The sequence below is a fragment of the Clarias gariepinus genome, chromosome 2 (genome assembly GCF_024256425.1).
Source record: "Clarias gariepinus isolate MV-2021 ecotype Netherlands chromosome 2, CGAR_prim_01v2, whole genome shotgun sequence".
Taxonomy (NCBI): Eukaryota; Metazoa; Chordata; class Actinopteri; order Siluriformes; family Clariidae; genus Clarias; species Clarias gariepinus.
Window position 1 is genome coordinate 51,317,666 of NC_071101.1, and position 71,676 is coordinate 51,389,341.

Genomic DNA, 71,676 nt, shown 5'->3' on the forward strand with positions numbered 1-71,676 from the left:
TGTGACTTTTATTCCATAAACACAAATAACTTATAATATCATATAATATGTCTTAAATAACTCCCATTCAACAGTTGTGTGGTCTTCGACAGGCTTATCCTGTTCCTGTTCAGGCTCATCCAAACAACTTTGTTCTTTCAGGGGCAAAAACAGCACTGGGGTAGTTTATGATGACCGTGAAGTGCCATTTTGAAGTTTATCTGAGATGTTGGTGAAGTGAAGCTGTTGGATGCTAACAGACTTCACATGACGTTATGCTGATATTTATTCAACCTTATTAGATTGGATTAGAATCGACATTGAAAGCACATGTTTAAAGCCAGTGAAATGCAGTTAGCGCCTAAACAGAAGCTCCCACTGTAAGGTGATGTGGTTTATGTTGCTGATCATTCCTCAGTGTTCCTTCTGAAGGGCCACACAAAAGCACTTAAACACACAAACTACTGGGGAACGTGTTGGGTGTTGGGTTTTTATACTTTAACCCATTTTGGAAAAACAGATTGGAAAGAAATATGATTGATAAGGTGACTTAAAAGTGTAACAGTTTAACTCCGGTAATGTGTTTGATATGTTAATATTTCCAGGTTATTCTTGTATAAAAGTGCCTATAGTTTTCACTACAAGTTTCCTTTAAAATAAATACATAAAGTCATTTGCACATATTTATTGAGTATTTTGTATCATTCTGTTTTTTTAAATGAATGCATTTTATACCAAAAAACAACAACAACAACAACAACAACAACAACCAAGCTGATAAATGTACACAAAGAAGTTAAATAAAAAAATGTTAAATGAATCTTCTAGCTCTGCTGTTCTACACAAGACCATTCCATTTCAATTCTATTTCATTACTTGTACATAGTGTACATTTTACAGATAAGATTTTTTTAAAATATATTTTCTATAATTATATAATTTTTATGATTACATTCTTATTTAATATTTAATATTCTTTATTTGTTTAAATTAATATTGTACCAGCATTCCAATTCACATCATCCTTTGATTACCCAAGAGGACCAAAACAAAATGTTTCGTGTGCGTTTACAGCATGTGATCGTTGTTATTACTCACAGCAACTTACATTTTATCCAGGTGTATATCTAAGCACTTGCGGGTTAAGGGGCTAGTTTAAGGCATTTGCAACTTGGTGGTGGTGGTGGTGTTTGAACCTGGGACCTCCTGATCAGTAGTTCACCTTAAACCCTGAGCTACCCCTGCCAAAAAACAATTATGGTAAAAATTTCACGAACTAACGCACTCATGTCATTATTATGTACATAAGTATGTTTCATCTATTTCTATTAGGCCACTCCCCCTTTAAACAGGAATTCCGCCTCCTGTTTAATCACAATGGTCCTTGTAAGAATATGCAAATCTAGCCACGCCCACACCTATGCACCTATTTATACTGTATTGTTACAGTGTGTCAGTGTTGCAGCAGTAATGCGAGGGAGAGATTTCATTAGATAAATGCAAAAAATAATCATCAGCGCATCAATCAAAGTTGCTTTAAGATTTATTGAAATTAATAATTTTTTTACATCTATAAATCCTGAGCTCTGCTGTACAGAGAGTGAGTTAAGTTAAGTTAGGTTCAGCCTTTATGAGTGTATAAGTGTAACCTCATTAGTTTTGGACACAACTTACAGGACACTATAAAGGAGAACTTCAGTATGACAGAAGACAAACCCACAAGTGAGAACCATGAACCTGAAACTGGTGAGGAAACAAAAACCACAGTACCACCAGAGGACCCTGAGGTAAACCCCAAGGAGATGATCTTCAACAAGGCAGAGGAGCCTGAGATAAATCCTCAAAAGGTCTCAACCAAGGCAGAAGAATCTGAGGAGAAAATAAGCCATGAGGAGAGCCGCGTAACTGAGGTGAATGAGTCGATGGTGAAAAATAATTCAGCAGTGAAGCAGGCAGAAAAGGCTGAAGTAAAAGTAAACCAAGAAGAAAAAAGCTTTACTGAGGCAGGAGAGCCTGAGGTAAACCCTTGTGAGATGAACTCTACCACAGTGGAGGTGGTGACGACAGAGAACAGGGTAGATGAGGAAAGTCAGCAGGCTGCAGTGCAGAAAGAGCCCGAGTTTGAATACCTTGAGGGCGGCTGGGGCTGGGTGGTCATGCTTTCCTCCATGTGGTGCATTGGATCAGTGTTTGGAATCCAAAACACTTTTGGGATCTTATTCGTGTCCTTGCTGAAGGAGTTTGGCTCTGAAACCGATGAAGACCTGCGCTTCAGGACAGGTATTAGTTTACTCTACCTCACATTTACACTAACATCACCTCAAACAAATGTCTGAACAAATGTTTCTTAAAGTGACAGCCACATTCACTTCAGTAATCTGCCACTGTAACCTTATTATCACTGTTGGCATGATAGTTGTAAAGCTTGCACAGTAGTATCCTGCCAAGAATACCATTTTAGTGGTCTATAAGTGTGCTGTAAAACAATAGGCTGTAGAGGCAGAATTTTACACTGGTCTTCTGCTTCCCATAAGATCATCTAAAAGTGTTCAGTAAGCTGTCTCTGACTAAAGAGCCTGCAGAAGGCATTCCCTCCATTGTCTGTCTATTCTTCTGCAGAGATGCATTGAATATCTCCAGTTCTACAGCTCCTTGCTGTAGTGTGGTTAAGGATTGAGACAGACATAATATGTCTCCATCCGAAGTGAAGGCGTGGGGCAGTCAAACCTGTTGAAGAACTGGTTAAACTCATTGACCCCCACCACATCATCATTTATTATACTGATGTCCTTCTTCTTACGGTATGTAATGTTTTTTTATAGGATACCAGACCTCCCTCGTGTTGTTTTTCTGCAACTTCTTCTCCACTTTCATTTTGTAAGGAGCCTCCTTCTGAATGTGCTTGTGAATGCATTCTTAAAAGCCTTGACTCATTGTTAGAGAAGCAGAACAAGGTTTTAACAGGCACAATGATGTCCATGCAAAGGTTGAGGCAGTCCGTCATGCAGTGTTTTATCTTCTCAATGTAACTATTACTGGGCTCCAGCAGCACACTCCACTCAGTTCACTCAACACAGTCCTTTAGAATCTCCTCCGTATAAGGAGACGATTTTCATAATGTGTAAGTTGTTGTTGGCCAACTCATACCATAGGGCTTGTTGTGGAGCTTCAGGAAGACAAGATAATGGTGTGATTTCCAAATGGGGTCAGAGGTGGGAGACCCTGTGAGTTTCACTCACATTAGCATATGGCAGATCTATTGTAATGGGATGTAAGCACAAACAATTACGACATGCAAGAATTTTCTGGGTATTTCGTATGGACAAAGACTCACTACTAGCAGCTCGATGTCCCAAACTCAGGGTTTGTCAACCATGTCATACCTTTGTGTTAATTTAAGCCTTTATTTGTCACATACACATTACTGCACAATGAAATTCTTTTTTTCATATCCCAACATAACTGGGGTCAGACTGCAGTGTCAGCCATGTTACTATACATACATCACTCAAGGGCCCAACAATGGCCACCTGGTGGATCTGGGGCTTAAACTGGCAACATTCCAATCAGTAACTCAGTGCCTTAGGCCTCTGAGCCAACAGGGATTGTTTTGCAGTCATACCTTGTCTTAGGAGGCTTGAAGTTAATATGACAGAAGATGTGTTTAAGTTAATATGGAGTCCAGTTCATTATTAAAGGCCCAGGCACAAAACTGTAGGAAATTCCAGTCCTGAACTATTCAGCAAGTCATCATAATAATATGTAGTCATCAACAAAACAGTGGAAACTAATACATTTAGGCATTTGGCAGACGCTCTTATCCAGAGCGACTTACATTTTTATCTTATTATACATCTGAGCAGTTGAGGGTTAAGGGCCTTGCTCAAGGGCCCAACAGTGGCAACTTGGTGGTTGTGGGATTCGAACCTGGGATCTTCCGAGCCATAGTCCAATGCCTTAACCACTGAGCTACACCTGACCCTGCTTACACCTACACCTACCCCTAATACCATGCTTACAGTACATTTCCCCCTAGGAAGCATATGAAGAGAAAATAGCAAAGATCCTAAAACCAAACCCTGTGGAACACCAAACTTTACTGTAGAACATGCAGAATAGTCACCATTTAATGATCAGTCAAATAACATCTGAGCCAGGAGAGGGCTGTTTCTTTTGTTCCTACTACATTTTCTAATGTAGTGTGTAGGCAACTACTGTGAGCAATAGTATTAAAAGCTGCACTAAGGTAAATAACATACAATAACATAGTCATAGGACCCCCATGCCAGGGTCATAGGAGGTCATTTACTACTTTAACAAGTGCTGTCTCTGTGCTGAGGCGCAAATCCTGACTGATACATTTTGTGACAGCTATTCCTATGTAGATATGAACATAGCTCCAGTGATAGTACCTTTCCTAGGATGTTGGAGATAAAGGGGAGGTTTAGTTTTTTCCTGGTACTATTTGTTTGGGAAAATGTGTAGTTATAGATAATGATCTAATGCCTATGCGTAGTGATGGTGGAGATTGTAGTGTCATTCTGCATTGTCAGGAAAGTAGAAAGGCTCCGCCCACAGTTCTGAATTGTGCCCTATTATCCATGGAAAAGTCTGACCGGGTGCCAAATCCAGTGACCCATGAATTTAAAAAACTCTTGTGATACCTCAGCGGTTGTAGTACACGTGAGGGGAACTGCTTGTGGCTATCTTGTGGTCCTATCTACCTGTTTGAGCCAGTATGTCACCACACAAGTAATGAGGGCGGAGTGCCATTGGGGCCATTGGGACATGGTCAAACCGGTGCTCAAGCTATTGAAAGAGCACTTTAGCGCAACAGTGAGTATTTGCTGTCTGACAACTCAAACACACCAGTCTTGCACATCTTCCATCAGACTGCTCAACACAAACCTGGTGTGACTTTTTACTTTACCAAGAGCTTCTCATGGCCCAACATGGAGGTTAAGATTCACCCCCAGAGAATTCCTAAGCTCTATATAAGTCACTGCCAAACATTCCAAGTCCATGATCTCCCACAGGACCTGGTTGGTGATCAAGAACTTCAAGTTTCTTTCCAGTTCTAGCTGGTGTCACCTATTTTTCACCTATGAAAGGAATCAGCCAGGGTTTCTGGCTTTAAATCCAATGATAAAAAGAAGAGGGAGAGCTACAGTGGAGGAAACAGGGGTTAGGTGTTGGGATTTTAACACCATGACCCTAGTTCAATTTCTATTAAGGTTCATTACTTACATACAGAGTCTCTCTTTCTGGTTACAGCAGCATAAGTTGTGGGGAAAGTCATTGGGAGAATACCATGGAATCAGAACCAAGGCGATGTGAACGATCTTCAGTGACTGCACTGAATATGACACTGACAGTATAAGAGCAGACTCAGGAGAAACCACAAAGATCATGCAGGAACATACTGAAAAACTCTACTGAGGTGAGGGAAATAGTCTTTTTGCAGAAACAAAAAGATAAACAAAGAAATGCTAGAGAATCAGTAATTTTACACAGGGCATAAATTAATCAAAGCTGGTGCCCAAAGAGGATGGCATGCGTCCCCATTGACCAGCTGACATCATATATCTCACATTTGTTTGACAGAAATCTCATGTACCTGTGTGCGCTGTTGAAAGGGCTAAACCTTAAGTCTGCTAATGAACTTAATTATTTTGCCAATAGAAAACATCAGCACACATCAATAAATAATATAGAAACTGCCAGAGTTGCTGCCATGGTAATGTCTTACCCTGTATTTTTGTTTTTACTCTCTCTCTCTCTCTCTCTCTCAGCGTGGGTGGGCTCTCTGTCCATAGGGATGATATTTTTTTGCTGTCCGATCGTCAGTGTGTTTACGGATGTGTTTGGCTGCAGGATTACGGCGGTAAGCGGCGCTGCAGTTGGACTTGTGGGCCTCTTAGCAAGTTCATTTGTTAAGTAAGAAACACACAACTTGTAAACTTTGATACACACATTTGTAGAATGTTCCAACTGAACTTCCAGCCGATGATGTCATGGTGAGTGTAACAGTAGCTAACCAATCACCAATGTGCTCACACTTTAACTCGGAACTACACATCTTAACATACAAAAAAATAAAGATCTGTTGGATCTAGATCCTTGTGTTTCTTGTTGGTACTGTGTGTATGGATTAAACTGCGTCTCTTAGCTGTGACTGAGTGATTTACTCACGCAGTGTCTCACGTTTGTGTCTGCAGGTCTCTTGGCCTTATGTACTTCACATATGGTGTGGTTCTTGCATACGGCTGTTCATTTGCTTATCAGCCAAGCCTGATCATTCTGGGACATTACTTTAAGGTTGGTTTTGTTACTCCTTGTGAATATTCATGTATATTTTAATAACGTGTCCTGAATAATCTAATGATTAATCCTCCAATTTTAGAAGCGTTTGGGTTTGGTGAATGGCATTGTGACGGCGGGGTGTAGTGTCTTTACCGTGTCGCTGTCCCTCCTGCTCCCACCTCTGCTGACCCGCCTCGGCCTGCACAACACTCTCCGTGTCCTCTGCATCCTGCTGTTCGTGCTCGTGCTGGCTGGATTCACCTACAAGCCCCGCCTCCCTCAAAGGGTGGAGTCAAAAAAGGCCTTGTTAAAGAGGATCTGTAATGTCCAGATCTGGAGGAGTCTGAGTTACAGGATCTGGGCCTTTGGAATTCCGGTCACACTGTTTGGATACTACGTCCCCTATGTCCACCTGGTTAGTGTGCATGTGTGTGTGTGTGTGTGTGTGTGTGTGTGTATATCTTTTTATGTTACCTGCTTATTGTTTTCCCCTGTTTCTGATTTAATTGTGATTATTTCTTTAGTTAAGCTTCTGAGTTTTTCTGCTTTGTGTTAAGTATTGTTTTCTGTTATGCTTATGTTGTGTTTTCATATGTCACTACTCTTAAACTAGGTCTCTCGATTAGTTTAAGATTCTAATTTTATTCTTCACTTACACCGTCGTACACAGTATGCTAGGGGACAGGCTTATACGACTGCTGACGACCTAAAATTTCAAAAAGAAAATTTCAGAATTTTACAAATTAGAAATATAGAGAAATATGGAAATAAAACTTAGCTGTAAAAGACTTTAAAATGTATGTTATAAACAAATAATAATAAAATAATGAAAATAAAATAGGACAATAAAAATAGAAATATAAAAAAGATAATCAAAAATAGAAGAGTTGAAATGGAATACACAACCATGTCCAGTGCAGGAAGAAGCTCCTCCTCAGTCTCTCTGTGTTGGCCTTCAGGAAGCAAAAGCATTTTCCTGTCCTCAACAAAGAGAACAGTCCATCGTTGATGTCCTTTACGATCTTCATGGCCTTGGTCCAGCACCACTTGTTGTAGATCGAGTGTAGATCAGAAGCTTGGTTTAGATGATGCACTCAGCTGATCGCACCACCCTCTGTAGAGCTCGTCTGTCCTGCATGGTGCTGTTCCCTATGGTGCAGGAGAAGAAGTTCCTAAGCACCTTAGAAGCAGTCTAAAGTCTCTCAAGCATCTGAGGTGGTAGAGACTCTGCCGGGCCTGTTGCACCATGGTGTTGTTGTGACAGGACCATGACAGGTCCTGCGTAATGTGAACATAGAGGTATCGGAAGCTGTCCACTCTCTTTACTGGCTCTCGTTGATGACGGGGGTCTGGTATTTCCTCTCCTGTTTAGTACTAAAGCCACTATCAGCTCCTTTGTCTTGCTGACATTCAGGAGAAGGTTGTTTCTCTGGAACCAGTTCTCCAGATTCCTAATCTCCTCCAGGTAGACCATCTCGTAATTGGCTGACCCCAACGGTGTTATCAGCAAACCTAATAATGGTGGTGAAGTTGGTAGTAGCTACGCAGTCGTAGATGTACAATAAGTACAGCAGGGGGCTCAGAACACAACCCTAGGGGGCTCCAGTACTGAGGGTAAGGGAGGCTGAGACATGTCTGCCCCTCCTTACTCCCTGTGGTCTCCCAGTCAGGAAATTGGAGATCCACTGACACAGAGATGAGCTGAATCCCAGGTGCTCCAGCATGTTAGTAAGTGTGGAGGGAATTATGGTATTAAACACTGAGCTATAGTTGACAAAAAGCATTTTAACATAATTCCCCTTCCTAGCATCCAGGTGAGTGCGTGATGTATGGAGAAGGTGAGAGGTGGCATCATCTGTAAAGCAGTTTGAGCGGTATGCAAACGGCAGTGGATCCAGTGTGTCAAGAAGTGAAGAAATGATAAAGTCTCTGACCAGCCGCTCAAAGCACTTTATCACTACTGAAGTTAGGGCTACAGAGTGATAATCATTATGGGAAGCAGGATGGTGTTCCTTCACCAAGCAATGGTGACCTCCCCGATTTTAGCGTCCTGTTCATGCGGTGAACCAAGAAGAACTCGGCCGGCTGGATGGCGTGGTCTGGCACTGCTGGTTTCAGCCATGTGTCGGTGAAGCAGAGGAGATTGCAGTGCTAAATGTCTCTCTAAAACTTTACCCTAGCTGTGAGGTCATCAGGCTAGTTTTCCAGTGACAGAGCAATGGCGAGCAGGATGCTAGGCAGAGGTGTGTGGTGTGCACAGAGTCTTGGCATGTTCCTGACACCGACTCGTTTCGCCCGGGGTCGTCGCTTCGGGTCACGTCCTTTGTTCATCCTCAGGATCTTTCTCAGCCAACTTGGATGCGGGGTAAAAACCCTATAGAAATAAGAGTATCCCTATTGCACCTAATGCACTAGATGGTGAATGTTTTACCGGTTTTAAGTTACTGAAAGTTAGTTCAAAGAGATAAACAAAGAAAAAGAAGTCGGAGCAGTCATAATGGCAGCCAACCTCACCCACGCCATCTTGAAGTTTTCACTCCTCTCGCTCATCTAACACACCCAACAACTAATGTTAATTCAATTCAATTCAATTAAATTTTATTTGTATAGCATTTTAACAATTGTCAATGTCACAAAGCAGCTTCACAGAATCAAAAGAAATTATCTAACTGATAAGATTGTCCCTCATGAGCAAGCCAAGGGCAACAGCGAAAAACAAACTCCCTGAGATGGCAATAGGAAGAAACCTTGAGAGGAATCAAACTTAACAGGGAACCCACCTTCATTTGGGTGATAACGGATAGCAGGAATTGATCTGCATTCATACTGTGTGTTAGGCGGATGGCAGTTCAATATAACAGTCGATATCTTAAGTTTAAATGGTGTGCAGTTTGTTGTTGGAGGCCAGGTAGGAATTCCAGTCCTGAACTATTTAGCGACTGTGGTCACAAGTCCTTCAAGAACAGCTGTCAGCATCAGCCTAGGCCAGGACCATCTTCATGTTAAAGAACCGTCCCCATTGACCACACGCATGCCAGGCAGACCACACTGGGCATCCATGCCACGAGGTGTCCAACCAGAAGATGGGGCACCAGGATGGGTCAAACAGGTCCAGAGGGCAAAGGAGGTCTGGATCACTAGCAGCTCAGGAGCGACGTCTCTGACAAGTGTTACTTACATAAATACTGTATACTGTACATATAATAGCCTAACCTGCATGTCTTTTGACTGTTGGAGGAAACCAGAGTACCCAGAGGAAACCCACCAAGCACGGGGAGAACATGCAAACTCCATGCACACAGAGACGGTAATCAAGCCTGGTCGGGAATCGAACCCGGACCCTGGAGGTGCAAGGGGATAGTGCTGCTGAACTCATACACACTTCCATAAATTTTCTTTTCATTTTGTGAAGCTGCTTTGAGACAATGACTATTGTTAAAAGCGCTATATAAATAAAATTGATGTTTGCCCTAATGACCCGACAGCTGTAACGATCTCATAGTGGCGATTTACATTATTGCATTAATCAGCACCACGGTTACAGAACATTGAAGACAAGGAAGAATAAACATCCAATGATCTGTCTTTTCATCTTTGAAGATTCAGTTTTGTACATTTTTTTGGAGTAAGCTACAGTATGCTGTTTCGCATGTTGTTTAGTGAGGATTTAAACAAAAACTTTGTAAAGGCATTGTGTGTTTAATTGGCTTTGTTAAATAATGGGTATAGCCACACCCACTTTGAGGGCAAAAGTGCTGTAACACTGTTCAAAAAACTGATGGCTGCTGTGAAGTAATCTGGCAGATTCTTCCTCCTACTCTACAACTAGTTCTTTTTTTTTATGGTGCAAATTTAACTTCATGCAAATACCAAAGGACTGGCAAAGTTTCATTAAATTCTGTCTAGCCAGTTTTGCTTAATGTGTGTGTGTGTGTGTGTGTGTGTGTGTGTGTGTGTGTGTAGATGAAGTATGTAGAAGAGCATTTCCCCAGTGCGAATCAGGAGTTGTTACTGGTGTGTCTCGGTGCTGCGTCTGGTGTGGGACGTCTCGTCTTTGGCCGTGTGACTGATTACATCCCTGGAGGGTACAAAGTCTTAATGCAGGTATCCCTTACACACACACACACACACACACACACACAGTATTATACAAAGTGTTGCACAGACATCCTCAGTAGAAGGCTCCTCGTGTGCCATACAGAACACCCCAGTTCGATACTCAGTCACTGGTTGCAGGGGATCCTAAATAGGAGAGCTGCATCAGGAAAGGTATCTGGCATAAAACCTGTGCCACGTTGCTTTTATATCGAGTGGTCAATGGGGTGACCCCTTGATGGGAACAGCTAAAAGACACAGTTTGAGTGTCTATATATAATTTATACAGTATATATTTATTTATACATACACTTCAATTTCTGCTATAATAGAAGATTGGGTAGAAAATATCTGGGTTTTATTAAATCTAGACAAGGTGTAAGGAAGAGAGAAGGGACTCCTCACATTACCACCAACACTTTGTACTGAAGGGACTTGAACTGAATCAATTAAATAAAAGATCTTGAGATCTTCTAATTGCCAATCACTGTGTCTGTTATATCACTAGATGGCGGTAAAATACTATATGTGCCTTTTCATAGCAGAACTTAGCAGAACTAGAACATAGTGGTTGTCTGAAGCACATTCGCAGCCCAGCTGACAAATGCAAGGTTAATTGTATCTAAATATTAGCTAATTACTTTCTTTTAACAATGTGAATTAAAACACAATGATGATTAAAGCGACCACATGCCCCTGTGCTCCTGCAGGCGGTATCCGTCATGGTGCTTGGCGTGATGACGATGCTGATCCCGGTGTGTAACGTGTTCGGCGGTCTGATCGCTGTGTGTCTGCTGATGGGACTGTGTGACGGCTGTTTCTTCAGCACCATGGCTCCCATCGCCTTCGAGCTCGTCGGCTCTGAGAAAGCCTCTCAGGCCCTCGGCTTCGTTCTGGGCATGATATCTGTGCCCATGACCGTGGGTCCTCCTATTGCAGGTACAGTACACACACACACACACACACACACACACTGGTGTTCAGAGTCAGGTTACGCAGGTGCATTTTCTGAGCTCCATATCTAGATTATTAAAACGACTCACTTATAGTGCACACCACCGAGGTTTTCTTGAGTAGAAGACAGTGATTGCTAACAAGTGTCTAATCCCCAAAATGTAATCCTAAATCCTTTATATTATAAAGGGATATTTAAAAGGAAAACATTTAGATCTTTAAACCTAAATAAAAAAACAAGCAGTAGGTAAAGCAGTGAGGAAGAAAGTAGTGTGTGTTCTTTGCTGTCAACGTTCTCTACTGTCTTAATGACTGCACTTTTCCCCATCATCAAGTGCTTTGAGCGGCTGCTTTGGTCCTCACTAACCTCAAGACTTGTCCACCTGCCACTCTGGACCCCCAAGAGTTTGCTTACCATCAGAACAGGAGCACTCTGCAGGAACGCTGCACTAAGTCCTCTCTCGATTAGACACCTATGCCAGAATGCTTTTTCTTGATGTTAGTTCAGCGTTTAACTCTGACATCACCAAGTTAGTTACCAAATTCAGAGACCTGAACATTTACGCATCACTATGCAATTGGCTCCTGGACTTTCTGACCAACAAGCCCCAGCATGTTCAGATAGATCATCACTGCTCTTTCATCCTCATCCTCGGCACCGGAGTACCACAAGGCTGTGTGCTGTGTGTGTGTTTGGGATGGTGATCTTTAACCTCTCTAATGAGACTTGCTTTTGCTTTACACACGCGCTGTACATACTGTACAGGCATACAGACACAACATAAAACATGGTTTACACACACACACACACTGGTCAAAGTGTTATAGTAAACAGTACACGGGTGCACGAATGTTTATTATATGAGTAAGAGACGCGCACTAAGACCCAGCAGAGGAGACGATTACCCACAATTCCGCAGCGCAAGAGAGAGAAAAACCGCTGGGTCAGTTGTGATCACGTGACGCTCGGCATCAAAACATGAAGCGCCTGTGTAATACGTGATACTTGGTACTCGTAGACCAAGACTTGTTCGTTTTCCAAGTCAAAATTGACTAAAAATCTTTGCTCATCTTGCGGAACACTCGCAACTCGCAACTTACATGTTACTCGTAATCCGAGGTTTCACTGTATTGTACCTCATTTCACTCTCAATGACAAATTTGCACACATCTACAGTATATAACCTTCCATCATAACCATGGTATACAATATGTTCCTTTATGGCAACCATCTATAATTATTGTACATAACCCTTCTCTGTGTATATATTCATATGCATATTATTTTATCATGCTACTGTATATTTCTTCCTTCTTTGCACTCAGTGTATATAACACTTTCTGTATATAACACTTTCTGTATATAACCGTTTCTGTTTACAGTTTACATATGCAAATTATTTTATATGGAATACAATACCTTTCTTATTGCATATGTCTAAATAATTGCACTCATTGTAAATAACTCTTTCTCTGTATACTGTTTACATGAAAATTCTTTATCACGGTATACAATACCTCGCTTAGTGCACCACCTATAATCATTTACCCATTTGCACTCATTGTATTTAACTCCCACTTCTCTTTACATATGCAAATTATTCAGCATTTTGAAAATTCACTTCTGGTTAGATGCTTAACTGATTCGTTGCCTTGTGCCATGTGAAGTGACAATAACGTTAAATCTAATCGAATCTAATCGAATCGAATCTAATCGTATGTAACTTATAAAGCAGAAATCCAGGGGGCCTGTGGGGGCGATGTGCCGCACACTCCATTCGTAGGGAAAGTTAGCGTGCAGCCCTTAATTCAGAGTAACCTCAAATGTTAAACAAAACATATAATATTATGATATCTAAGAGAGAAGGTGGTGAGTGTTTAAAAAAAATCATATTATTCAGAAGCACAGCATTTAAAGCAAAAGTGTCATTTAAAGTTTTTACGTTACTTCGTGTACCTTTGTGTCTCTGTGTGTGACTCAGGTCTTCTCCATGATCGCCTGGGCAGTTATGAGTTGGCCTTCTACCTGGCGGGAATCCCTGCTCTGATTGGTGGATCTGTGTTGTGTGTGGTCCCAGGGTTGGAGTGGAGGAAGAGGAGGAATAAGAGGAAGAATGAAACTGACAACAGTACGGCACAGGGATAAAGAGCTGAAACACCTCCTCATATATAAAGTGCATCTCAAAACATTAGATATTGGTGAATTTCTTTTTTTTTAGATATTAATTGAAAAAGGGAAATTTATCTTAAATTAATTTCCTTTAAAGTAAAATAATCAGCCTTTTTTACATTTTTATTTTGATGATTATGGTTTACAGCTCCTGAAAAGTTTGGCTTGTGTAGTCCCATCCAATAAAAGAGCGAGTGTAGCTCAATTTGTTGACAAGTGAACGCTGACTCTGATATAAAGCAGCCAGAACACACAGTTTGCTGCGTATGGAGATTCATAGTTGTGCCCATAGGGTGCCCATACTGACCCGTGTCTTCCACCAAGCTCCTACAACTGGACCCCTCAAAGCTCAAAAGCGAACCACAAAACAATGGTAGGAGGTGGCCTGGTCTGATGAATCATGTTTCGCTAACATCATGTGGACGGCTAAGTGCATGTGGATGTTGCCTACCTGGGGAAGAGATGGCACAAGGATACACTATGGAAAGAAAGGCGAGCGGGCAGAGGCAGTCTGATGTTCTGCTGGGAAATCTTGAGTCCTGCCCTACCTAAACACTTTCAGACTTCATGGAGATGGTGTGCCTTGATGGTAGTGGCCTCTTTCCGCAATATAGTACACCCAGATACGCACAGATGAGTTTTAAGCCATGTAACTGTTTTGACTATCATTTGTGCTGGCAGTGTTTCGAGGTGGGTTTTCAAAACTTATTCCCCTCCAGATTTTTGAAACAAATGCATGTTCTTATGCTTTTCCATGTGATCTTTGAGTTGGAAATGGCTGTGGAGAAGCGAGGCTTTCATCGTTCAATGGTGAAGAGCCTCAGAAGGTGAAGACGCTTTAATTAATACTTTTTATATATTTTTTTGGTGTTGTATGTTATTAAATAAAGTGAATCCCTTGCTGGGAGATGTGATAATATATATATACATTTTTAGCTTTTGTTTCTTTGAATGTGACCTGAGGTCACTCCATGGACTAAAGGTTCAAACACATTTTCTTAAAAATGTACCTGTGGTGTATTTCTGCTACTAGACAAGAAACATTCTTATTGTATGTGCTCAAGGTTAATGTGTAACACTCCTTCTGACAATAACTTTGGACCATTACCTTTTTAAAAAAAATAATAAAAAAAACAGCTTTGTTGCGTAAGCTCCTGGAACAGGTTCTTCCTTAGTGGTTACTGTAAAAGTTCTGGCCACTCTGTTCTCTCTAAGATAGTAACATGTTCTCTTGAAGTACACGGAGCATATCTAATTAGATTTGTGGCGTACCCGAATAGAGATGTGATATATAATGGCACATGATTGAATACATGAGTATATGTTGTTTTACTGTTTGGAGTCTCTTTAAAAAAAAAACCAACAACTTTTCTCTCAACACACTCAACTGTTGTTCAGTTGTTGTTTTTAGTCCTTTATTTTATGCCAAGAACCCCATGAACAACATAACATCTCAATCATCTTGTTCTTGCGATTCATAGACAACCAAAACATCAACAGGGGAGTTGATGATGACCATGAGGTGCCATGATGATGCTGGAGCTGCTGTGAAAATCATGAGATAACCTGGTTGTTAGCTACAATGCTAACAGGCTTCTGAAGACATTATGCTGATGTTTAAAAAATCTGTTAAGATTAGATGAAATTAGATTAAACATACATGTTGAAAGCAAATGAAATGCAGTTAGTGTCTAAACAGAAGCTCCTAGAGTAAATAAAAGAAGTAGTTTATGTTGCAGATAACTGCTCACTGTCAGCGCAGGATGAGGTTCTGTACAACCTTGCTCATGCTCAAAGAGTCACACGAGGCCATCTGTAAACTGAAAGTGTTTACGGGGTGTTGGGTTTTTATATTTGGGGGGGGGGGGGCTGAGGTTAAACCTTGTGAGATGGATTGTAAGGAGGTGCGGAAGGTGAAAAGGGTGAATGGTGGAGACGGGGAAAGCCAGCAGGCCTCTGTGAAGGAACACTGTGAGTTTAAATACCATGAGGGCGGCTGGGGCGGGGTGGTCGTGCTCCCTTCCATATGGTGTTCTGGGTTGGTGTACGGAATCCAAAACATTTTTGGAATCTTATTTGTGTCCATGCTAAAGGAGTTTGGCTCAGAAACTGTTAATGACCTGATGCACCTTCACCTCAAAAACATGCTGTGTGCTGATAAATCCTTTATTTAGTAACTCTAGCTCCATGAGGTAAGCTGTTCTGTGGTTCTGCTCGAGCTGTGACAGAAGTGTCACTCATCCATTAAAAAATCCCCCCCCCCCCACACTTGTATTTCAAAATACAAGTGAAACATTAATGAATTCATAATCAAAGTACTAAAATTACAGTTCAAATTTAGAATTTGGCCGTTTTTTTCATTTGCATCGAATTAAAAAAAAGTAAATGTTACCACAGTGAGCCTTTATATTTTATTGTGTGTGTTGTTGTCAGATTAATGTGCAAAAACTATACGATGAAACTATACAATAGCCTTTATAAGCCTCATGTAAGACTTTTAATGCAGAAAAAAGTTAGGTCACTTTACCCAAAACAAAGGGTCTTTCTGAGTGATGTAATTAGTTGTAACATAACAGATATACATCTGAACAACCGGTGCGTATAGAATGCGCAACTACCCCATATCGCCTCCCTCCCTCGTGAAAATGGCGTATTCAGAGAAAAGTGCGCTCGTGAGAGATTGTGCTTGGGTCACTGAGATTCTGCGAATTCAAAAATTGACATTGTTACCATTTTTTAATCACTGGAATGGAAGAGATGGAAAGTTTCCTTATCAAAACATCTCTTGTATAGTTTTTAATCACACTCAAGGAAAAAGCAATCTGGGTGTTGTTTGATAAAAATAGGTGGTTTATTTTGAAACTAATTAAACATAATAAGTTTCGGGGATATCCACAGTTATTTTAAATCGTTCTGAATTAATTTCATGATATCTTAAAAGAGCACAATTAATTTCTGCCAAAACTACGAATAAGAAATGCGTTCAGTTGCAATTACTTCTATTGCGCATGCTCAGAAGACAGGAAACCCGCCCCCGCCACGAAGCTGTCAGTCACCAGCGCCCTTAATTTCAAATCTTTTATCATCCATGTATATATTGTGCTGATTTTAAGTTTAAAACTGCTTAAAACAGTCAACAAGTTAATATTAAAGTGTTTATTTAAATATTTGCAACAAATTATTGGTCACATGTTTTACTTAATGAAACAGCAATTTGATATAAATGCTTGCATGTACAGTACATAACTTGACATTAACGCTGTCTATGCTCTAACTAGTTATTACAAGTTGATTATTATAATGCACCATTAATTCGGGTGAGTGTTGCTGAGCATGATGTGTTAGCAAGGTGCTATCTCCATACAGGTAGAAAAGAGCACTGCGAATTCATATAAAAACAAATCAAACACTTTTGTCAATGGAAATTTTACAGTGATCTTTTTTTTCCAGAGCTGTTTGTGTGTGTGTATGTATGTATAGTCAAGGGGAATGTCTATTACCGCTGTGCTTACTGCCGCCGGCAAAACGACAACAGCCAAATTAAATCAGTCGCATTTCGTGTCATTTGTGAAATGACTGCCAGGTGGGGCAAAGTGATATTTTCATTCAACGCAGTTTTTAAAAATGATTAAAGATTAAGTCATAAAAAAGTCGAAGAAATACTAGTGATGTTAATTTCCACATCCGAGTACTTTATACAGCAAACAAGAATAATCAGAACCAGAGCTATTGACTTTTACTGTACAATAATGAGTTAAAAAAATCGGTAAATTGTTGTTTAGACAATCAGGTTCACTAGCTAACAATTTTATTTGTACCATGAATGAATATATATTTTTCATCTATCTGAAAAGTATGAGAATTGCCCCAGCGGTTTCGGAGATTTGAGCTTCAGGCAATTTTAAACTAATTCCGTTGTAGCCGCCCAACGCAGCCTCACCCCTGAAAGAATTTCCCAAAACCGCCGCTGGCTGTGATGTCTCTGTAATGGTTAAAACAGCGGAGGTATTTTATTTTGTGCATTTCTAACTGGTAGTCTTTGGTATAATGCGGTTATAGTGTAATATATCGCGGCTGTGTGACGCATCCTGTACTCTGCGTTCCAGACTCTTTGGTGGAGGCTTTTGATGTTTATTTTAAAGGTTTTTTTGTCTTTGATGTTAACTACACAAAGCAGTGTCTTCTCACCTGGGAGTTTTGATGGACACGAGCGGTTACATTTTTGAGGGGAACAATTTTTTCAGCAGACATTTAATCAATAACATAAAAAACGTTTGATTGTTCTTGTTTTTAGATTTATTTAGAAGTAAATAAAATAATAATAGTTAAAATAGTCAAATAAATAGTTTAATGGTTTAAATACTTAGCTAAAATATTAAGATGGGGAATGTTTGATGTCATGTGGGCATTATAAAATTTGTATAGAAAACTTCTAAATAAAAAAGTGGCAGCTGGCATGCTTCCTATTCTTTCATTTCCTACGCATAAAGTTTTCCAGAGCGCACCGACAGAAGTAGACTAATGGTTATGAATGCGTTGGGGAAAAACAGCAAGCAGACTGAATCGGAGCATTTTAATAATTCATTGATAAATTAATGATTTCTTTGGTTTCGACTGTGATGAAGGTGATCATGTCATCTCGTCATCTAAACAGCAGTGGATGAGCCAATAATTCACGTTTCATACGAATTACATCATCTGAAATGAGTTTTCCATTAGTTTATATAAAAGCAGACATTTTGCTTTCTGTAAGTACTGTATATATTTTTCACGTCTGTGAGGCGACTATACACAGAGTTTCAGTTCATTTTCTGATGCGCTCAAGTTCACCAAAGCCGTCGTCATTGTGCGTGCATTTAAATAAAATTAGAGTCTTATAAAGGCTATGTAGCTTATATAGGTTTATTATATAGTTTTTGTGCATTAATCTGACAACACACCCACTTTTTCTGGCTACGCGAGTGTTACACATAATAAAATCGAAAGGTTCACTGTTTTAACCTTTACTTTGCTTAAATTTGATGCAAATAAGAAACACCTATATTTAATTTAAATTCTACATTTGTTTTGTAACTTTAGTACTGTGTTGTAAATTCGTTTAATGTTTCACTTGTATCTTATATTTTATTATTTATTAAAGAACATTATGATGGTCATAACAGCCTACTGCATTTAATTCTTATAATAACGCAAAAACACATCGACATCTGCTGACGCAGTAGCACGGCCTGACAATGTTTTAATTTTATGGTCATTTATTTTGATTTATTTCAGTTAACAAATCTACTACAAATTTAAAGAACACAAATTATAAGACGACACAAAACCCTAGACGTAGCTTTTCTCTGAATTTGTTTAAGTTCATAATCACAGTACGAAATGACAGTAGAAGTTGACTAAAACCAGTTTACCGCTTGAGGACCATCTGTACTCATCAGCCTTCATTATGTCAACAGTGAAAAATATCAATAGGAGAATAAGAAATTTAAACAGTCATGAAAAACCATGGTCCACCCCAAGATGTCATCCATGGACTTAACGTTCAATCATATTCTTTTAAAGGATGAACCTGCTTGTGTATGTCTACTAGACCAGAATATTCTTAGACGTGCTGAGGGTAAATGTGCAACACTCCTTAACAGTGACCGATGACAATAACTCTCCAGTGCGTTGATTCTGAAATCAGTGTTGCGTGTGTACTGTAAGCTCCAAGCGTTGGTTCTTCCTCAGCCGTCACTGCTTTGAGATGAAATGTAAGTTCTGGCCACTTTGTTCTCTCTAGGATAGTGACATGTTCTCTTAAAGTAAATGCAGTGTACCTAGTTAGAGTCATGGTGTACCTAATTAGAGGTGTGAAGTACAACAGTTCATAACTGAACATATGATTACATGATATTATTTTACTGCATTAAAAAAAACCCTAAACTATGGAGATTTTTGACAGGCTCAACCTGAGTCCTTTATTTTCTGCTCAAAAACAGCAGGGGACAAATGTATCAAGAGGTAGAACCTGTAAGAACGTTCTGAAAGTGATCATCTCAGCTTCCCTCTGAACCATCTGCTGATTCAGCAACTTTAATTTGCACACTCTGACACACTCATGTTGCTTTCTTATTTACATCAGGTGGATTCGTCTATTTGGGTCCACACAGGCCACTCCCACTTTCAACAAGAATGCTGTGTCCTGTCCAATCACAATGTCAATGTCAGGGAGTGGTTTTATCAAATAATCAGTGGTTCACACATAAGTACATCTTCAGTATGACAGAAGACAAACCACAATCACGAAACTGGTAAGGAAACCAAATCTACTGTACCAACAGAGAAGCCTGAAGTAAGCTCCAAGGAGTGTTATTGTGAAGCTAGGGAGGCTGAGATAAATCCTAAGGATAAGGTCTCAAACGAGGCAGAGGAACCAGATGAGAATCCTGTAACTGAGGTGAATGAGATGGTGGTGAAAGTAAATACAGCAAAAAGTACCTTAACCAAGGCAGAGGAGCCTGAGGTAAAGGTAAACCAAGGAGATAAGAACTTTACTGATGCGAAGCAGCAGGAGGTAAAACCTTACGAGATGCACTTCACCGAGGTGGAGGAGGTGAAGAAGCAGAACAACAGAGATAATGAAAGCCAGCGGGCCTCGGTGGAGCAACAGCCCGAGTTTGAACACCCTGAGGGGGGCTGGGGCTGGGTGGTCATGCTCGCCTCCATGTGGTGCTCTGGGTCGGTGTTCGGAATCCAAAACATCTTCGGGATCTTATTTGTGTTTATGCTGAAGGAGTTCGGATCAGAGTTTGATGCTGACCTGCGCTTCAGGACAGGTATTAGCACACTTTACCTCACATTTACATCACATTAACCTCAAGAGCATGCCTGCGTGATGATATATCCTTTGGTTTAGTAACTTTCTCTACATGAGGTGAGCTGTTCTGCGGTGCTGGGTGCTTGAGCAGTGCCAGTGGTGTCACAGATTCAATTTTGCTGTGGAAACTTTCTTTAAGCTATAACGAACATGGCACTGATTTTTAGACTTAGCTTTTCCATCCTTTATGTACCTTACAACTACAGCCCACATTTAGCTCAAACATCCCATATTGTAACATTAATTTTATTCCCTTCAGCATGATAGTTTGTTAACTGTTTTCCCTTACATAAAAGAACTGCAGTTTCTGTGAAGTTTAATGCAGTACAACAAAACACAATGCAGTTGCATTGAAATATGATTCTGTAACTTTGTAGTTTCTGTAACTGCAGTTATTCGTCACTGATGTCCCCCAGTCCCGAAGTCCTGTTATCCTAACTAGATTCTCTTTTTCTTCTTCTTTTTATTATTATTAGTTATTATTATCGGTTATTATTATTTAGCTTTTTTTAGCCTCCGAGTGGCGCAGTGGTAAAGTGCTCGCCCTATCATCCGGAGATCGCTGGTTCGATCCCCGGGTGATGCTGTTAACCTCTCACAGCCGGAGGCACAGAGAGAGCTGATTGGCCGAGCTCTCTCAGAGGGGAGGGATGAGAGGTAATTAGTGCTCCCACATTAATCACGGCTCTACAGCCAATCAGGGGCGTCTGTGAGCTCGCGCACAATCTCCAGATGCCTCAGGATGGGTAGAAAAATACAGAACAGATGGAGAGAATTAGCGTAGTTGCCATTCAGGAGTATGAGGTTATGGGATGAGTTACGCGTATGCCAGATTAAAGAGATGCGTCTTGAGTCTACTTTTAAACTGGGAAACTGTGTCTGAGCCCTGAACACTGTCTGGAAGGCTATTCCAAAGTTTTGGAGCTAAATATGAAAATGCCCTACCCCCTTTTGTAGATTTTGAAATTCTGGGAATTACCAGAAGTCCAGAGTTTTGTGATCTTAAGGAGCGTGGTGGATTATAGCGTATCAGAAGACTGGTTAGGTATGTGGGAGCTAAACCATTTAAAGCCTTGTATGTAAGTAATACTATTGTGTAATTAATTCTAAACTGAACAGGTAGCCAGTGCAGGGATGATAATATAGGTGTTATATGATCATATTTTCTGGATCTAGTGAGAACCCTGGCGGCTGCATTTTGGACTAACTGAAGCTTGTTTATTGAGGATGCAGGACAACCACCTAGTAATGCATTACAATAGTCCAGTCTGGAGGTCATGAATGCATGAACTAGCTTTTCTGCATCATATACGGATAGGATACTCTTGGCAATATAATCAAATTTAATCTGAGAAATAAAGTTTGGCAATATTTCCAAGATGGAAAAAGGCTGTTTTTGTGATATTTGAAATATGATTTTTAAAAGACAAGTTACTGTCTAATATCACGCCCAGGTCTTTTACTGTTGAGCTAGTAGTAACAGTACATCCTTCTAAACGCAGGCTGAATTGTGAAAGCTGTTGTGTGCTGGTTTTTGGGCCGATGAGCAATATCTCTGTCTTGTCTGAGTTTAGTAAGAGAAAGTTATTGGTCATCCAATCTTTTATGTCCTGGACACACTCTGTTAATCTAGACAACTTGGGTATTTCATCTGGTTTTGTTGAGATATATAATTGGGTATCATCAGCATAACAATGGAAACTAATCCCATGTCTTCTAATGATGTTACCCAAGGGAAGCATGTATATTGAGAACAGCAGAGGTCCTAAAACTGACCCTTGTGGGTCCCCATACTTCACTGGCATTACATCAGACGGTTTTCCATTTAGATCTACAAAATGGTATCGATCAGACAGGTATGATCTAAACCATTTTAATGCCTGTCCCTGAATACCTATGTGGTTTTGTAAGCGATCTATGAGAATATTATGATCTATAGTGTCGAATGCAGCACTAAGATCAAGTAAGACTAGTATTGAGATGCAGCCTTGGTCTGAAGCTAAAAACAAGTCGTTTGCAATCTTAACTAGTGCAGTTTCTGTACTATGATGGGGCCTGAAACCTGACTGAAATTCTTCAAGGATGTTGTTTTCCTGCAAAAATGTGCATATTTGAGCTGATACTACTTTTTCTAATATTTTTTATATGAACGGAAGGTTTGAAATCGGTCTATAATTTGTTATTTCATTCGCGTCCAAATTAGATTTTTTAAGAAGAGGCTTAATAACTGCCAGCTTCAAAGGTTTAGGGACGTGACCTTGATATAATGAGGAATTAATAATGTTTAAAAGTGTCTCTCCAACCGTATGCATCACTTCTTTCAAAAATCTGGTTGGTATTGGGTCTAACAGGCACGTTGTTGATTTAGCTGAGGTGATAAGTTTATAAAGTTCTTCCTGTCCTACATCTGTAAAGCACTGAAAAACTAAATGTGAAGCTTTAGGCTGAACTAAATCATGAGATGCTATTAGACATAACATCTTATTCTTTATTTTTGTTTTGTTGAATTAAACTCTGTCCCTCCTCAGCGTGGGTGGGCTCTCTGTCCATAGGGATAGTAGATGTCTGTTCTCCCATCGTCAGTGTGTTTACAGACGTGTTTGGCTGCAGGATCACAGCGGTGAGCGGGGCTGTGGTTGGGCTTGTTGGCCTCCTTGCCAGTTCATTCGTTAAGTAAGACCTTATACACACACACACACACACACACACACACACACATAGATCTTCCAAACCCTGAAACATTTTTAAAGACTTCACAGCGGGTTGTACATCACTCACCAATCAGGAGTAATTCTTTCTCTCTTTTTTATGTTAAATAAAGATACTTTAGATTAGACTTTAGGTTATTGTGTTTATTGTTGTGGATTAAATGAATCTTTCACAGTAGCTTTGACTGATTTACTTATAAAGATCGTTAAAGACTGTGTGTGTTTGCAGGTCTCTGGGCCTTATGTACTTCACATATGGTGTGGTGTTTGGATGCGGCTGTTCATTTGCATATCAGCCAAGTTTCATCATCCTAGGACATTACTTTAAGGTTTGTTTAGTTATTAATAAGTAATGTTTATGTATATGTTAATAATGTGTAATGAATGATATATTGACTAATTTCTTAACCTTAGAAGCGTTTGGGTTTAGTGAACGGCGTGGTGACAGCGGGGAGCAGCGTCTTCACCGTGTCTCTGTCCCTGCTTCTTCCGTCTCTGCTGGACCGCGTTGGCCTCCACAACACCCTGCGCGTCCTCTGCATCCTCATGTTAGTGCTCGTGCTGGCCGGATTCACCTACAAGCCCCGCCTCCCTCAGAGGGTGGAGTCCAAGAAGGTCTCGTTAAAGAGGATCTGTAATGTCCAGATCTGGAGGAGTCTAAATTATAGGATCTGGACCTTCGGAATGCTGACCTCACTGTTTGGATACTTCGTTCCCTACGTCCACCTGGTCAGTGTGTGTTTGTGTGTCTAGTCCAGAAGTCTGGCTTGTGACTAAACTGTTAAACATAGTCTGCTTGTATGGCCGGAATGCTCTGGTACCTTTTTCCAGATGGCGAGAGAGGATCCATAAGTCGATGTTTCTGTGGACGTCCCATCAGAATAGATTCAAATGATGTTATCATCCACAATGCTGGCGTCTTTGAGAGTGTGTAAATGTAAATGTGATGAAGGGAATAGCGACTCTAATTATCTTTTCCAGCTGTCCTCAGTATCCGCAGTTGAGTTGAGACAGAACCCGATGGTAATAAAGCTACTCAAGGTGCTCTCTTTCACCCCTCTGTAGAAAGACGTGAGGATGGATGGTGAAGGATGGGCTTTTCTTAGCCTAGGCATTAGCTAGAGATACTGTGGAACTGTACATTCAGTTGTACACTTGGTATTACACTCTGAAGTTCACCTGACTGGCAACAAAATGGGCCCAGAAATCTGACTGGTTCTGATCATGTCACTGTCTGATATGAGCATTAAATATTGTAGTTATCATCATTTCTAATAAGATTCATGATGAACAACCTAAGCTTGGCATAGGAAAATACATACATATGTCATATATTAAGCAACAGGATTGCCGTTCATTCTATTTCTTACTGTTTTTAAAACTAGTTGAATCTGTGGTGGTTCTTGCTTCCTCCTCATTATTTCCCTTTCGTGAAAAATATATCTCTTTATTTAGATTGTAAAGCAATTATTGGAGGGGTACATGATCAGGGGTCCATTGGAGGGGTACATGATCAGTTACCAAGGTTAAGTTTCACCTTGTAAGGTAGTAACAGAGCTCCTTGATGGCCCATTTGCTTGCCAGGGCTCCTTTTTCCATGGCAGCATACTTTCATTCTGTGAAGGTAAATTTGGAGGCCCTAGTCCAACAAGCTCAATATGGCTTCTCTTTATTTGAAATGTTGAAAGGGGAAGGAACTGCTGTAAGACAGTGGTGAGATGTGCCAGAAGAGTTCAGGGTGGAGGTGGGTCAGCATCAAGGAATTGTATGTTAATGAGAAGGACCCAAGTGGAACTGTGAGGCTACATGGAGCATAGGTAAAGAAGGTGCCGGACTTTAAGTACTTAGGGTCAACAATTTAGAAGAATGGACTGTGTGAAAAGGTGGTGAAGAGGCGTGTATAGGCAGATTGAAACAGGTAGAGAAAAGTGTCAGGTGTGTTGTGTGATAAAAGAGTATCAGCGAGAATGAAAGGAAAGGTGTACAGGACAGTGGTGAGACCAGCGATGCTCTACGGCTTAGAGACGGTGGCACTGAAGAAAAGACAGGAGGCAGAGTTGGAGGTATCAGAGATGAAGATGTTGAGGTTCTCTTTGGGAGGGACAAGGATGGATAGGATCAATAATGAGTCCATCAGAGGGACAACCCACGTTAGATGGAGGTAAAGTCAGATAGTCTAGATTAAGTTGGTTTAGAGATGTTTAGAGTAGAGATATGTTTAGATTGTGAATATATCGGTAAAAGGTTGGTGAGGTTGGAACTGCCAGGCAGGAGGTCTATGGGTAGACCAAAGAGGAGATTTGGATGAGAGATGGATGTAATGAGAGAAGACATGAAGTTAGTTTGTGTGCAAGAAGAGGATGCAAAGGATAGAGTTATATAGTGGCAGATGATTTGCTGTGGTGCCCCCTGAAAGAGAAGAGTCGACAGAGTAAGAAGAAGAAACGGGCAGGAACAAAGCGACAGCGACTGGAGGTGGAATGAGGATGCACACTTGTTGAGTATCCTTCAGCGGATGTGGTATCCCAGTCACAATGCAGGTTGAGAATTTGTAAATAATTTCACAGGCCATTATGTCAGATATAAGATATCTGTGTGGCTGAAAATGAGGCTATACTTGTAGCCCTGTTAAGGGAGACCACCTCGGGGTGACAAGTGGCACGGTCCATGAGTACAATTACTGGATTGTTACATGTGCGCATACACCCAAGCATACTTAAAGGGCACCTAAGCTTGAAGGGCACCAAATAATGAGTGGATGGTGCAAATCTTAAGAACAAGGTGCAATGGCACTAGGGGCAGCATTGGCAGAAATTCATTATCTTGCCTGTCATTCATTGGAGTGTAGGTATTTCCTGATCTATGCATGGTAGGCTACCTTAGATGCTAATGGTATGATAGATGGTGCTTGCTTTCCACTTTTATGCTCAATAAGGCATTCACAACAGATTTTTAAAATTCTGATATTTGATCAGATAAACTGAACTGTGTGTGTGTGTGTGTGTGTGTGTGTGTGTGTGTGTGTGTGTGTGTAGATGAAGTATGTGGAAGAGCATTTCGGTCCCGATACAAATCAGCAGGTGTTACTGGTGTGTCTCAGTGTTACGTCTGGTGTGGGACGTCTCATCTTTGGCCGTGTGGCTGACTTTGTCCCTGGAGTTTACAAAGTCTTAATGCAGGTAACACACACACACACACACACACACACACACACACACACACACACATTATTGCACAGACAAGCTCAGTGAAAGGCTTTTTGCCTGATATGAGGAAAGTCCCAATACGCAGTTACCATCAGAGAGTTTCATCAGAGTGCCCAGTCATATGGTCAGAGTGTGGACAGTCCCCAGTCCCCAGTGGTAACCCATTGATGGGGGGAGCCGAAAGACCTACAACAGTGTAGGCATTATAATTTTGCTTTTTAAGCCATCTGTTTATGATTGTCTATCAAATTAATAAATGCACAATTAACTCTAGCTACATTTAGGCGCATTTCCAACATTTTCACAATTTCTTTCCTATACATAATCAATCATTCTTTCTATTAACACTCTATGACTCTATTACACTGTAGTCTGGAGGCAACACTTATCATTTTGGACAGTCACATGGGTCTCCCCTGCCTTTCTTCTTACTTAAATTGCCTTCTCTTGCTTTTGCCTTTAAAAAAAGGCACCCAGATTAGGTTTTTCTATGATGTTACAGTATGAGATTAGTGAGGCGGTGAGTTTTGAGGACTGTAACTGTGTGCTAGTTTACAGGATGAGGACAGGGTCATTACGGTGATGTTATAGAGCAGCAGTCAGATGCTTTCCCATTGGCCATAAAGGAGGTATAGTGATGATGATTAAAGCGACCACATGCCCCTGTGCTCCTGCAGGCGGTATCCATCATGCTGCTCGGCGTGATGACGATGCTGATCCCGGTGTGTAACGTGTTCGGCGGTCTGATCGCTGTGTGTTTACTGATGGGACTGTGTGACGGCTGTTACTTCTGCATTACGGCTCCCATCGCTTTTGATCTCGTCGGCTCCGAGAACGCCTCCCAGGCCCTCGGCTTTGTGCTGGGTATGATCTCTGTGCCTATGATCACGGGTCCTCCTATTGCAGGTACACACACACACACACACACACACACAATTAATTCAGTATATACAGTATACATACAGTAGCTGCCACTTTTTCGGTGAGATTCTGAAAGTAAGGGCAACAACTGCACATGCCCAGAAATTTTGTCGAACACTAGCCGCACACCTTACCCTGCATGGCTCAGTTTCTGTGTTAGGTTTTCTGCATTAATTTGTCATGAAATCAGATCTAATCTCCATCTGAGTCAGGGGTTATGAGGAATTGAATGTGCCGAAAAGAACACCTAAAGGAATTTCAGCCCATTCTTCCTTACAAAACTGCTTTAGCTCTGTCATATTCCTCGAATGTCTCATGCGTATGACTCTGTTCTTTCCATATCATAAGTCATTCCATATCATCTCTATTGGGTTGTGGTCTGGGCTCTGACTCTGACTTGTTGTTCAAGCCATTCATTTGTGGACTTGCTTTGGTGTTTGGTTTGTTGCACACCCAATGTCTACAGGTTTATCTGACATACACACATTCTCACGTTAACACTAGGGGTTACCAACGTCAAATTTAGTGCTGTGGGTTCTGTGCAAATAATTCAATCTTAGTGTTATCAGTGCACAAAACATTTTGCCAATAATAATAAATGTGCTTTTTTGTAAACTTCAGCCACACTCAAAAAAACAGCACTTTGGTTGAACATGATTGAATAGTGGCCTTTATTCACAACATTATTGTTACAAGCATTTTAATAACAATTGGCCCTGTTTGAAATGCAGCACAGAAATCGAGAAATTGAGAATATTATGGTCTAACAATACAAAAGACATACTGTACACAATACGCAACATATTCAATTTTTTTTGTTTTTCTTCTCCAACTTTACTGTCAACTTTAACACATTTAAAAGGGGGGGGGGGGGGGTGGTGGTGTCTGGGCCAAGGCTCATTTAAAATAGACCGTTTCAAAGTGGGAAAGTGTTCTATGGTCAGACGAGTACAAATTTTAAATTCTTGTTGGAAATCACTGACGCCACGTCCTCCAGACGAGTGGAAAGAGACCTTCAGCGTGCATATGATACAGTATAGGCTTTTGAAAGGAACTATGCTGAAAGGTATAGACATGTTTTAGACAATGTTTATTGCAGGCAAGGCTTTATGTATTTCAGTAGGCCAATAAAAAACCACAGACTAGGTCCAGCTATTACAACAGCATGGCTTTGTAGTGGAAAAGTCTGGGTGCTGAAGTTTCCTGCCTGCAGTCCAGATCTTTCCCCTATAGAGAACATTTGGGACAACATTAAACAAAAAATATGTCAAAGACGACCTTAAACTCTTCAGCATCCTGAAACCCGTAACAGGCAAAAATGAGACCAAATTCCAACACCAAAACTCCAGAAACTCATAACCTCAATGTCCAGGGTCTCAACTTTTTAAAGACCTGTAGCGGGCATTAGATTTGAAATTAGCTCATAAAATTAATAGTTATGTTCTCTATGTTCTATGGTGAGTAAAATATTGGCTCATGTAATTTAACAGTCTTTTAGTTTTCGTTTTATTAAAATCTTAAAAACATTCCAACTTTTTTGGAATTCGGGTTGGATTATCTTGTGTGTAATATTAAAATTCTGAATCATTTAAGTGTGACAAATATGCAAAAAAAAGTGTATTGTTGATCTGTTTAGCACTGTTCTTGTTCTTTCTTTTTGCTTAAAAAGAGAAAAGGGGTGGGGCCTCATGCCGTAATGCATCTGTGTAGCAATGTAGCAATATTTCCCTTCGACTTTTACTTTAAACATGAACAACAATGCAGGAGTGAGAACAAAGTAGTGTGTTACTGTTGCTGTCAAACATAACCCTGTACTTTAATGTTAAATAAAGCTTTATTATTACTCTTTGATATCCGAGTGAGAAGATTATATGTGTTGGGAAAAAAAGATCCAGCATTGGGTCATTTCTTCATTTTTACCATCGTGTGTGTGTGTGTGTGTGTGTGTGTGTGTCAGGGATCCTCCATGATCGACTGGGCAGTTATGACCTGGCGTTCTACCTGTCGGGAATCCCTGCTCTGATCGGTGGCGCTGTGCTGTGTGTGGTCCCGTTGTTGGAGTGGAGGAAGAGGAGGAACAGGGGCACAGGAGTAACGAGCTGAATGTGCATACTGAGTGCATAAAGTACATATCATTAAAAAAAAGGAAAGCACTTGACAATTTTGGCACCAGTATGCATAACTATTAAGGTTATTAAAGTTACATTTCTCTATTGTTCTTATTTTTAATAAATGCAATAAAAAAACATCTAAAATAATATGATGATGAACAGGTACACTGATGTATATAGCATAATTATAGACCATACTGTTAAAAGTTATTGTACTAAATAATATTCTAAATAAAGAAAAAATATTGCAAACCATTTTGAGTTTTTAATCACCATAATGCAGTAATCAGTAGCCCAACGTGCACAACCTAGGCACAACCCAAGGACAAGGGATCACCACATCATATTACAGGGATACATCATTATAATTAAGCCATGTTTAAGATTAAGAGGCAATTTGTTTAAAATATTGTTTTAATGTTTTTTGCATAGGGGTGGAGATTGTTGAAGGTTGGGGGACCAAAATTAGACAAAAGATCTCACATCTTAAAACTATACAACAATGCTTGAGACACTATGGCACTAATGTGGGCTAATACTGTAGTTTAACACTCTTAAGGTCATGATGGAAGGCTCATGTTTAATGGAGCCCTGGATAAACAAGAGTCAGCACTGGTCACCACAGGCCTACATGATCAACAATCAGTTGATAACCATGCGTAGCAGTGTGAACAGAGATCAACAGATCAGTGAAGTCCAGAGACAAAGTGCCGCTGACACAGGTTAAGAAGATCATACCCAAGCAAAATGGCAGAAGAAACCTTTGGAAAAACAGTTGAGCAACTGAAAAGGGCTTCACCAAGCAAGCTAACTGCAAAAAGTAGCTTCACCAAGCAAGCTAACTTTCTCAACAGAAAAGCAGGTAATTTGCCCGAATCAGAAATTAAAAAATGAATTCAAAAAGCTCTCCACTGGAACATGGAAAGTTTTTGAAACCAATTATGATCACAAGGCTGGGTTACTGGCAGAGATAAAGGCTCACCGAGAAGATGGTGCAGAGGTTTCACTTTCAGCACAGCAAGAAGATGATTTTAAAGAAACAGAGGAAGAACGTAATGCAACATTTAAGGAATTTGACGACTTAGTGCACACTAATCTGTGGAAAAGATATGAACAAGCCGAGATGTCAGCTACTTTCTCTGTGGCAGAGATAGCTTGTGAACGCGCTATCACCATGCCTGTCGATACCGTCGGCCATAGTATGCAACTGGAACGCTTGATGAAACTGGTGAAAGAGGCAACCGAGGCTCTGGTAAACTGGGAAAGATGGACCCCAACAACTGTAAGAGCTGAGTTCTAGGGTGGCCTATGCAAGCTGAAAGAGTTTAGCAATGAGTGTGAAGCGAAAAGAATTGAATTTGCATGTACTCAAGGGATTACAGAGAATGCACGTGCATCAGAATATGTGGAAAATAGGATGGATGTGATCGCATCTGCAGCTTAGATTATGCCAGTAGTAAAAATTAAACCTACAAGCTTACCTACGTTCAGTGGGAATAAAAGGGACTTCTACCGCTGGAAGAGAAACTGGGAAAACCTTCATGGATGAGGAGAACCCACAGAGTCAGCTGAAATTAAAAAGGTTCCACTGGTGGACATCATCGAGAACAAGATTGCCAAAGCGCTCAGACTTTCCTCTTACAACACAGCTGCTGACATCTTCAGAGTGTTGGAGAACCACAATGGAAACGAAACCACAATCGCCATGGAAATCGTCGAGGAGCTAGAAAAGATTCCTACTGTGAGAAATAATCAGCCAAGAGGTTATAGAGTTAATACAAATGGTAGAAAAAGCCCTGGCAGATCTTATAGACTCTTTCATCACACATGATCTTACTTTTACCCTGTGGTCTGGTATGGAGCTGCCCATCATCACCTAAAATAAGCACCTTAAAATCACCAGATCATGTGACAAATTCACCACCTGCTCTACAGTGTCTAGGTAGCAGATGGGGTGAAATGGCAAATAATAAAACAACAGGTTCCTCTGCACAGGTTACATGGGTGTAATGGTGTCATGCAGTGATGATTACATAACATGGTAGTTCCTGCATGAAACAGGTGGAAAACAAAACAGATATGTCTCAGCCTTGACAACTATGAAAAACAGCAATAGAAGAATGCTAATGGAAATTTGATCAGTTATGAAAAACCATGGTCCACCCCAAGATGACATGGACTTATACCATCAGAGATGTGCTGACTCATATTCTCTTGAAAAGTACCTGTGTACCTGTGGTGTATGTCTGGTGCTACTACACCAGAAACATTTTCAGATGTGCTTAGTGGAAATGTACGACACTCCTTACCAGTGATAATAACTTTGGAACGTTAACTTCTTCCTCAAATCAATGTTGCGCATGTCCACTCCAGGCATGGGTTCTCTCTTAGTGGTCAACACTTTGAGATGGAATGTAAGTTCTGGCCACTCTGTTCTCTCTAAAATAGTGACATGTTTTCTTAAAGTAAACAAAGTGTATCTAATTACAGTCCTGGTTTACCTAATTAGAGTTGTGGAGTACAACAGCTTGTGATTAAATACATTATTACATTATATTATTTCACTGCTTGGAGTCTCTTCGAAAAAAAAAGTCAACACACTCAACTGTGAGATTATTGACAGGTTCAACAAATAGACTAAGAGGCGGTACATGTGAGAACTTTCTGAAGGTGATCACCTCACCTTCACTCTGAACCATCTGCTGAATCACCTACTTTTATTTGTATTATATTCTGCCAAACATAATTACATTCACACACTCTGACACATTCATGTCCATTTCTTCTTTACATCAGATGGATTCATTTATTTATATCCATACCGGCCACTCTCATTTGAAGAAGAATTTTGTGTTCTTTTTTTTTTTTTTTTTTATGCAAACATAGTCACGCCCACTCTCATGCATCTATTTATACTGTACCGCAACGTTACAGTGTGGTAATGATGCAGCAGGATTGGTTTTATTAAATAACCACAAAAGAATGCATGTCTGCGATAAGCAGACCATAATTTAGAGTTGTTTACGTTTTTTGAAAAACTTTTTTTCACAGCTTTAAAGTTCTACTGGAGGGAGAGTGTGAGTGGAACCTCATTACTTTTGTACACAATTTACAGGAAAGCATAAAAAGAAAATCCTAATCATGACATAGAACAAACCCATGGGTGAGAACCATGACCCTGAAACCTGTCAGGATTTCAAGCCCACAGCGCCAGAAGAACCTGAACCCTAGGTAAAAATAACTCCAGAGTAGAAGCACCTAACTGAGGCAAATCAGTCGGTAGTTAAAGTAAATACAGCAGAAAAGGTAAACCATGAGATGAAGAGCTTTACACAAGGAGGGGAGCCTGAGGTAGAACCTTGTGAGATGAACTTTACTGAGATGTAGGAAATGAAAAAAGAGAACAGAGGAGATAAGGAGATTGATAACTTTTATATCCCACAGTGTTGTATAATGATAAAATTATCGTCATTCCTATCATAAGACCTTTGGTGGTTTGGGGTTGGCGTGGGTACAGAAACCAGTTTATTAAACCCTAAAACATAAAAAAGATGATAAAAACAGGACTTTAATATTTAATTAGATGATCTTTTGCATTGGTTATGCAATGTCAAAACATTTATTTCAGACATTCATTTTTCTCTAAGATCTTGTACTGATGATGGGAGAGACGAACTGCTGTGTAAAGTCTTCTACAGCACATCCCAAAGTTTCTTAATGGGTTTAAGGTCTGAACTCTGTGGTGGCCAATCCATGTGTGGAAATGTTTCCCCATGCTCCCTGAACCTGACCACCTTAAAGCAACCACACATCATACTGTAACACTGCCCCCACAGGCTTGGACACTATCCATGATGAGTGGATCACTTCATCCGCCTCTGTTCTTATATTAAAGCACCCATCACTCTGGAACAGGGTAAATCTGCACTCATCAGAACCATGACATTTTTTACATTGCTCCGCAGTCTATTCTTTAAGCTCCTAGCAAAACGCAGCCTTTTTTTTCTTTTTTTTTATTGATTACTCTCACTGATAAGTTTTTCAGTCTTTCACTATTAAACATCGCTGTTAGTTATTCTGTCGTTGTTTTTTTCAATCAATTAATTATTTATTTATTTAGCACTTATTAACAACTACAAGTTGACCAAAATGCTTTACAGAATAATATGATTTTCTTATGATTAGATTCATCACACACTTCATCTAAGTCACACACTTCGTCTTCAAGTCAAGTCAAGTCGGCTTTTATTGTCATTTCAACCATATACTTTTCAGTACACAATGAAACGAAACAACGTTCCTCCAGGGCCGTTAAAGATAAATTAACAAAAACTTACTAGCTAACTAACTAAGTACTGTAACTTAATTAGCTGATTAGCTGAAACAAAACAGATTAAGATTATAAATTAACAGAACCTAACCAAGTCCTATACTGACAAAGACAACACAAAGTGCATGTGTACATATCTAGCCAGTCTTTTGACACTTTACCTCGTCCTGTGCTTCTTCTTGCCCCACAATCTGGCCTCTCTGACTTTATCTCCAAAACATCTAACGTGGGTTGTCCCTCTGATAAACTCATTCTTAATCCTATCCATCCTTGTCGCTCCCAAGGAGAACCTCAACATCTTCAGCTTTGCTACCTCCAACTCTGCCTCCTGTCTTTTCTTCAGCGCCACTGTCTCTAAGCCGTAGAGCATCGCTGGTCTCACCACTGTCCTGTACACCTTTCCTTTCATTCTCGCTGATACTCTTTTATCGCACAACACACCTGACACTTTTCTCCACCCATTCCAACCTGCCTGTACCCGCCTCTTTACCTCCTTTCCACACTCTCCGTTGCTCTGGACCGTTGACCCCAAGTACTTAAAATCCTGCACCTTCTTTACCTCTGCTCCCTGTAGCCTCACCGATCCTCCTGAGTCCCTCTCATTTACACACATGTATTCCGTCTTGCTGCGGCTAACCTTCATTCCTCTGCTTTCCAGAGCATACCTCCACCTCTCCAAATTTTCCTCCACCTGTTTCCTGCTCTCGCTACAGAGCACAATGTCATCTGCAAACATCATAGTCCATGTCCTGTCTTACCTCATCTGTCATCCTGTCCATCACCAGAGCAAACAAAAAGGGGCTTAGAGCCGATCCTTGATGCAGACCCACCTCCACCTTAAACTCTTCTGTCACACCTACAGCACATCTTACCACTGTCTTACAGCTCTCATACATGTCCTGCACCACTCTAACATACTTCTCTGCCACTCCAGACTTCCTCATACAATACCACAGCTCCTCTCTTGGCACCCTGTCATACGCTTTCTCTAAATCTAAAAAGACACAATGCAACTCCCTGTTACCTTCTCTGTACTTCTCCGCCAGCATCCTCAAAGCAAATACTGCATCTGATGTACTCTTTCTAGGCATAAAACCATATTGCTGCTTACAAATGCTCACCTCTGCCCTTAACCGAGCTTCCACTACTCTTTCCCACAGCTTCATTGTCTGGCTCATTAGCTTTATACCTCTATAATTGCCACAGCTTTGCACATCTCCCTTGTTCTTAAAAATTGGCACCAATACACTTCTCCTCCATTCCTCTGGAATCCTCTCACTCTCCAAGATCTTGTTAAACAAACTTGTCAAAAACTCTACTGCCATCTCTCCTAAGCACTTCCATACCTCCACAGGTATGTCATCAGGACCAACAGCCTTTCCACTCTTCATCCTCTTCAACGCCCTTCTCACCTCACTTCTACCAATATTTGCTACTGAAAATGCATGATTATATAGCTACACAATTTCTTTTATAACAAATAAGGAAAGTAATTTTCACAGATTTATTAAGAACTTTGTGTTGTTCTTGTTGTTCTTTTAGATTAATGAGTTTTATACAAAAAAAAACAGCTTATAAACATACACTATGAAGAAGTTTAACTTCTAGATCTGTTGTTCTACACAGAATCTTAAAGGATTCTCGAAAAGGACCAAAAAAGTTCTGAATGATGATCTCAGAAAACACACGGCAACCAGGTCGCTTTCTGTTGAGACGGAGAGTTAATGTGTTTTAGGCTACAGTGACAAATGGACTAAAAGGTGGAACCTGAGGTGGAAACATTTATTTGTACTTCATCCTGCCAAAAATGATTATAATGGAATTCTAACCTAATCTGACTCGCTCATGCCATTTTCTTCATTACATCCGATGGATTTGTCTATTAAGATCCACACAGGCCACGCCCCCTTTGCATCCTGTCCAATCACAATGTGTGTTTTATGACTATGTAAACCTAGACATGCCCACACCTGTCCAGCTATTTATACTGTACCGCAGTGTTAGAGTGTGCCGGTGTTGCAGAATTTATTCGGGAGAGGTTTTATCAATAATCTGTTTCTATTTACACCTGTTCTGCTGTAGGGAGAGTGTAAGTGGAACCTTAGTTTTGTACACAACTCTCCAGAAAACCATGAAGGAGATGTTCAGTATGACAGAAAAACCCACAAGTGAGAACCATGAACCCATAACTGGTAAAGAAAGCAAATTTATGGTACCACCAGAGGAAACTAAGGTCATCCCCAGGAAGTCTTCAACTGAAGAAGAGATAAATCCTAAGAAGAACGGGGCAGAGGAACCTGAGGTAAAAATAAACATAGTTGTAAATGATGTAACTGAGGTGAATGAGATGGCGGTGAATGTGAATGCAGCAGAGAGTACCTTAACCAAGGCAGAGGAACCTGATATGAAGGTAAATCAAGAAGATAAGAACTTTACTGATGCGGGGCAGCCTGAGGTAAAACCTTACGAGATGCACTTCACCGAGGTGGAGGAGGTGAAGAAGGAGAACATCAGAGATGGGGAAAGCCAGCTGGCCTTAGTGGACGAACAGCCCGAGTTTGAACACCCCGAGGGCGGCTGGGGCTGGGTGGTCATGCTCGCTTCCATGTGGTGCAACGGGTCGGTGTTCGGAATCCAAAGCATCTTCGGGATCTTATTCGTGTCCCTGCTGAAGGAGTTCGGCTCTGAGGACGATAGTGACCTGCGCTTCAGGACAGGTATTACCTCAGATTTACCTCACATTTCCCTAAAGAACATTAATGTGTGATAACAAACCCTTTCGTTTATTGACTTTAGCTACATGAGCTAAGCTGTTCTGCAGTGCTGGGTGCTTGAGCCATGTCAGTGGTGTCACAGATAAATTATTACTGTGTTAAATTATTGATTATAACCAACATGTCACTGATTTTTTTCATATAGCTTTTTTCTCATCTTTGATCTTTACAATTACAGACCACATTTAGCTCAGAAATCCAATACTGTAATTGCATTGGTATTACTGTTAGCATAAAAAATTTTGATTGTTTTCCCTTAAAAATAGTTGTTTATGGAATAAAAACTGCAAAAATGCAGTTGAAATGCAGTCAATAACTTCGTAGTTCTTAAACAGTTGCTAAAATAGCCCTATACTAACTAGGTTATCCTATTATTATTATTATTATTATTATTATTATCTGTTTTTATTATTTATTTACATTAAATGATTATTACCCTACTTTAATATTACATATCTTATTGTAATATTAAAGTATGGTAGACCATCAATATAGTATAAATGGCTAGTTTATCAGTATACGTCTAAATGCCTAATTTCATTAAAGTGATGTAATGAGTGTCTCAATTGTGCGATAGTATGACACAATGTGCACAGAAGGAATGAATAGGAAGGCGAAATAAAGTCTGAACACTGCACATGGGGTGACAGCAGACAGACGACCAATCGGCAGACAGAGATCAAGAGGCTACGGTCTCCTTTAAAGAGCGTGGCACCAGTATTGGAGGCGAGATATTTTTCCACTACTTTTCTTTGGCCCACCATGTACTGTAGCATGCGGTCCTAAATTCTTGGTTTATTAAAGAAGCCAGTGTCAGTTTTATCTTATTTTCAGGCACAGGAAAACAGACAACAGATAAAAGCACATAGAAGTGCTTAACTTCTCCAACTTCTCCAACTTCTGCATGACTTCATTAAATTCTCAACGAATTGTTTCTGATAAAATGTTAAACCTTTAACAATGGTAGACCTTTGCGACATATCAGAATTATGATGACACTTCAAAGTTCAGCCAAGAAAACTTGGACTTGGAAACCTGAAGCTGGAAGAGGAGTGTGTTGTGGAGGAGGCCTCCCACAGCTGAGTCTCAGCGGTATACCTGTCACATCATTCAGTTAAGATTGGGTCATTTAACTAGTTAATGTATTGTATCGCTCTGTGGTTTTAAAGGCATTGCCTGAAAGGGGTGTGCTTGGTTTCTAACATTAACTTAAGTTTAACTTTTATTTGTTATATATACATTAGAGCTTAGTGAAATTCTTTCTTCACATATCTCAGTGTAACTGGGGTCAGAGTGCAGGTTCCACCATGATACAGCACCCCTGGAGCAGGTAGGGTTAAGGGCCTTGCTCAAGGGCCCAACAATGGCAACCTGGTGGAGCTGGGGATGGAACTGCCGACCTTCCAGCCAGTAACTCAGTGCCCTGGCCCTCTGAGCCTCCACTACCCCTAACTTTGCTGCTATACCAGGTTCACTTAGGAAGAAATCACAAAAATTAGTCTGAATCTCTAAAGCCAACGTCCACTGCCAGAGTTGTGTCATCAAATTCACATTATATCCTGAAATCTTAATTAATTAATCAAGTATTTAACAGGGTCACCATCAGAAATGGCCAAAAAACTTAAGCCATAATTTAGCAATAGTTTAGGACATAGTAATGACAGAAACAGATTGTTTCCCATTATCTACAGTGGGGCAAAAAGGTATTTATTCAGCCACCAATTGTGCAAGTTCCTCCACTTAAAAAGATGACAGAGGCCTGTAATTTTTATCTTAGGTATACTTCAACAATGAAAGACCCAAATAAGAAAAAAATCCAGAAAATCACATTGTAGTATTTTAATGAATTTATTTGGAAATTATGGTTGAAAATAAGTATTTGGTCAATAACAAAGATTTCTGTCCCTCCAAAGATTTTCTATGGGGTTGAGATCTGGAGACTGGCTAGGCCACGTCAGGACCTTGAAATGCTTCTTACAAATCCTCTTCTTCGTAGCCCAGGCGGTGTGTTTGGGATCGTTGTCATGCTGAAAGACGCAGCCACGTTTCATGTTCAATGTCCTTGCTGATGAAAAGAGGTTTTCACTCAGGATCTTATGATACATAGCCACAATCATTCTCAGCAAAACTGGCTTAGTGGTGTTCTGGAGAGGAGTAGAGCTTGTGAGTATTAGCGGGTACAACAACATGCGGACGCCGCATCTGACGCATTTTTCATCTAACTGAAGTTACAGGTCTGTGAGAGGGAGAAATCTTGCTTGTTTGTACGTGACCAAATACTTATTTTCCACCATAATTTGCAAATAAATTCTTTAAACATCCTACAATGTGATTTTTGGATTTCTTTTCTTATTTTCTTTCTCATAGTTGAGGTATACCGATGATACCTATGAAAATTCCAGGCCTCTCTCATCTTTATAACTTGCACAATTAGTGGCTGACTAAATTGGCTTTTTTGCCCCACTGTAAATAAAAAATATTTTTTTATTAGTTTCTACACAACTCTTATAAATATTTGTCTCGCTGTTTGCCTTTATTTGTTTCATCACATGTCAAGAACATCTTAAATGTTAAGTAAGCGAAATCGAAAGTGCTTATTTGAACAGTTGAGGAATTAAAGTTGAAGAATTAGGACAAAAGGTGAAGGAGGCATTAAACCTTTCCAGGCTTCCAGCTGCACACTTGTTATTTGTTTACATATCCTTTTTTTTTTTTTTTCATTTGCAAACTGTGACAAACTAAAAAAGAACACTGTGGCTTTGTCTGGTCATACAGTGATTGACCTGCAGCATCTCCTAGCAGCAGCACTGTTGAACAGTAATATTGCTGAGTGTAAAAGTGCATTCATGGACATTTTTTTAGTGTTTTAAGAGTGATGTTTTAATATTAATTAACTTAATTAGTTTAAATGAATTTTAATCATTTGTAATGTAGTTGTATTACCTTAACTTGCATCATTGTACAGTGGAACCTTGGATTACGAGCATAATTCATTCCGGAAGCGGGCTCATATTCCAAGACACTCGTAAACCAAATCAAATTTTCCAATAAGAAATAATAGAAACTAAAATTATTCGTCACGTGTGTGTGTGTGTGTTGGTGTGTGTGTGTGTGTCATGGTGTCCAATGACGCGCATGCACACAGACACAAAGAGCAGGCTGAGCCTTGAGCAAAGAGGGAAAATGGATCTTTAACTTTTTAATGAGACTTGCTTTTGCTTTACGTGCACACTGTACACACAAGCATACAGACACAAAATAAAAGATGTTTTACACACACACACATGGTCACAGTGTTATAGTAAATAGTACACATGTGCTCGGATGTTGATTATACCAGTAAGAGACGTGCACTAAGACCCAGCAGGGGAGGAGATTACCCACAGTGCCGCAGCACAAGAAAGTGAAAAACCGTTGGCTTAGTTGTGATCACGAGACGCTCGGCATCAAAACAAGAAGCGCCTGTGTAATACGTGATACTCGGTAGTCGTAGACCAAGACTTGTTCGTTTTCCAAGTCAATTTTTTTTTAAATCTTTGCTCGTCTTGCAGAACACTCGCAAACCGTGTTATATGCAATACGAGGTTCCACTGTATTTGTTTCAAAACCCCCAAAAAATAAATATATAAAATAATTTACTTTTATTTTTTTATTTAATTTTTCTATCGTATTACTTTTATTCATATTTATTACTTATTATAAGCTTTAATTCTCTTTTTAAGGTCACTGGCGGTCGTGTAAGCATTTCACTTCATTTCGTACTGTGTATGACTGTGTATGTGACAAATAAAATTTGAATTTGAATTAATTAATATAAAATTTAAAGTAAAAATAAAATAAATAAATCTTAACTTTACCTTTGAAAAAAATAAAAGTAAATCTCGTTAGATAAGCGTTTCCGTTAGTGTCCGCACACGGTGTGTGTGTGTGTTTGTGTGTACACGCGTTGTGTGTGTGTGAATGCGCGAATGCACTGTGTATGTGTGCGCCTGTGTAAAACTAAAGTAAGACGAGAGGAGGAATGACTCCCCCCTCCTCCACTCTCTTCTTACACAGTAACCTTTTCTCCTGTTTTATTCGAGGTAACCCTTCCTCCTCTCTGTGTGGGATGACTTTCTCACACAAACACACACACACACACACACACACACACGGCGGAAAGAGGAGGGAATTGGCAGGCTGTCCAGTAATGCGTGCACACACACCAACAGAATCAGTCCAGTCTAACAGAGAGAGAGGAAATGGATCTTTAACCTCTCTAATGAGACTTGCAAGCACACGTGTTATAATAAAAAGTACATTAAAATTTATTTTAAAATTTAACCCAACATTGGTTGAGTGACATATTTAGCTAGTAACCTAGTAACCCAGTGTAAGGATTATCAAATGATGGGAACTTCAAAGCAGTTTTGTAAGTCACTCTGGGTAAGAGTGTCTGCCCAATTCCTAAAGGTGAGTGTCACTAGGAATACCAGATCATGCCATAGGACTTAATTAATGCCCCACTTTCTATACCTTGTCATGATTCGCACTTCCAGGTTGAGGCACTTTTTCTTCTTCTTCTTCTTCTTTGTTGTTTTTTGGCGGACGGTAGCTAACTTATAGGTGCATTACCGCCATCTTCTTGACTGGAGTATGGACCATCAGATTGGCAAACAATAAAATAAAAGAAAAATGAAAAATGAAAAATGATTAAATAAATTAGAGTCTATCTACTAAGCCAGTTTTATTTAGATAATTAATCAGGCTTCTATATATTTTCCGGCTCATCTTCCCTAAGATGTTTTCTATTGTTCTTTCTAGACCAGCCTCTTGCATGGTTTCTCTGAGATTCTGTCTTTCCTCTTCATATGTTTTTCAGTTTATCAGTATACTGTATGTGTTACTGTCTCCACCTGTTCAATGAACATTCTCCAGTTGGGAGTTTGCCTATTATCCTAAAACTCTGGTTTAACCCTGAGTGCCCTATTATTAGTTATAATGATTTACTTTCTTTTGTATCTGCCCCATATTTTCCCACTTTTCATTTGCATTTAAACTTCATGCATGTCTACCTGTTTCTTCTTTATCCTTCAGGTCACGTGTTTATTTTTTTATTAATTATTTTCTTAATTCTGCTCTACTTATTGCGATTTCTGTTTGGATGTTTTACTCTTGAGTGCTTGTTTGACCAGTTTATCGCTGCTTCTTTGTTTACATGTACTCCAATGTGTGCTGGTGCCCAAAAGGAAGTGATACTTACACCCTTCTGGGCAAATTCTGATATTATTTGTAATATGTTAAGCAGAATGTTTGGTCTGATGTTGTTGTTAATGCTGACATGTTATCCGGTCCTATTATGCTTTTAGTTCTTCATCTTATGTCTATTAAATTCTTCCCACTTTTTAATATTTTATATTCTTTCTCTTGCCAGTTGCTTGCTCCTAGTTTAGTGATTATTGCGTAATGGTCACTTCCCATTGAGTAGTGCTTTACGATCTCCCATGTGCTAACTCCTCCTTTGGACACTAATGTTAAGTCTATTGGACTATCTGTGTTATGCTTGCTGTTGGATCTGGATCCCTTATTTATGGTGCAGTTATTTATACGTATTAAATCTCTGTTCATGCTAAATTCCTGTACTACCTCCCTATTTGTGTTTGTTTCCCTGGTGCCCCAGAATGTAGTTTTTACATTGAAGTCTCCACACCATATAACGTGTCCTTCCCAATTTCCTATTATTTCTTCCAGTGTTCTATTATGTGATGTTTCGCATGGGTTGTAGTAATTTGCTATTGTTATGTTGCTTTCCTCTGTCCATATTTTGACTGTCGTTGTTTCATGTTCATTCCTGCTTTCCATTACTTTATATTTAGTTCCTTCTTCTGCTAGTATTGAGTATTTGTGTGTGTGTGTGTGTGGGGGGGGGGGTTCTGTGTCTCTGCTATGAATTTTTAAGCTCTTGTCCATTAGGTATTAAACTTCTTGCATCCCATTGTAATATCTTTATTTCAAGTTTATGTATTGATTGCACCTTTATTCAATCTCTCATTGACTTTTTCCCAGATTAGTCCATCTATGCCAAGATGTTTTTTGGCTGCTTTTACTATGATCTTTATCTTTTATGTTTTTTGTTTGTTTGTTTGTCTCTGCCGAGCAATTGATCATATCTACCATGAACAGCACAAAGTCATTTTGGTTTACTATCTACTATTTGTTTACTTAAGCGAGATTGTCTTCTTTAATTTTGTTACATTTAGTGTGTATCTCTTCTCTCTTTTCTTTCTTTTCGTTTTCCCTGTCTGTAGCTTTTAGTCCCTGTGCATATGTTACTCCTTGCTCTATCCCAGAGGTTCTCAAACATTTTCTGTCGTTCCCCACTTAAGGCGGTGGGTGAATTTTCAAGCCCCACTCGTCAACAAAATGATAACGAAATTAGCCAAGTTTGCTATTTATTGAAATATAAATTTCTAAACCAATAAGATCAAATAACACCAAGTTCAAAACAGATAAAATACACGTGTAATTGTTATAACAGGCTTACTTTGTCACTTATCTCGAGCTTTCTTTCAAAGAAGTCGAGTGGCTTATTAACGTGACTGGGGTGTGTTGTCTCTAAGTGTCTTCCTAGTTTGTTGGGTCTCGTGCTGTCTGCTGCCAGCGGTTTAAGACACAAAACACACACGTGTCTCTCCTCTGCCCCACCATCACCACCATGAATCCAAGCGCAACATACAGTAGGCTTCAGCATGTTTTTCTTTCGGCTGGATTTTTGGTTGATTAGGCTGATGATGCTGAATCACCTGCTTTTTTGTAGTCCATGTAACAAATGTATCCATTGACGTTATTACGCTCACTACATACAGTACGCTACTGACCCGGTTCGTGTCCGCGGTAAAGTTAGTTTGATATTCGCATCTCCGAATTTGATAGCTGCGTAAATAAACCCGCGAATAAGATACCCAGATATATTTCCTCTCTACATTGTCTTTAAGCTACATCCTCCTTAAATTATACATGTTTAAAAGCATAAACACCATTACTCTCTACAGCGCAACGAATGATTTAGGGATCATCGCAAAAAGCCGCACACCAACAAAAAGTGTAGAACGATATTGATCTTCTCTTCTGTTCAGCGCCTGAAGGATCAAAAAGTAACTTTGTTACCGCACTGGAAACTAGAAATGCCAGACTAGTACTGCCTGATAAAATATTAATGTTTAACAAAAATACAGAAACATCAGCATACACATTGGAATAAATGAAATGACATATATAATACCGAATGTTTCCTTATATATTGTTCCTCTGCAATTAACATGCCAACGTTAAACCGTTATTGTTGAACTATGGTTCCACTTTTTCTCTGATGTTATTTTAATTTACTTGTATTAATGATCCATTTCTTTGTGTGTGATTGTTTAGTGTCGAGTGTCCGATCTTTATTGTCAATAAAGAAAAACATGAATTAGAATAGGTACTTTCCTATTATTTCCAGTTCATTGCGCCCCACCTGTCATGCCTGTTCCCCACTAGTTCTACCAGTCTACCACGGCTCTATCCTAACCTTCTGCTTTTCTTTGCTGCACTTTGTTCCTGCATATTATTAATAGGGAGCCATTGCTTACTGTAGTATTTTGCCATTTTTATATCTTCTATTCATGATGTTATTGTTTGTGTGATCTCTATTGGGTTCCAGTCTCTAAACACTGACACTCCGTCCTGGATAAGTTCCAGGATTACATTATATCCTTCTTTTTGTTCTACAATTCCTGTTTTCTCTTGTTCTTTGTCAGTTTTTTTCACATTCATTGCTTTACTTAGCTGTTGTTTTGGATGTCTGCGTTTAATCTCTTTCATGTCCCTCTGTACTGTTCTCCATTCTTCCTCCCTCTCTCTTCCTTCCTCACTCTTTTATACTAATACTTCCTGAACTGTTCTTACCTTCTGCCATCCTTTGCTTATTCACAGTGCAGTTGCTGCCAGCCAACCTTTAAATGTTCCATGTTTTCCACCATCCGACCACCCATTCGCTTTCCACCATCACCCCTCCTCTCGTCCTCCTTTCAGTTGTGCTGGAGACTACGTCTCCTTCCTTCCCTTGGATTTTCAGTGAGTGTGGATCTAATTGACGTCTGTATATCCTAGAACCTGAACCTGTGCAGCCTTGGAAATCTGACCATGTTGGTTGAAGTTGCCCAGCTGCACCTATTTGTGCTGCTGACACACAGTTATATGTCTCAGATGAGAAGAAACTGCTTCATAAAGTTGTGCTATGTGTAAAGAACATTAGACACTGGATGCTAATTAACTTCCTTTTGCTTAATCCGGATAAGACAGAAGTTCTAGTCATAGGACCGCAAGCAGCTAGACGTAAGCTTTATAATCACACTGTAACTTTAAAGTGCAACAGTAAAAGACCTTGGTGTGATTATAGATTCCAGCCTCTTATTTAAAGCTCATGTAGATAATATTACCAGGATAGCATTCTTTCACCTCAGAAATATTGCCAGAATAAGAAATTTATTGTCGCTAAACGATGCAGAAAAACTAGTTCATGCTTTTATCACCTCTAGGTTGGAGTATTGTAATGCCTTACTGTCTGGTTGTTCAGCTAGATGCATAAATAAGCTTCAGCTAGTCCAGAATGCAGCAGCGAGAGTCCTCACTAGAACCAGAAGATACGAGCACATCACCCCTATCTTATCTTCACTGCACTGGCTCCCTGTGAAATTTCACATCCATTTTAAAATAAAATAATAAATTAGAATATTGTTGATATTATTTATTTCTGTAATTCAGTTCAAAAAGTGAAACTCGTATTATATATATTCATTACACACAGACTGATATATTCAAATTGTTTATTTCTTTTCATTATAATGATTATGGTTTACAGCTACTAAAAACCCAAAATTCAGTATCTCAGAAAATTACAATATTGTGAAAAGGTTCAATACCAGAGACTCATGGTGTTACACACTAATTAGCTAATGAACTCAAAACACCTGCAAATGTTTTCTGAGCCTTTAAGTAGTCTCTCTGTCTGGTTCCATAGGCTACACAATCATGGGGAAGACTGCTGACTTGACAGTTGTCCAGAAGATGATTGTTGACACCCTGCACATGGAGGGTAGGACACAAAAGGTAATTGTGATGAGACAAGTGCACAGGCAACAGGGATAACCGCAGCCTTGAGAAGTTGTGAAATGAAGCCCATTCAAAAATTTGTGGAGATTTACAAGCAGTGGACTGAAGCTGGAGTCAGTGCTCCAAGAGCCACCACACACAGACATGTACAGGACATGGGCTACAACTGTCACATTCTTGCGTCAAGCCACTTTGGAACAGAGACACCGTCAGAGGCGTCTTACCTGCGCTAAGGACAAAAAGGGTTGAACTGTAGTTCAAGGGGCCAAAGTCCTCTTTTCTGATTCATTTTCAGATTAATGTAAATTTTGCATTTTATTGGGAAATGATTCAATTCAATTCAATTTTATTTGTATAGCACTTTTAACAATTGTAATTGTCCCAAAGCAGCTTTACACAGTCAAAAGAATTATTTAAGTTTGTTTGGAATTTGAGTGTGTGTGAATCAAAATGGTCAGATAGTCCCTGGTGAGCAAGCCGAGGGCGACAGTGGCAAGGAAAAACTCCCTGAGATGGTAATAGGAAGAAACCTTGAGAGGAACCAGACTCAACAGGGAACCCATCCTCATCTGGGTGATAACGGAGAGCAGGGATTGATCTGCATAAAACTATGTGAGACTGGAAGTTCAGTATAACAGAAGATGTGGTAAATTAAATAGAGTTCAGTTTGTTCCTGGAGGCTCAGGTAGACTGTAGAAAATTCTATTGAATGAAAGTCACAGGTCCTCAGAGAACAGCTGTTTGCATCATTCGAGGACAGGACCGTCCTCGTGGAAAAGTGAAACTGTCCCCAGTCACCACACGCATCCATGCGACGAGATCTCCAACCAGAAGCAGGACTCCAGGACAAGTTAGACAGCTCCAGAGGGCAGAGGAGGTCTGGATCACTGGCAGCTCAGGAACGACATGTATAGCTCGACAAAGAGATAGGTAGAGGAAAAAAGAGAGAGGGAGAGAGAGGAGAGAGCAGAAGAGGAGAGAGCAAAAGAGAAAAAGAGATAACAGTTAGGTCTGGTCACAGTCACACAATGTATAATGTAAATGTATATTAACTGTAGAGTGCAAGCAGAGACTCCGGCAGGACTAACTATGACATCATAACTAAAAGGGGAGGAGCCAGAAAGAAACACAGACATGAGGAGGAACTGAGATGTAAAGCAACCAATCACCTCACCGTCAACAAACCTGAGTGATCAATGAGAGTGAGGAAGACAGCATCCAAACATACCAGTTCACCATAATACTCTACGTCCATGAGTCCCCCAGATCTGCTCCTTTACCTATGGCTAATCTATTTATAAAAATGCTTGGCTAAATAAATAGGTTTTTAGCCTGGACTTAAACACTGAGACTGTGTCTGAGTCCGGAACACTATTTGGAAGACTATTCCATAATTTTGGGGCTTTGTAAGGAAAAGCTCCGCCCCCAGCTGTAGTTTTCATAATACGCGGTACTGACAAGCAGCCTGCATTCTTTGATCGAAGTAGGCGTGGCGGATCGTAAGACACTAGCAGTTCACTCAAAAACTTAATGCTTTATATGTCAATAGTAGTATTTTAAAATATATGCGAAATTTCACAGGGAGCCAATGAAGTGAAGATAAGATAGGGGTGATGTGCTCATATCTTCTGGTTCTAGTGAGGACTCTCGCTGCTGCATTCTGGACTAGCTGAAGCTTATTTATGCATCTAGCTGAACAACCAGACAGTAAGGCGTTACAATAGTCCAACCTAGAGGTGATAAAAGCATGAACTAGTCTTTCTGCATCGTTTAGTGACGGTATATTCCTCATCTTGGCAATATTTCTGAGTTGAAAGAATGCTATCCTGGTAATATTATCTACATGTGCTTCAAATGAAAGGCTGGAATCTATAATCACACCGAGGTCTTTTACTGTTGCACTCGATGGAACAGAAAGGCCATCTAAAGTTACAGAGTATTCTAGAATCTTACTCCTAGCTGTATGCGGTCCTATGACTAGAACTTCTGTCTCATCTGGATTAAGCAGAAGGAAATTAATTAACATCCAATATCTTATGTCCTGCACACATTGCTCAACTTTAGTAAATCTGGTTTTGCTGAAATGTATACTTGTGTATCGTCAGCATAACAATAAAAAATAATACCATTCTTACGGATTATGTTACCCAGAGGAAGCATGTAAAGGGAAAAAAGCAGTGGGCCTATAACTGAACCCTGTGTAACACCAAACTTAACTTGAGATCATGAGGAATTGTCACCATCTAAATCTACAAACTGATAACGATCAGTCAAATAGGATCTGAGCCAGGAGAGGGCTGTACCCTTAATTCCTACTACATTTTCTAATCTGTGAAGGAGAATACTCCATGATCAATGGTGTCAAAAGCTGCACTGAGGTCGAGTAATACAAGCATAGTTACACAACACTGATCAGAGGCCAATAGAATGTCATTTACTACTTTAACGAGCGCTGTCTCTGTACTGTGATGAGGCCTAAATCCTGACTAATACAGTTCATGTATGCCATTTCTATGTATATATGAGCATAGCTGCTCCGCTACTATCTTTTCCAGAATCTTAGAGATAAAGGGGAGGTTTGATATCGGTCTGTAATTGGACAGCTGACAGGGGTCGAGGTCAGGTTTCTTAATTATTGGTTTGATAACTGCTAATTTAAGGGATTTGGGAACATACCCACTGCTGAGTGAACAGTTAATTACTTTTAACAGGGGTTCTGTTATTGCTGGTACTATCTGATTGAGAAAATGTGTCGGTATCGGATCTAATTCACAGGTTGACGATTTTGAAGAGGAGATGAGTGAAATTAGTTCTCTCGCTTCAAGGGGAGTAAAGTATTCTAGGTTCTGATGTGATTCTGCTGATTAATTTATCATCTGTATCATTTTAATTGTCTGGTTTCAAAGCCTAAATGTTTTGCCTAATATTTATGATTTTGTTATTGAAAAAGTTCATGAATCCTCACTACTGTACTGTAAAGGTACTTATACTGTAAAGTTCCACTTTACCATGAAGACGGTCCTGTCCTCGGCTGATAAAGACAGCTGTTCTCTGAGGACTCGTGACTGCAGTCGCTCGATAGTTCAAGATTAGAGTTTCCTACAGTTTTGTACCGGATGTGGACTTAAACACATCTCCTGTTATACTGAACTTCCAGCCTCCTAACACACAGTATGAGTGCAGATCAATCCCTGCTCAATGTTGAGTCTGGTTCCTCTCAAGGTTCCTTCCTATTACCATCTCAGGGAGTTTTTCCTTTAGCACCGTCACCCTCGACTTGTTATTCTGGGGCGATCTGATCATTCTGATTCACACACATTTTCTCATATCTTTCATACTTTCTTTTTGATTCTGTAAAAGCGCTATACGAATAAAATTGAATTGAATTGTGTGCTAATGAACTTTATAAACGGAAGAGAGATAAGGCTACAAACCATCACACGGTGTCTAGATGGAAATTGAATAATAATTATGTGATATAGAAGCACAATCTTCTGATAATTTAATCTATCCACAAACTGTGTAATGGATCTGATGTAATGTAAACCACAATGCAATACGGTTGTTGCCATGGTAACATATTATTGCTTTGTCTAATTAAACTCTTTCCCTCTCTCAGCGTGGGTGGGCTCTCTGTCTGCAGGGATGGTAGATGTCTGTTCTCCCATCGTCAGTGTGTTTACAGACGTGTTCGGCTGCAGGATCACAGCGGTGAGCGGGGCTGTGGTTGGGCTTGTTGGCCTCCTTGCCAGTTCTTTCGTTAAGTAAGACTTTACACGCACACACACACACACACACACACACACACACACACACACACAGAGAGCTTTCAAACTCCAAAGCATTTATTGAATTTTCTGCTGATCATGTCCAATCAACAGTTCACTCACACTAAGTGGAACTACACATTCTAACACAATTACTATTATCTCTCTCTTATTCTCTCTCTTTTTTCAAATAAAGGTACTTTAGATAAAGTTATTGTGTTTATTGTAGACACTATGTGGGACTGGATTAAAATATGTCTCTTAGCTGTGACTGATTTACTGTGTGTGTGTGTGTGTGTGTGTGTGTGTGTGTGCAGGTCTCTGGGCCTTATGTACTTCACATACGGTGTGCTGTTTGCATGTGGCTCTTCATTTGCATATCAGCCAAGTCTCGTCATCCTTGGACATTACTTTAAGGTTTACTTTGCTATTAATAACCAATGTTTCTGTATATGTTAATAATGTGTGATGAATAATTTCATTAATTCTCTAATCTCAGAAGCGTTTGGGTTTGGTGAATGGTGTGGTGGCAGCAGGGTGCAGCGTGTTCACTGGATTTCTGTCTCTGCTGCTCCCCTTTCTGCTGGACCGCGTTGGCCTCCCCAACACCCTGCGCGTCCTCTGCATCCTGATGTTCGTGCTCATGCTGGCTGGATTCACCTACAAGCCCCGCCTCCCTCAGAGGGTGGAGTCAAAGAGGGCTTTGTTAAAGAGAACCTGTAACGTCCAGATCTGGAGGAGTCTGAGTTACAGGATCTGGGCCTTCGGAATGATGACCTCGCAATTTGGCTACTTCGTCCCCTACGTCCACCTGGTCAGTGTGTGTGTGTGTGTGTGTGTGTGTGTGTGTGTGTAGTCCAGTCCAGAAGTCGGATTGCTTGTAAAGAAACTGTTACACAGTCTGCTTGTTTGGACTGAATGCTTTGGTTCCTTTTTCCATATGGCAGAAGGATTGCAAAAGAAGAAAGAATCCACAATGCTGATGTCCTTGCGCGGTGTCCCCTGTGGTGTAAATGTCTGGAATGGAGGGAATACAGACTCTGATTATATTTTCAGCTGTTCTCACTATGTGATGTAGGGTCCTGCGATCTGAGACAGCGCAGCTCCCAAATCTGGCAGTGATGCAGATACTCAGAACGCTCTCTCTCATCCCTCTGTATAAAGTGGTGAGGGTGGGAGGTAGGAGATGGGATTTTCTTAGCCTAAGCAGAAGCTAGAGATGCTGCTCAGATTTCTTGGCTATGGAGCTTTACATTCAGTTGAACATGTAGTATTACACACAGTTTTACACTCAGTGGTACACTGAAGTTCATTGGGACCCTCAGGTGAACATAAGGGTGGACTGGCAACAAAAAGGAGCCCAGAACTTGGACTCAGGTTTATCTGTTTGCAAAAAAAAATACAGAAAAATGAAATACTCTTGTGATAGGCACGTAAAAAACGAGTTAAGTTAATGTCAAGTGTCACCTTGCATGGTAGTAACAGAGCTCCTCGATGGCCCATTTGATTGCCAGAGCGTCTCTTTCCATGGCAGCATAATTCCATTCCATAAAGATAAGCTTGGTGGCCACAGTCCAACATACTAACTATGGCTGCCCTTTATGCGTCATGTTGAAAAGTGGGGGAGGAATAAAGTAGTGATGATATACTTTCAGCGCCCAATACGTCATTTACCTGGTGATCGGTGGTGGGATGAGAGTACACACCAAGTATCCTTCAGCAGATGTGGTATCCCAGATGTGGTAAATATAAAATATCTGTGCAAATGACACTGTGCTTCTGGGGTTGTGTGTGATCTCTCCTCCCAAGGACCAGGGCCTTTCCGATCTGTTCTGAAAAGAGATTTATAAAGGTTGAGACAGCAAGAATAGGATATGGTACTTCACTTCTCCCACAAGGTGTGGTTCAAATAGAGGTCTACTGTGTCACCTGAATGGCAAACAATGTACAGCAGGAGAAAGGCCCAATTCCACCCTTATTCCATGACCACTTTTCTGTCTGGGGGTGGGATGTGAAATTTCTGAGCTCATTCAACTTCAAGAGCTGTGACATAAAACATATCATCCTAAAAATTGGGAGTGCCCTGGTTAATAAGGAAGTATTTGGGAATGAGTACTTGTCTGCATAGAAGGACCAGCTTGTGGGTGATGTTCTGGGATGTAGCCATGTTAAGGGAGACCACCTTGGAGTAACACATGGCACATTCCATGATTACTAGTAGGTACTTCTACACCCAAGCATACTTAGGAAGCGATTTCACTGCTGATCTGTATTTTATGTTAGAATTTGAAAAGGAAGTTTTACTTCTTGCCCTGTGTGTGTCTGTTTGTGTATGGAGATGGAGTATGTAAGTGAGCATTTCCCAGGTGCCCAGCAGCAGGTAATACTGGTGTGTCTAGGTGCTGCGTCTGGTGTGGGACGTCTCATCTTTGGTCGTGTGGCTGACTATGTCCCTGGAGGGAACAAAGTCTTACTGCAGGTAACACACACAAACAGTGTTGCACAGCCATGAACAATGGAAGGCCTCTTGCCTGCCATGCAGAAAGCCCCAATTCAATAGCCACTGGTTGCAGGGCATTCTTAGTGCTTAGGGTCTAAAGCTTGGATAGAATAGGAGGCAGGGGTGCTTTGTACAACCGACCCTTAAATTTTAAGTGTAAAATTGTAAACAACCCAAGGTCCTTGCAGGACTACTGAGTGTTACTCTTTAGGTCGCTTTATAGTTCAGGGCATTCACTGAACTTTGGAACAGGACCTAGGTAAGTATGAGCATTAATGTCATTTTAACAGTCTAAATCTTTCCATGATTGCTAAGCAGAAAGTTTGTAACCCCACCAACATCCCACAGGAAAATGAGGAACATTTTGTCCAACAGTAACCCATTTGAGGGCATGATTCTGGGATTTGTGGTATAGTTGAAGATTGGAAAGATGTCTTATAATATCCAGGAATAGGGTGTGATCACCTGACTATGGCAATAGCAACATGTTCTTAGATTTTAGTACACGCATACAAGGCTTATGAAAGAGAGGTGACGTGCTGCCCCCACCAAAAGTTAACTCAATGTCAATCAAAACTGTCACACAACACAGCAAAATTGACCACTTTAACAGCTTGTAGAGAATTTTTGACAGATTTGTAGGAAATGCTTTGTTTGGCAAATCTTTCCTGATAGCAGCCTCAAGCTCAGCTAATGTCACTTGGAGTTTTTGATCACCTTTTCAGAATGCGGTTCTGTGGTTTCAAGTGGTGTAGCAGCTCCTGGAATTTGTAATCTTCTGGTCAATGCCTTTAGGGCTGAGTACTGTGTCCTAGGTATCCAGTACTGTGTCCATTATATATTAATAGATGGCAGTAAAATACTATAATCGATATAAATAAAAGAAAGGTTTGGTCTGTATGTTGGTCAGAACTCGCTTTTTCAATGGTATCTGTTTCATACGTTAAAGGCTCTGAAACCAGTCTCAGACAGACAGACATGTACTGTATGTGGGCTTTAACATGAAATAATAGCACTGATTACTTGGCTTATTTGAAGCTTTAACCTTTTACCTTAACAGGGTCATTATGGTGATGTTATACAACAGCAGTCAGCTGCTTTCCCATTGGCCATAAAAGAGGTATAGTGATGATGATTAAAGCGACCACATGCCCCTGTGCTCCTGCAGGCGATATCCGTCATGGTGATTGGAGTGATGACGATGCTGATCCCGGTGTGTAACGTGTTCGGCGGTCTGATTGCTGTATGTTTGGTAATGGGACTGTGTGACGGCTGTTTCTTCACCATTATGACCCCTATTGCCTTCGAGCTCTTCAGTTCTGAGAACGTCTCTCAGGCCCTCGGCTTCGGGCTGGGCATGATGTCTCTGCCCATGCTAGTGGGTCCGCCTATTGCAGGTACACACACACACACACACACACACACACAAGGTCATATATACTGCTCAAAAAAATATAGGAAACATTTAGTCCCGGTTTGACTTGAACGGAGCATACACATGAGAGCGTTCAAGTCAAACTAAGACTAAATTTTTCCTTTTTTTAACAGTATCTATACAGTATACATAGCTGGCACTTTTTCAGAAAGGTTTGGAGTAAGATTCTGAAAATAAGGACATTGATTCTGGGCACACACAGACACACACACACACACACACACACACACACACACACCTATGATGGCCCCATTGTGAATGCCCAGCCATTTTATCTATCACTAATCATTCTTTTTTAACCTACAAATATACAAATATATAGTTACAATCAAATAAAATAGAAATGTATAAAATGTATACATTATATGGAATATGCAATATTAAAGGGATATAACATTGACATTAACAACTTCTCCAGTACTTGAATTAAACCTCTTCCCAGTTGGACTAATGGCACTTAGTTATTAACCCAGTTAACCCAGTGTAAGTATGTATCCAATGATGTAAACATTAAAGCACTTTTTGTAAGTTGCTTTGGATAAGAGCGTCTGCCAAATGCCTAAATGTACATGTAAAATATAAGAAGGGAAATATAGTGTGAAACTATGATAGCAACAGTTTGAGTGAGAACCATGTAGTGTAAAATGTTTATAACAGCAGCAGTGGTATTGTCCATGCTTCAAAGTGCAAAGTTAGTCCTTATTTATGTGTAAATAAGAAACGGTAATGAACAACAGTCCAACAACAGTCCATTGTGAACAACAAATCAACAGTCCATTGTTGCCGTGCCTGAGCTCCTTCACTATCTTCCTGGCCTTGGTCCAACACCGCATGCAACACCGGTACTCAATAGGCAGACTCCGGTCCGCATCCGGACCCAAATACGGTTAAGTCTGGGCCGACGCCAAAACAAAAATTTAATCATAATCCAAATGAGTTCTCAATGAAGTGCGCAATTGTGTTTCCACGCAATATATCTTTGAGTCGTCTAGTGATGGGTCGTTCATGAACGTTTGGTTCTTTTTAAACGAGTCTTTAACGTGACTCAGAAGAACGAGTCATCTCGGAGAGAGATTCGTTCATTTTCTACTGGGTGTGCATGCGCAAATCATCGTGAAACCTCCGTAGGCTATGTACAGGAAACAGAATTGAACGGTTCACAGCGAATCGTCAAGTCCCGAGTTGTCCCCTAAACGCTATGCAGTGCAGTACATTCAAAAGAACGAACGACTCGGACTAGAAGATATAAGAGGTGAGCTGCTCATACTGTTTATTATAATATGTCCTTAATATCCTAATGGCGTGCTCAAAGCTGGCCATTGATATAATTTAATTTTGAAAACAGCGAACTTAAGAGTGGAAGGACAGAAAAATATGCATTTGTGCTTCCTGTGGGAAGCAGAAAACCAATGTGCTTAATCTAGCAATCAAAAGTGGTCACCTTCTCTCCTTCTGGACAAAGATGGTTACTGCAGCAGGTGTTCCTGTCCTGCAGAAAATGTCCCTTTAAATTCTCACAATGTTTTCCTCAACGTATTGCTGTGAATCTGCTGTTTCAACTATGAGCATAGTGAAAAACACATATCGCAGCTCCCTCACCAATGAACATTTACATCAGTGCCTCCACCTGGTCCTCACACCTTTTATGTTTAAGTTTAAACAACTGGTGAAACAAGGAAGATGTCACCTTTACACTAAAAGGACTACCATGTCATTTTTGCGAATTTTTAGAAAATTTTGGGTTTTACTTTTTTTTGTAGTTCTCTATTTAAAATTGGACTGTCATTTTTCCGGACCTCGGACTGAATAGACATTTGGTAAGTGGACCTTTCAAATTTATATTTGAGTACCCTGCTGTAGACTGAGTGCAGGTTAGAGAGATCAGTATGAAAAATGTGCTCAGCCGATCACACCCCCTCTGTAGAGCTTGTCTGTTAGCAGCGCTAGCACTGTTAGCACTGCTAGCATTATTAGCATTGTTATCCGTGTTAGCGTTCTGCCACAGACTCCTAGAGTCACTTTGTTGGAGCTATGACTCTAGTATTCTCAACTAGCGCTGCTTTGCCTTCTCCACCGGTTTGGGAACATTGTATAACACAGCTTAGGTCGCATATTATAGTCGATGGTGTGAGATGTCAGAACGGCCACCAAATTGGACCGTCCTCTCTCTGAGCCGAGGTTTTCTATTTGAGCCTTTGTTTATATTTTGGCATATATTTTTATATTTTGTAGCCGTCTTGTCTAAATGGGTTACAACAGCATTCCAGGGTCCTTTCGCCCCTGGTGGGGCAGGTGATGTGTTAGTTTGGTGCTAATGTCCCCTGCCACAATGAACACAGCATCCCGGTGTTGTGTCTGATGCAAAAGTAAATTTCCAAGGAAGATAAAAAGGATGACATTTAATGGTCAGTAGCTCCTGGTGCAGCAGCATGTGAGAGGTACAATGTTCGCACTGTTGCATCAGCTGTTGTTTACCATGAAATAGATAGAGAGAGAGAGAGAGAGAGAGAGAGAGAGCGAGAGAGAGACTTTATTGATCCCTAGAGGAAAGTTTTTGTGTTACAGAAGCAGCAGGTTACACAAATAATAATAATAATAATAATAATAATAAATTACAAAATGGCAAACAGACCAATAAAACATTTCCAGCATCCTACCGCATACATTGAAGTATCTGAGCTTCCTCAGAAAATAAAGTCTGCTCAACCCCTTCTTATACACAGCATCAGTGTTGGTCCTCCAGTCCAATCTGCTGTTCAAGTGAACACCCAAGTACTTGTAGTTGTCCACAACCCCAACCTTCTTACCCATGATAGTAACAGGTTTAAGAGTTTTACACTTCCTGAAGTTCACTACCAGCTTCTTGGTTGGATGGTATAGTCCGGCACCACTGGGTTCAGTCTCGGTGAAGCAGAGGAGATTGTAGTCCTGAATGTCATGTTTATTTTCCAGTGACTGGACATTGGAGAGTAGGATGCTAGGCGGAGTCGTACTGTGTGTATGAGCTCTCAGTCTGTTTCCCCTTAAGGAGGCAGGTTGGATCAGGTCCTTTGATCTTTCTCAGGATCTCGCTCGGCCAGTATGAATTTGGTTCTAAAATCATTGGATGATTAACACCATCAATAGAAATGAAAGTGTCTCTGGCATACCTAATGTAAGCCATTGTAAAGAACTTTAAAGTTACCCAATGTTAACTTAAAAAAAAAGCAAGAGGGGACAGAGCAGTCGTGATGGCAGCTGATCTTACCGACGCTGTTTTGGAGTGTGCCATCTCTCTCAAATTTCATTCCAGAGTTACACTGGCCCTACAATCATTGGGGCCCTGAATATTCAGCTGGTCAGTCTCTTTGTGTAATATTGAAACGAGTTAATCATTTATGTGTTAAATGTACAAAAATCAGAGAATATTTGTTCTTTTTGCTTTGAGATATAAAAGGGACAGACCCTTGTGTCGCTGTGCTCTGGCTGCAATGCACCTGTGTTTGTACTGTAAATCGGACTTCTACGGGTCACCAGCTATATCTGACTTGCCAGAAAGAGCCTGGAGCAAGTCATATGGATGGAAGCATGAGAAATTGAAAGTGTGGCGTGATAGTGTGTGGAAATGAGCGTTGAAGAAGTGCGTACAAGTGTCTAAGCACAAACATTTACCTTTAAAATTAGTAGGTAATGCAGTGAGGAAGAAAGTAGTCTGTGTTTTACATTTACATTACGGCATTTGGCATTATCCAGAGCGACTTACATTTTTATCTCATTACACATCTGAGCAGTTCAGGGTTAAGAGCCGCACTCAAGGGCCCAACAGTGGCAACATGGTGGTTGTGGGATTTGAACCTGAGATCTTTCCAACCGTAGTCCAATACTGTCAATTAAAACTCCAATATTATATCACATATATAGCACATTGTGTGTGTGTGTGTGTGTGTGTGTGTGTGTGTGTGTGTTAGGGATCCTCCATGATCGCCTGGGCAGTTATGACTTGGCCTTCTACCTGGCGGGAATCCCTGCTCTGATTGGTGGAGCTGTGTTGTGTGCAATCCCATGGCTGGAGTGGAGGAAGAGGAGGAACGAGAGGAAGAATGAAACCGACAACAGAACAGCGCAGGAGTAAAGAGCTGAAACACCTCCTCATATACACTCATCTAAAAAATCTGAAATTAATATATTCTAAAATTATTATATGTAATGTCAAGCATTTTTTGTTTTACTTTTCATCTTCTGAAAATAAAAAATATATTTTCAACATATATTTATATATGCTTTTATTTCAAGATATTAGAATTTTTTTTAAAAGACTAAAACTTACTTGGCTGTTTCTGTACGGCGAGCAGGCAAAACTACCAATGACACACCGATGATTGTAGTGTGAATATCTCTATTAAAACACACACATGCTCAAACAAGCTCAAGAAGTTGCAAGTAGTAGCAGAACGTTTGATATGAAATGATATGTTGACCAGATATGCTGATGGAAATATAGACTACACTGTTTGTTGGTAATTTTTTTTAAAATAAAGCAAATATATTGCAAACCATTTGAAATCTTTAATCTCCATATAATGCAGTTATCAGCAGCCTAGAGGGCCTGGGCACAACCTTAGGACACGGGATCACACATAAAATATAGTTGGATATCATTGGCCTCAAAGGCACTGGAGAGACTGTTGAAGGTGGGGGGGAACCAAACATTGACAAAGAGCCTGAATCTTCAGATGATACTTAACTATTCTCGAGGCACTTCATGTAATATGGCCTAATGGTTTAACACTCCTAATGTCATGATTAAAGACTGCCTCTTTATGAAGACATTGATAGTCATCACAGGCCTACATGATCAACAATCATCATCACATGATCTAACTCTTACACTCTGGTCTGGTATGGAGCTGCCCATCCTCACCTAAGTCCATAAAAAACGATAAAACAGCTGGCTCCTCTGCACATGGTCAAATGCCTTTGGACCATCACTTTCGGTCTCAAATCAGATAAAGTCATTTAGAATCTGAAAGTACCTTACTGCCGAGTACACTTGCACATACAAGGGATGACAACATGGAAAGCACAAAAACGAAACAAAAAAAACAGTAAAAACAGTAAATAAAATAAATAATAAAATAACAAGTAAATATCAGTAGTATTGCACTTATTGCACATCTTAATATCCCACATATATTTATTGCATTAGTCCAAAATATTTTTGTCCTTGGTGGGGTGTGTAATGTGCTGTTTGCATTTAGCCAGTGTACATGTGAGTTTTGCTTTGTTAAAATCACCAAGAATACTTATAACAGAGTCGGGGTCTTGTTGCTCCACATCTGCGATCTGATCAGCCACATGTTGCAGCTCGGTGCTCACACACACTTGTTCAGGAATGTAAACAATCACTAGAATGAATGAGGTACAGTAAATTCCCACAGCAAATAGAAAGGCTAATAAATAATGCTTGTAGATCGGGACAGCACATTTTCTTCTTTGCTGTTACATCTGTACACCATATCGTGGTTTCCCCATAGATTCTGTGTCACGCTTCACTAAAAACCGCTGGAAGCCTTGCAGATATAGCACGGTATCTGAAATGTCTTTATCCAGGCACAGTTTTTGTGAAACACAGAGTTTAAAAAGTTATTATTTGTCCAGGAGAGCAGAAGAAGTTGGGAATAGAGCGAAGGTTCACCAGATGAATGCTAAGCAGCGCGGTTCAAAAAGCTGCGCTAAGCTTGACCCTGCACTCCTTTACGCATCTGAGCAGTTCAACAAAACGTCAGAATAATCACAAACCGGTTGAAGACTGTGTGGTGTGTTCTGCCGAATGTTCAGCTGTTCATCCCTCGTAATTCGCCATGTAATACCTTCTGGAATGGGTTCTTCCTTAATGGTCAATGATTTGAGATGGAATAGTTGAGAAAGTTCTGGCCACTCTGTTCTTTCAAAGACAGTGACATGTTCTCTTGAAATTAATGGAGTGTATCTAATTAAAATTAATTAAAATATCTAATTGTGGTGTACCTAGTTAGAGTCATGGTGTACCTATGTAGGGTTGTGATGTATGACAGCTCATGATGGTATGACTGTGTAGAGTGATTTCACGGGAACACTTGACACACTTCACTGTTTCATCCCTCTCATTGGCAGGCTCAGATCAGCTGCAGGACCTTCAACAGACCAGCACGATTGTTAAATAGTTCCTCTGCACATCAGTGCGGTGTAGACAGTCAGTTCATGTTGTCAGTTTGATGATCTCAGGAAGCACACTGCAACCGGGTTGCTTTCTGCTCAGATGGAGCACTAATGTGTTTTTATTGGACTATGAGATTGTACTTTCTGTAAGAATTTCTGAAGGTGATCACCTCAGCTTCTATTTGAACCATCTGCTGAATCAGTGACTTTTATTCGCATTCCATCCATTTAAGTTATTAATTAAACCAAATTCACTTCATATCACACTGCGTATGACTGTGTATGTGACAAATCAAAATTTTATTTGAAATAGATTTTTAATTTGAACTTGAGGAGGATGGTAATCCCGGTGTGTAAGGAGTTCGGCGGTCCGATTGCTGTGTGCTTAGTGATGGGACTGTGTGATGGCTGTTTCTTTGGCAACATGGCTCCCGTTGCCTTAGAGCTCTTCGTAGAACATTTCTCTTTGTCCTGTTGGGTCAGGTGTTTCTCATCTTCTTCTTGACAGTAGTCCAGGGATACCCTATAGGCTTCAGGTCAGGTGAGTCAATCAAGCAGAAGTAATATAGCGGTCAGCTTACCAGTTAATGGTAGTTTTGGCAGTGTGGGATGGTGCACAAAGTTATATTTTATACACAGTAGACCAACACCAGCAGATAGCACCTCAAATGTGAAAAGCTTTACACTGGACTTGGATTCTGTGCTTCTCCTCTCTTCCTTCATACTCTGGGACCTTGATTTTCAAACATGATACAAAATTTACTTTTATCTGAAAAGACAACTTTGGATCACTAGTCCCTCTTGCCCTGGGCCCAGGTAAGACGCTTCTGATGTTGTCTCTGGTTTAGGAGTGACTTAACCCCAGGAAGGCAGTAGTTGGAGCCCATGTCCTGGGTGTGGTGGCTCCTGATGCACTGACTCCAGACTCACTCCACTCCTCCTGAAGCTCTCCCAAGGTCTTGAATCAGCTTTGCTATACAGTATATTCAGAGCACTAACAATGTTTTTCCTGCATTTGGGAGCCATGATGTGCTTCAAAGTCATTTGTATATTATAGCCCGGTGAACTCAAGTTATTGTGGCCTTTTAGTCTTTCTAATTAAAAACTTGACATTTTTGTCACTAGGAAATCAATCACAGCATGAGTTTACTACATTTTTTCAACTTATTCTTGATACTAAGTTGCATAGTTACATTACTACAGTACATACACACCTGCAGACTGATCTCTCCATTGTGAGGTGGAATTATAGAGTTTTTCAAAATCATACACAAAATTTATTTAGGCCTCAGAATGGTTTTGGAGTTGCTGGACTTTTAATCCAAGGATATTTGGATGTCCTCCATGAGTCTATTTGTAGACGGATGTACCACCATCCAGTCACACTCTTGCCCTTTTTTCCTAAAGGCAGGATTCCATCATGTACAGGTGGGTGAAATGTAACTAGGCATTAAAAATAGCAATAAAGTCCATATTTCTAATACAAACTTATTGAAACAGATTCTACATGTACTTTATTACATACTGTAGGAAAATTAGAGCAAATATTTCAATTTCAATGTAGGCACCGGCGATGTCAACCAGTTTCCTCAAAGGGTCAGGTAGGGAATGCACAGTCTTCTGAAATTAATGTGCTTGGGATATTGTTAAAAACCTCCTGAACCTGTGCCTCCAGTGTGCGAGGCTTTGTCCTCTACACCACCTCCTTTTTGTAGCCTTACAGGAAAAAAAGGCACATGGAGAGAGAGCTGGAATTCTTGGTGGCCGTTCATGAGGTCTGCATTGTCCAAGGCAACGTCCTGAAAAATGCTGGTTTAACCAGATACGCACAGTACCAGTGTACCAGTGATACAAGAAATTCTATAGCAATTGAATACGGCCGGGTAAATTTCACTCCAATACCACTCCAATGTGACCCAGAAGATGTATCTCTGTATTAATGTTGCCAAATTTGTCTTTATGCTTCCACAACACATTGCCTTTATTTTCCATCCAGGACCACTTCTCTTGTCAACTACCAGTTCTCAGATCCTCCACGGCCACACATATGGCTTAAATCACTCTTAGACACAGCCTTCATCCACCTCATCCAGTCCAGCTTTGCAGAATAGTATGAGACTGCTCTCTGGATCTCTCCGTGTCCATAGACATACACAGCAGTCATGTAAGCTCACACTCTTGAACATGCAGGATGAAAAGTTGGTTGGTATCTGGATGGCCATGGACTGGTGTTTCGCACAAGGGTTGCTTGAGGTTCTTGAATGCTCCCATTGGATTTACTCCTCAACTTTACACTGTCTTTTGTGTCCATTTTTTGCCAAAAAGTCCAGGATTGCCACCACACCTTTAACAGTTTGTTATTTGGCCTCAGAAGCTACCAAAAAATTTTTTGGTAGTTTCTGAACACATGGAGGACAGTACACATGGACCAGGATACCTCAACATGGTGGATCACACCGCACTCCATCATAATCTCAGAGAAACTCCAGAAACGCCCTGAGTGCGGTGTGATCCACCATGTTGAGGTATTCTGGTCCATGTGTACTGTTCTCCATTTACCATTAATGCCAGCCACAGAACTTTTTCAGCCAGGGAAACTGATCAGAAACCACTGGCCAAGTAATTCACAATAAACCACTGATGTTCAGGTTCGAGAGCACTGGTGAAGTGTGTGCCACCATTAGGGTTTATTTGTCACTGCATTGATTGGTGACAGAGTAATCTATTGTTAGCTTCAAATCCCCTGAAGATCCATGCTGATACAGTTATCCCATGCCTACAGCAGCTGCTGGTCTGTAAAGTAATCTTTCTGTTTTCTTCTTACTAAAGATACAATCAGGCAGAAACTTGGTGTTAAAGCATTTTACTGAAGCTTCGTGCAAACCTTTTGAGGTTGAGGTTCACCTGTTCTCAACTTCTGATGATTACAATAAAGGGAAAAAAAAAACAGGGACATCACCTGAACATTCCACATGTTTATCACACCAGTCTTCATCATCATCGTCATCATCATCATCTTTATAACTCTACTTAAATGATTTGGAGGTACAATTCAATGAAGCTGCTTTATTTTATGGGTTTATCAAATTGATTTCAAAGACTTTGATAGGATCAGATAAGCCATAAGGGAACAGTCACCAACTGATTACAGAGGCGCAATGTTTAATAGCAGCAATAAACAACTGAAAATTTTCCTCTTTTTCTGTCTGTGTGGTGCGGTTCGTTGTTGAAACGATTAAACATTTTGGTTTTCTAAGCTTGTTTAGGATTATTTCACTATCAAATACAGATTAACTAGCTACAGTTGTACTTAATTGTTAAGCAAAAAATTATAAAATAATAAATAAATAAAAACTTTTGAATAAAAAACCATTAACAGCGGTACAGTATGTACAATTCAGAAAGTGTGATTAAAAGAAACATAACGTATGTCAACTTTAGAGTTTTCCAGTTAGAGCATCAGTTAAGTTAGTTATGTTAATCCTTTATTACTCGCATATACATTAGTGCAGACTGAAATAGTTTGGGTTATATCTCAGTGTAGCTGTGGTCAGAGCCCAAGGTCAGCCACAATACCGCTCCTGGAGCGGATAGGGTTAAGGGCCTTACTCAAGGGCCCAACACTGGCAACCTGGTGGAACTGGGACTCGAATCGCTGACCTTTTGATGGCTATATGTTTAAATATATATTCATATGTGTTTTCACTGAAAAGAAAGTGCATCAGTTTCTGTTCTCATGGCCGAGTGGGTTACAATAATAACCTGTTGACTGGAATATCCACCTTTCCAGCATATTGCGCCCCCTGCTGATCGATTTGTGCCAACTGAAAACCTAACTTTATTTCTGATTGCCTCATTATGTTTATTGAATTAAACAAAATTATGTACACAGACCATTACAAATATATTTTTAAAGTAAAAAAAAAAACTGATTATAAGGACTAACAAGTAGGTATCACATATGATTATGTATATATTATCCTAATAAGATGGAAAACATTATCCACACTTATTACTAAACAACCCAGCTGTGTATGCGAGCCGGTACTTCGTAACTCAAGGTAGAGTTCAGTAACTGGTAGCTCATTCATATGTTGTCTTTCTGCTGAGCAGGTCGATCCTTATCTGTGTGCAACTCTTTGCTGTTTTTACGAACGCACATGCTCCAACACTTCACAAAACCGCTTCGTTCCTCTTCCTGGTTACACCTTTTTAAACAATCATTAATCCTTTTTTAACACCTGTGATCATTAATTCTGTCCTCCAGCGAGGAGGCTTCTGTCCTTAGAGTTTCCTTTAACCACAGGTTTAGCTGAAGCAGGTCTCTTACACCACCTGATATACACACTACTCACAATACGTTAGGGATATTGTTATTTACATGAGTGCTTTTCCTATGTGCTCTAAATTTTAATGAAATAAGTAAAAGTACCTCTGATATTAAATACATTTTCATTAGTTTAATATTTATTACCCCAAGAATTAAGAAAATAACAGGGTTAGCCCCAAATAACAAAAATTGACAATGACAGTAGTGGATGAGTTTCCACCATTTGCCCCAATGACAGCTTGACAGCGACGTCTCATGCTCCTCACTAGCCTCATGATGTTGTTGAGGCAATGCGGTCCACTCTTCCACTCTTTCACGTGGGGGTGGGGTACAATCATCCAGTTTCTGCTTCAACTGGTCCCAGACGTGCTCTATGGGGTTCAGGTCAGGGGACATTGATGGGCAGACCATACAGTATGAGCAACTCCAACTTCCTGAAGTCTAGCTGTGACCATTCTGCCACCATGTGGTGGAGCATTATCATCCATGAACAGAAAGTTAGGGGTGTGCTGGTGGAATTGGGGGATGATGATGGGTTCTATAATTTCTCTGAGGTAAGAACGTGCAGTGACTGAGCCATGTACAATAACCAAATCTGTTTTGCGCTGACTGGTGATTTCTGCCCAGACTGTTGCACCTCCTCCACCAAAGCAAACCCTGGGGACCATGTTGACCTCAGCGTATCGCTCACCTCGCGGTTGTCTTCTCCAGCAACGCTGACGACAATCAGTTCTTACAAAATGAAACTAATTTGAAATTAAATAAAAAATAATGAGATGAGATTTAAAAAATTTTAAACAAGATGTATAGTAGATATAGAGTTGAGCAAACCTGAGAAACTGTAAATAAATAAATATACATATAATATAAACACAAATGAATATAAAATAGTATACTATAAATAAATACTAATTAATACTAATTACTAATAAACTAATTATAAACTATATATATATATATTATAGGTTTAGACAATACAACAAGAAAACAATACATTTAAGGAACAAATTAAATGAAATAAATCAATAAATCAATCAATCAATAAATAAATAGATTCTCACACAAAATCAAACTAATAATCATCAACCTGGACGTCATTAAAACGCTTTTAACGGTTACTTCCGGTATCGGCGTGACGCTGACGCGCTGCTCTATAGGAATTTCCGGTGACGTCAGCGCGTCTGGACTCCATTAGAAGCTGCAGCTGTTTGGAAAGAAACAACAACAACAGAGAGAGCGCGCGCGCGCCGGAGACGCTCGTTCACCCGTCATTCCGAGCCCGTGGAGTCGATCGAACTGCCCCGTTACCCCCCTTTTTATTACCACCATTATCATTATTATTATTATTATTATTATTTTACCCCCCTCCCTGACACCCCCTCCTCCTCCTCCTCCTCCTCCTGTCCCCGGTTCCCTCGCGGGGCATCCCGGGCTTCTCACCACGGCCGCTCTCGGCGAGGGAACTCTGGCCTCCGCTTCCTCCTCCTCCGACTCGGACACCGGCGGAGCGTCGCCGCCCCCGCGGAAGAAGCGCCGAGCCTCGGCGGCGGAGGGAGCAGGAGAGCCCGAGGCTTCAGCAGTAGCAGCAGGCCCGGCGGGCCTCTCGGCGGCGCTTCCCGCACGGACTCCCCCGCAGCCCCACGCCGTCCCGTTCAGCCGCGGCGCCGGTGCCAGCATGCAGTCGAACGGGGCCGATCAGGGCCAGGACCCCGGGCTCGGCGGCCAGAACAGCGGTAACAGCGCGGGGAGCCGGGAGAACGGGGAGCGCGCGAACGGGCTGAGCGTGTCCGGGAACGGCGCGGCCCAGCCACAGCAGCAGCAGCCCGGGGCCCCGGCCCTCCTCCTGCCCCCCCCCGCCGCCGCCGCCGCCGCCGCCGCCGGCTCCATAAAGAAGCAGAAGCGCCTGTCCCAGTCCGAGGAGGACGTGATCCGGCTCATAGGGCAACATCTGAACGGGCTGGGGCTGAGGTAAGTGGTGTCGGGGCAGGAACACAGTCCCTCATAATACACACACACACACTCATCATCATCTTCATCATTATTATTATTATTATAGTGTGTGTGTGTGTCAGTGACAGGAACATGGGGGATGGGGAGGAAGGGAAACAGGGTCCATTTTGTACAGCACACACTTTTTCTACACACACACACACACACTCTGCAGCGTGTTATTAATCGCTCCTTCGTGTAGGTTCGTTGTCACTGTCGCAGTGCTGTGTGTCCATGACATCACCGTGTAGTCCACGTGAAGGTGTGTGTGTGAGATCAACATCACGGACGTGTGTATTAACATATATGTAACGTGCTTACGTCTCCTGATTTGTGTGTGTGTCCTGGCGAGCACTAATGTTGATAGTGTTAAACACCTCCCTCGAACTTAAAACACACACACACACGTGGGGACATCCAGGTCCTGTGAAGAGAGACGCTCTGGGTGGCGCGTGTTAGCAGCGAGTGGGACCGTCCAATCGCAACAGCTGAGAGCGGCGGTGACGGCGTGGCAGTGGACGAGCTGCGTTACTTTACCAATAATTGCGTGACCAATAATTGTTACCGTCACCGTCCCGCCGCGCTTCCTCACCTTTTATAGAGGTGTGTGGGCGTGGCTAAGTGTAAACATTGACTCTTGGATTAAGGATTGACAGCGAAACGTTAGAATAGGATAATCAATTATAAACGAGTGATTCAGGCTAACAGTGACCGATGTAAACACACACACACACACACACACACACACAGCCTGATGTAAACACACACAGCCTGTCATATTAAAGTCGTATCCTAGCCATGGTGTCTGCTAGTCATTTTAGATGCAGCACTACGTCCTGTCCCCTTCACTCCTCTGTGTCCAGGGTCTGTTCATCACCTGCGTGTAGACGTCTGATCAGGGCGCAGTATGTGAAGGGGGGACCGTGCGGTGCTACTACTGGGTGTGGACAGGTAATGGGGGCGTGGCCTGTATTTAAGTAATTAAGGACGGTGTCGGAGCAGAACACACTGACGGTTATAACATAGACGGAACGGGGACCGACCTCAGCTCTGTCTCTGGTCGAGTGCGTGTCTGAGAGCAAGCATGTGTAAGTGTGCGCGAGCGAGTGTGTGTGTAAGTGTGCGCGAGCGAGTGTGTGTGTAAGTGTGCGCGAGCGAGTGTGTGTGTAAGTGTGCGCGAGCGAGCGAGTGTGTGTGTAAGTGTGCGCGAGCGAGCGAGTGTGTGTGTAAGTGTGCGCGAGCGAGCGAGTGTGTGTGTGAGTGTGCGCGAGCGAGCGAGTGTGTGTGTGAGTGTGCGCGAGCGAGCGAGTGTGTGTGTGAGTGTGCGCGAGCGAGCGAGTGTGTGTGTGAGTGTGCGCGAGCGAGCGAGTGTGTGTGTGAGTGTGCGCGAGCGAGCGAGTGTGTGTGTGAGTGTGCGCGAGCGAGCGAGTGTGTGTGTGAGTGTGCGCGAGCGAGCGAGTGTGTGTGTGAGTGTGCGCGAGCGAGCGAGTGTGTGTGTGAGTGTGCGCGAGCGAGCGAGTGTGTGTGTGAGTGTGCGCGAGCGAGCGAGTGTGTGTGTGAGTGTGCGCGAGCGAGCGAGTGTGTGTGTGAGTGAGCGTGAGCGAGCGAGTGTGTGTGTGAGTGTGCGCGAGCGAGCGTGCGTAAGTGTGTGCGCGAGCGAGCGTGCGTAAGTGTGTGCGCGAGCGAGCGTGCGTAAGTGTGTGCGCGAGCGAGCGAGCGTGCGTAAGTGTGTGCGCGAGCGAGCGAGCGTGCGTAAGTGTGTGCGCGAGCGAGCGAGCGTGCGTAAGTGTGTGCGCGAGCGAGCGAGCGTGCGTAAGTGTGTGCGCGAGCGTGCGTAAGTGTGTAAGTGTGAGCGCGCGAGCGAGACCGTGCGCCTGTCTGCGAGCGTGCGCGAGCTAGCGTGCGCCTGTCTGCGAGCGTGCGCGAGCGAGCGTGCGTACCTGCGAGTAGTGTGCGTGTCTGCGAGCAATAAGTGCGTGTCTCTCTGTACCTCTTTCTCTTTGTACTTGTCTCTCTCTCTCTCTTTGTGTGCGTCTCTCTCTCTTTTTGTCTTTTTGTAACTCCCTCTCTCCTTCTCTCTTTTTCTCTCTCTCTCTCTCTCTCTCTCTCTCTGCCTCTGCAGTCAGACGGTGGATCTGTTAATGCAGGAATCGGGCTGTAGACTGGAACACCCCGCTGCTACCAAGTTCAGAAACCACATCATGGAGGGAGAGTGGGATAAGGTAGGTGTGTGTGTGTGTGTGTGTGTGTTTACAGTGTTTATTACCTAAAGTGTGAATGGGATTCATGTGAAATGCTGAGCTATGTTTCCTGTGTGTGTGTAGGCGGAAAATGACCTCAGCGAGCTCAAAGGCTTGATGCATTCACCCAATGCTATTGTGGTAGGAAACACACACACACACACACACACAGTTCCAGAAAAGCAGAGTAAGAAAATATATAATGTGTTTGTGTGTGTGTAGCGGATGAAGTTCCTCCTCCTGCAGCAGAAGTATCTGGAGTATTTGGAGGACGGGAAAGTTCTGGAAGCGTTACAGGTGTTGAGAGGAGAGCTGACGCCGCTCAAATACAACACGGACCGGATCCACGTCCTCAGCGGGTAAACCTCAAACACACACACAGACACACACACGGTTTTATGCAAATGGGTTTTTTTGCTTGAAAAAGATCTGTCAGTCAAGCCTGTCACCATGGAAACCCCATTAAACTTTTTACTTAAAGGTGTTGACACTTGAAATGTTTACACACCCACTTTGATATTAATTATTGTACATAAGAGTGGAATAACCTGTACTGATGACATCGTCTCACTTGTACTGATGACATCGTCTCACCCGTTGTCCAGGTACCTGATGTGCAGTCATGCCGAGGACCTGCGAGCCAAAGCAGAGTGGGAGGGCAAAGGAGTGAGCTCACGCTCCAAACTGCTCGATAAACTACAGAGTAAGGACACACACACACGCACACGCACACACACACACACCTACACACCCCACTATCCACAGGGTTATGAGACTCAAAGTAATTTAAACATTATGTCCATATTCGTCATCTGTGTATGTGTGTGTGTGTGTAGCATACCTCCCGCCCTCGGTGATGCTGCCTCCCCGGAGGTTACACACACTCCTGCGTCAGGCCGTGGAGTTACAGCGAGACCGCTGCCTTTATCACAACACCAAGACGGACAACAACCTCGAATCTGTTTCACTACTGCTGGACCACGTCTGCAGCAGGTATTCAACACACACACACACACACAGGGCAGGTAACGAGTGCTAACAAGCAACATCTAAGCTGTGTGTGTGTGTCTCCCGTGTTCAGGAAGCAGTTCCCCTGTTACACTCAGCAGATTCTGACCGAACACTGTAACGAGGTTTGGTTCTGCAAGTTCTCCAACGACGGCACCAAACTCGCCACCGGATCCAAAGACACCACCGTGATCGTGTGGCAGGTGGACCCGGTCCGTACTCGCACCCGTCCATGCAGTCTCCGTGTCTCCAAGTGGCATCGAGCGCTAACTGCTTCTCCTCTCCCTACCAGGACACACACCAGCTGAAGCTGTGGAGGACGTTGGAAGGTCACGCGTACGGAGTGTCTTACCTGGCGTGGAGTCCCGATGACGTGTACCTCATCGCCTGCGGCCCGGACGACTGCTCAGAACTCTGGCTCTGGAACGTACAGGTAAGTCCTTTATTCTGCCATCTGTCCTCCAGTTAACCTGGTAGATATCCCGATATCCCTACATGTCCTCTCAGCTATAGAGATGTCAGTTCCACATGTTATGTAACGCTACCTGTCCTCCAGGTACCTACATTTAACTATGTTCCCAGAGGCCCTGGTTATTTTTTTCCTTTTCCGTCTTGTCTCTGCTTCCACCTGGTACCACAGCTTCTATATTATAACCTCCTCCAATGGTATATCTACTCTCACTTGTCCGCCAGTAACTCCACCTTGGGTTCCACCCAGATTTCTCTACATGTCCTAAAGAAAACTGTGCCATCAATTGACCAATAATTGTTACCTCTTCTTCAGAAAACTCCCCCCACTTTTCCAGGTGGACAAGTAAAGTTTCTCCCAGAGTCACTAATTTGTTAGTTTGTTACCTCTTCAGGTCAGGTCAGTCCTGCAGGTAACCCCGCCTGCAAGGGCATTATGCTGTTAGTTACTCACATGGTGCATACCCCAACATGTCCTTCAGGTAACTCTGATCCCAAGCTCATTATTCCACTACTAGTTCTCCAGGGACTTCCGCTTTTCATTGGCTAATAAACATCACCTGTCCTGTGGATAATTCCACCCCAGCCGGTAACTTGCAGGTAACTCCACCATTGGGGAGACTGTTCTCCATAACTGTCCCCAAGCAGGTCTCCTACTTCCACAAAGCGTTGTAATGATTGGTCTTTTCCCAGGTGTTCTGTGCACTTACTCGTCCTTCCAATGTTTTGATCTTTACTTGTTCAGATAATCCCACCCGTGTGGTCGTTACCTGTGCCGCAGGTGAGGCTTCCTGGAGGGGGGCTACACCGCTACCGGTGGTGTTCGTGTCGTACTGTAGTGTCTTGTTGTTGAAAGTAAGCGACCCCTGGTGTTCAGACAGGTGAACTGCGTACGAAGATGAGTCAGTCTCATGAGGACAGTCTGACGAGCGTGGCGTGGAACCCTGACGGCAAGCGCTTTGTCACAGGAGGACAGAGAGGGCAGTTCTACCAATGCGTGAGTCATACTTTCAGCTGTCCATCGCTCTCTCTCTCTCTCTCTCTCTTTGAGTGTGTGTAATGTTCTCTTGGGTGTAACACATTTACGTCTCAGGATCTGGACGGTAACCTGGTGGACTCGTGGGAAGGAGTGCGTGTTCAATGTTTATGGTGCATGAGCGACGGCCGGACGGTTTTGGCGTCTGATACACACCAACGCATCCGCGCATACAACTTTGAGGACTTGACCGACAGAAACATGTAAGATCCTAATGTCACATGTTGGCATCATAATGATGGACACCTGGTGGGGTGGTGTAGATGAGCAGTGTGTGGAGTAAACATCCTGTGTGTCTCTCTCCCACACAGAGTTCAGGAGGATCATCCTATCATGTCTTTCACCGTTTCCAAGACTGGACGATTAGCTTTGTTAAATGTAGCAACTCAGGTGAGCGTTCCTTTGAAATAATGTGGGTTAAAGCAGCATCGGTGGTGTGTGTGTTGATGCTATCTCTGGCTTCTGGACACAGGGAGTTCATCTCTGGGACCTGCAGGACCGTGTGTTAGTGAGGAAGTATCAGGGCGTGACGCAGGGCTTCTACACCATCCACTCCTGCTTCGGCGGCCATAACGAGGACTTCATTGCCAGTGGCAGTGAAGGTACTGAGAGAAGCTTCTGCGGAACCCTGGGAAACCACACCTGTACAAATACAGGATTTGTTTAACCTTACACACACACAGAACAGACGCCTTACACACCCTGTGTCCAGCCTCGGTTCCCTATAGCATATTTTCATCCTCATTAAACTGTTCTACATGCTGTGTACGCTTATTAGTAGTAGTTATTATTAAATTCTGCGTGTGTGTGTGTGTGTCTCAGATCATAAGGTGTATATCTGGCACAAGCGCAGTGAGCTGCCCATAGCCGAGCTAACGGGACACACTCGCACCGTGAACTGTGTTAGCTGGAACCCGTGTGTGCCGAGTCTGATGGCCAGTGCTTCAGACGACGGCACTGTGCGGGTCTGGGGCCCCACCCCCTCCCTCCACACACAGGAAGTGGACACGTTTAACGGTAACACTAGCTTCCTGGTCACCGAGCACCCTCTACTGACACCTGGAGCAGTCTCACTCAGATCTCTATGTGGCTGTCTCACCTTCTTACTGTCTGTCTGACTTACTCTCTGTTTGTTTGTCTCACTCCCTCTCTCTATCCATCCAACCCTCTCTGTCTCTGTTTTTCTG

General features: G+C 41.4%; 4 protein-coding genes across 4 annotated transcripts in view; all 4 read left to right on the top strand.

Moving 5' to 3' along the window:
• Positions 1-1,679: 1,679 nt before the first annotated feature.
• LOC128541649 (monocarboxylate transporter 10-like) lies at positions 1,680-13,477 on the top strand. Its single transcript, XM_053512167.1, has 8 exons — positions 1,680-1,889; positions 1,932-2,259; positions 5,772-5,916; positions 6,198-6,297; positions 6,383-6,697; positions 10,246-10,386; positions 11,088-11,316; positions 13,314-13,477. Exons 1-8 carry the CDS (start codon positions 1,680-1,682, stop codon positions 13,475-13,477), a joined length of 1,632 nt encoding a protein of 543 aa, XP_053368142.1.
• Positions 13,478-16,146: 2,669 nt separating this feature from the next.
• LOC128541657 (monocarboxylate transporter 10-like) lies at positions 16,147-29,298 on the top strand. Its single transcript, XM_053512177.1, has 9 exons — positions 16,147-16,173; positions 19,773-19,835; positions 20,052-20,319; positions 22,889-23,033; positions 23,298-23,397; positions 23,483-23,797; positions 26,104-26,247; positions 26,952-27,180; positions 29,153-29,298. Exons 1-9 carry the CDS (start codon positions 16,147-16,149, stop codon positions 29,296-29,298), a joined length of 1,437 nt encoding a protein of 478 aa, XP_053368152.1.
• A 6,469-nt stretch (positions 29,299-35,767) lies between these two features.
• Positions 35,768-57,352, top strand: LOC128541667 (monocarboxylate transporter 10-like). Its single transcript, XM_053512189.1, has 7 exons — positions 35,768-36,353; positions 49,159-49,303; positions 49,624-49,723; positions 49,806-50,120; positions 51,645-51,785; positions 52,975-53,203; positions 57,189-57,352. The coding sequence occupies exons 1-7, from the start codon at positions 35,768-35,770 to the stop codon at positions 57,350-57,352; spliced, it is 1,680 nt and encodes a 559-aa protein (XP_053368164.1).
• Positions 57,353-64,927: 7,575 nt separating this feature from the next.
• The window catches only part of wdr26b (WD repeat domain 26b), an 8,971-nt gene continuing 2,222 nt past the window's right edge, over positions 64,928-71,676 (top strand). Inside the window, exons 1-13 of the mRNA XM_053484824.1 lie at positions 64,928-65,716; positions 67,860-67,959; positions 68,062-68,118; positions 68,200-68,336; positions 68,583-68,680; positions 68,814-68,970; positions 69,059-69,197; positions 69,278-69,418; positions 70,331-70,450; positions 70,547-70,692; positions 70,801-70,879; positions 70,962-71,091; positions 71,312-71,506. Coding sequence (XP_053340799.1) covers positions 65,424-65,716; positions 67,860-67,959; positions 68,062-68,118; positions 68,200-68,336; positions 68,583-68,680; positions 68,814-68,970; positions 69,059-69,197; positions 69,278-69,418; positions 70,331-70,450; positions 70,547-70,692; positions 70,801-70,879; positions 70,962-71,091; positions 71,312-71,506 — 1,792 coding nt within the window. The 5' untranslated portion in view covers positions 64,928-65,423. The remainder of the gene's footprint in view (positions 65,717-67,859; positions 67,960-68,061; positions 68,119-68,199; positions 68,337-68,582; positions 68,681-68,813; positions 68,971-69,058; positions 69,198-69,277; positions 69,419-70,330; positions 70,451-70,546; positions 70,693-70,800; positions 70,880-70,961; positions 71,092-71,311; positions 71,507-71,676) is intronic.

What these genes read in the sequence shown, in the direction of transcription:
- LOC128541657 (XM_053512177.1), top strand. Translation starts at nt 16,147, where the DNA reads ATGGCGTATTCAGAGAAAAGTGCGCTC. An exon ending in CTTGCCAGTTCATTCGTTAA is followed by an intron (nt 23,034 to 23,297) that starts GTAAGACCTTAT and finishes GTGTGTTTGCAG; the next exon opens with GTCTCTGGGCCTTATGTACT. An exon ending in CACGGGTCCTCCTATTGCAG is followed by an intron (nt 27,181 to 29,152) that starts GTACACACACAC and finishes TGTGTGTGTCAG; the next exon opens with GGATCCTCCATGATCGACTG.
- LOC128541667 (XM_053512189.1), top strand. Translation starts at nt 35,768, where the DNA reads ATGAAGGAGATGTTCAGTATGACAGAAAAACCCACAAGTGAGAACCAT. An exon ending in CTTGCCAGTTCTTTCGTTAA is followed by an intron (nt 49,304 to 49,623) that starts GTAAGACTTTAC and finishes GTGTGTGTGCAG; the next exon opens with GTCTCTGGGCCTTATGTACT. An exon ending in GGAACAAAGTCTTACTGCAG is followed by an intron (nt 51,786 to 52,974) that starts GTAACACACACA and finishes GTGCTCCTGCAG; the next exon opens with GCGATATCCGTCATGGTGAT.
- LOC128541649 (XM_053512167.1), top strand. Translation starts at nt 1,680, where the DNA reads ATGACAGAAGACAAACCCACAAGTGAGAACCATGAACCTGAAACTGGT. An exon ending in AGACCTGCGCTTCAGGACAG is followed by an intron (nt 2,260 to 5,771) that starts GTATTAGTTTAC and finishes TCTCTCTCTCAG; the next exon opens with CGTGGGTGGGCTCTCTGTCC. An exon ending in CGTGGGTCCTCCTATTGCAG is followed by an intron (nt 11,317 to 13,313) that starts GTACAGTACACA and finishes TGTGTGACTCAG; the next exon opens with GTCTTCTCCATGATCGCCTG.